This window comes from Peromyscus californicus, unplaced genomic scaffold (genome assembly GCF_007827085.1).
Source record: "Peromyscus californicus insignis strain IS unplaced genomic scaffold, ASM782708v3 Scaffold_6__1_contigs__length_162567912, whole genome shotgun sequence".
Lineage (NCBI taxonomy): Eukaryota > Metazoa > Chordata > Mammalia > Rodentia > Cricetidae > Peromyscus > Peromyscus californicus.
In genome coordinates, this window is record NW_026294584.1 from 55,762,247 (window position 1) to 55,834,335 (window position 72,089).

Sequence of the window (72,089 nt, forward strand, 5' to 3'; positions counted from 1 at the left end):
TGAATGAAACTGTCTAGGGAAATAAATAAGCCTAATTGGAATACCTCTCTCCTAAGACAGGGTCTCACTATGTAGCTTTGGTTGTCCTGGCACTCACTATACAGACCAAGATGGCCTTGAACTCACAGTGATTGGCCTCCCAAGAGGTAAGATTAAAGGCATGTGCAACTGTGCCCAACTATATGCCCGGATAAAAGGGGCCTAATCAGAAGGGAAAGAGAGGAGATTTAAAAAAAAAGGGTTTGGAGGGACAATTTGCTCAAACTACATTATACATTTGCATGAAAATGTCCTTAGGAAGCTTAGGACTCTGTGCAATAAATACATGCCAAGAAAAAGACACATGGAAAACTCTAATGCATGTTAATGTAATGGTGAACTTAGATGAATCAAACAATGTTATTAGATTGAAAACTTGCATTTTGACTCATGAACTATTTGAGTGACTGTGCCTGATGTAGTAAGGGCTTAGCCACACCCCAGATAATGAGCTTCTGCAGACATAAAATGGTTGTGCCTCTGGAAGGCTCAGGAAGGTCTTGTTGGGCTCTTTGAGCTTGACTCAGCAGGACAGTACCGCAATATTCCTGCTGTGTGTATAAAACATTTCCAACCTCTGTTCTGTCACTAAATGTATGCTATGCAGTAAGTCAGACAGACTTGCATCTTATATATCTGCCAAATAGAAGTTAAATATCAATATGTGCTCTCTGTATTCTGCTCAAACAAGTACAATACAAAATAAGCCTTATGAAGCCAAAAGAGCATCAATCTGCTGAATAAAATCAACCCCACTATATGTGACTGACTACAGGTTTTACTGGCCAAATTCAGATTCAGTTTATTGGAGTTCTAGTGAAACATCTACACAAAGACCTTGGAAGTTAACTCAAGATGACACCTTTTAAAAAGTGATCAAAGCTGTATCAGCACAGAAACACTCAGGTTCACAAAAAGAATTAAAGTCCCTTTCACAAGCAATACCACTGTAGTGAGATCAAATGTTACCACTATCAGGCACATTGATCAACTTCAGAAACATAGGCAGAGGGAAATCACAGAGGCAAAACATGTCCCAGGTCTATCTACAGCAGTGTCTAGACAAAGAAGAGGGCTTCACAAACAGACCCGGAGTTCAGAATTCTATACTTTTCCAAAGAACAAAGTTATGAGAGTGACAGTCTCTGTTGCTCCAGATTTTACATTTCATGCACTCTTTTGATTCCTGTTTCTGTTCTTTTGATTTCTAACTTGAAATCCTTGGAAGCTATGTATCAGACAGGAAGTTTAAAGACACTGAAATGTACATCTCTGATTGACAATGATCAGGCTTGTTGACCTATGCCAATTCAGGTCTGTTGTGTGCTGCTGCCTTCAGTAACATTCATCAGTTACCGCAATCATGTCCAACCTGATTTCAGATCCATTTCCACTGTCAATCTATAGGAAATCTTGACCATTGTGTCTACCAGTATAACTTGGAAAAGATTTTCTTCTCTTTTATAAAAGTAAATGTAATTAAACTTTCCTGTTTATTTTTTCATGCTGAGGGCTAACATTTTCATAATGGAAAGACATTTTTTCTCTACTTAAAGCTTTCAGCAAATCTCAGATAGGACACTCTAATTAAGCACAGTGAGAATTACTACTAAAATAACATGAATAATGTGAAATTTTATTTACATAGTATGTTGTAGATTTTTTCCAAAACAGAAATGCTCCGTTTTCAGCTTAATATTTCAAGTTTGTTAGGAAAAACGGAACACAATTTATTTAGAAGGTAAGTCCCTGTAAAGTCTTACTCTGTAGAGATAATCAGTGTAAACAGATGCACATTTTACTTACAATGTTGTTTATAAATTTACATACATTCAAAAGATGAATATAAATATGCTGGTATTGTAAACTATATATTTATCATATGTACCCACATATTGACTACATGTAGATAATTGTACATTTCTCTACATTGGGTCAGAAAGATTGTTTTATGGTTAAAAATGTGTATTTCTCTTACCAAGGACCCAAGTTTCATTACCAGAACTTATATCAGGTGACAGACAACTGCTTGTGACTTCAGCTCCAGGGAATGCAGTACAGTCTAACCTCCGTGGGCACCTGCACATGTGAGGTGCACATAAACTCATACAGACACACATATGTATAAATAAAATACACAATTTCTGACTTTTAATTATCTTTTAATTGCTGCATGTTTCTAGTCAAATATATTTAATCTACTACCAATCGATAAATTTTTTATGTCAATTCCAATTAAAAGAAATAATTATGTGCTACAATTAATACGTACACTCTCTTGTCCATGCTGGGACAGGTACACTGAATTCTTTTTCTTTCCTGACCCCTACAAATACTTCCTACCCAGGGAATTTGCCTTCACTGTTCTCTACTGTCTTCAGTGCTGGGAATGGTGTGCCTGTGTTTCTGAGCAGGATATTGACCCCACCCCTCCTTTTAAGTTACACTTACACTTAATTGGAAGTTAGAAATTTTCTGACCAATCTCACCTAAAACCACCATCTGTAGCCAGACTTGGTGGCATCCACTTGAATCCCAGCTACTCAGGAGGTTGAGTAAGAAGCATCATTTTAACCCAGGAGTTGGAGTCAACCTGTGCAACGTAGTGAACCCAGCTCTTAAGAACAGATCCCTTTAAATTGTATGGTTTTCTGTGCTTCATCCTACTTAATTCATTCTTAGTTCTTTTCACACTTGATTATTTAGATAACTTGCTTTTTCCTTGTGATGTGAGAGTGGTAATGAGCCAGGACCAGTCTCTACTTAAATTAGGGTTGGGAGAATATAATGACAGAAACAGGAATCAGGTAGATATCGACAATAAATGTTCTGCTAGTGAGAAAAACATATCCTTAACAAAAATTTCATACAGATTAAAATGGCAACAACTAGTCCAAAATAAGCAAAAATGATCTGGAAATACTTAGAAGACAAAAAGAACCAATGGAAGGTGTTCTTGTTATCTTTCTTTGTTTCATAAATCATTAAATTGTCAGAGGCCGATGGAGAGGTACAGATATCTTAAAGCAATCCCACCCAGTGCTACCAAAGATTTCATCCCTATTCGGAAGTGTGATGGACCAGAACCACACTAGCAACCACTTCTGCACTTCCTATTGTCCAGAATATATCTTCCCATGCTCAATTATTTCTCCAGAGCCAGTACTGAGTGGAAGCAGATCTTGTACTCAGGGACATATATGAAGTGATTGATGATATACAAATGCAAACCCCACAAAAGTATTCACTCGATAAATTAATAAAGACTATTGGCTTTTCTTGTGTGATGTTCACAATGTTGAGTGCTGAACCTGGGTCTTGTGCCTGTTAGATGAACACACTACTACTGAGTGAGAGCTCTAGTTATAAATTAGCAAAAATAGGACTAGAACACCATGTGGAAAAGAGACACAGTGCACACCGTCAGCAAGATGTGAAATTGATTCAATCTTCTACAGAGAATGAAGCCACAGAGAATGTTAGAAAGAACTGTATGTTAATACTTGTGGAATTTCTTTTCAATATATCCTAAGGAAATACTCATGAGCATAGGCAAAACTTGAAAATATCAGAATATTAAAATGAAGAAAAATGGGAAATTATAAGAAAATAAATTGTTCTTGTTTGACTAACAAGCATGCAATATAATTTTATAAAAAGAAATTGTTCCTTTTATTAAGTGAAAAATTACTCTATTTGTGATTGATATATTGTGCACCCTAATAAAGCTCACCTGGGGAGCAGAGAACAGAGCAGCCACTAGATTAGACATAGGGGCCAGACAGTGGTGGTACACACATCTTTAATCATATCACTCAGGAGGCAGAGATCTGTCTGGATCTCTGTGAGTTCAAGGCCACATGTGAGCAGTCAAGACTCTCATACTGAAATGGAACCAGAAAAAGGGAATTCTGCAAAATGTATGTGTGCATATTTGAATGTGAATCCTCTTACACACTAAAACATATTGTACTGTGTTAACATTTTCTTTTATATACTGATATGGACAGGTACATACTTATCTTTTTAAATACATTGATTGAGTGATTGATTGATTGATTGATTGAGTGACTGATTGTGTTACATATGTGTGTGCACACACGTGGAATTGACCCCAGAGCACATGTGGAAGTCATAGGACAACTTGTACAGTTGGTTCTCTCTTTCTATCATGTGGATCCAGGAGACTGAACTTAGGTTGTCAGTCTTGGCAGCAAGCAGCTTTACCCACTGAACCATCTCACTGGCCTTTTCTCTTAATATCCTAAGCATATAACAGAACATTTCCTTCATTTTTATAACTATAGTAAAGTATATTTTGTAACATATCTGAAAAAAAACCCAATACTCTATCCCAGATGATGTATTTCAAAATGTTTTCCCTATCATAATCATTGAATACTTTGTATCTTTGATTATTCCACAGCTCTGACCTTTTGGGTCTGAACTAGGTCTTTTCCACAGGAGAATGAGAGGCAACCAGACATGGATCACGGAGGTCACTCTACTGGGATTCCAAGCTGATGTCTCTGTGGAGTGTTTCCTTTTTGGGCTTTTTTCTCTCTTTTATTCCTTTACCCTTCTTGGGAATGGGGTTATCCTTGGAATAATATGCCTGGACCACAGACTACACACACCTATGTACTTCTTCCTCTCACATCTGGCCATTGTTGACATGTCTTATGCTTCCAACAATGTCCCCAAGATGCTGGCAAATCTCGTGACTAAAAGAAGAACCATCTCCTTCATCCCATGCATGATGCAGACATTCTTGTATTTGGCCTTTGCTCACATAGAGTGTCTGATTTTGGTGGTAATGTTCTATGACAGGTTTGTGGCCATCTGTTACCCCTTACACTACACTGTCATCATGAGCTGGAGATTGTGCACTGCCCTGGCTGCAGCTTCCTGGATATTTAGCTTTCTCCTGGCTCTGGTCCATTTACTCCTCATCCTGAGACTGCCCTTCTGTGGACCTCATGAAATCAATCACTTCTTCTGTGAAATCCTGTCTGTCCTCAAGCTGGCCTGTGCTGACACAACACTCAATCAAGTCGTCATTTTTGCAGCTTGTGTGTTCGTCTTAGTGGGACCATTATGCTTGGTGTTGGTGTCCTACACACGCATCCTGATTGCCATCCTGAAGATCCAGTCAGGGGATGGCCGCAAGAAGGCCTTCTCTACCTGCTCCTCCCACCTCTGTGTGGTTGGGCTCTTCTTTGGCAGCGCCATCGTCATGTACATGGCCCCCAAGTCTCAGCACCCTGAGGAGCAGCAGAAGATTCTACAGCCTGAGGAATGCTGAGGTCAAGGGTGCCCTGAGAAGGGCACTGTGGAAGGAGAGACCAGCATGAGAGACATCAAAGAACAATTCGGATAGATGATTTTGCTTTCTGTCAAATACAGCAGTTGGCATTCCTTTGCCCTTTCTATTATAAATACTCTCTTACAACAGAATATTATGGACTCATAGACATAGGCCAAAGATATAATACTTTAAAAAAAACAAAACATGCGTCCACCTATAGTCATTGGTCCACAGCTTCTGAAGTTTGGAATAATAAGCCTATGTCTCTTAGATTTAGGAGCCAGAAATCACTGGATCTGTACTATGGGTCTTAAGCACTCAGAGATTAAGACTGTGACATTGGGAGAGTTTCCCCCTCCCTACCCATAATTTTCATCAGAGTAGTTCCAGTTGATTAGTAACAAAAGTACCTATGAGACCAAATGGAACTGTAAGTGGCACATGAAGTAAACTCCTTAAAATTACAGTAAAATTATAAACCAGCACATTTGTGCAAGATTAGCAAAGCAGCTGCACAGCCACTGTACCAAAAAAAAAAAAATACACGTACCTGGTAAACACACAGTTCTATTTCTTACCATTAGTCAATAGGAAGTTGGAAGTTAAAGCTTACATGGGATATTACTGAAATGATTAAAACAAAAGAAATAATCACTGAATTTGGGGACATCCAATACCAATCATTGGGGAACAGTCAAAATTGACAGTTTTAATATACCATAGTTTTAATATAGCATAGACACATATCACCTAGATCACCTGGCACACATCCCCCAGATTACGTGATACACATCCCTAGGTTACTTGTTAGTGATTTTTCTTTGAAAAGAAGGAAGTGAGAACGTACAACTTGAAGGGCCAGCTTTTCTGTCACAATGATCCAATGTTGACAAAACTAGCTGTAGTTGACACATGGCTACATTCCAATGAACTCCCTTTACAATAACAGGTTGCCAGTCAAATACTTGCAGACCCTTGCCATATAGATGTTCACCTAGTAGAGGTTCATGGACTTCAAAATCAGTGCCCTCACTATGATTGGGTGCAGCAAGCCGCAGAAATGTGAAGTAGGAATTCAACTGACTATGGCAAAGTTAATACCTGGAAGAAGCCAAAGGCCCTTCCAGAGATAAAGCCAAGACTTAAGGAGTCTTGGTGATATTGGCATTTGGATATTAGCTGCTTCCTGCAATTAATTTCTTGTGTGCTATTGTAGTTTTCAATTTAATTCTTTTTCTAAGAACAGTGTGTTTGAATCATTCATTGAGCACAATTTCCCCTATACAATTTGGGGTATTTGGATAACATCTCCCAACTGTGCACCTTTCTGTAATTATTGTCATTAGCAACATCCAGCCAGGATCATCTCCAGATGAAAGTATTTTATCTGAGATACCTCCCAGACTTTCCAAGAACAGACTGCAGATAGATAAGCATTCCAGAATACCTGTTAGTTCCAGAGAGAATGAAAAAATTTACACTGAGACAACCACTGGAGCCAGGCAGATGTGCTAATTAAGCTTAACCCTCCTTTCTTCCAATAGCTACCTTTAGTTCTATATCTCCCTTTAATTCATAACTAAAGGACGTTTACATACCAGGTACATCTAGCCGTGATGCAAGTTGCCTAGCTACCAAGCACACTTTCTCTGTCCTGCCAGAAAAAGGGGAGCTGAGATAAGCTGAGACAGATATGGCTCCAAAGGAATAAAAGGCAGTTTTAATTTCACTCAGTGACTTGCAGAATCTTAACATTTTAACTAACCACTTCTAAGAATATAGTTTGTGTAGCTGGAATGTTTCTCCAGTACCACCCAGCCGCAGCAGCTTAGAAGCAGATGGGAAATCCAAGCAGAGAGAAGAAAGGCAGAGACAGAGGAAACGCCATCCCACAGCATGAAAGGGCACAAGGGCCAGGCAAGACCAGAGAAAATCTTCCAACTACAAGTTTGAGCACATAAATACCTTTTCTCAGATCTATTAACTGAATTTAGCCTTTAGTTGATTCTATTCCCCATTAGCCACTTCCCTCTTGGGTTGCTATGATAGCTGGCAATTATTGCTCTTTGTGTGGATGTCATCACCCCTCCTTTTGACCCTGGAAGAATTCAAGCTGGGTGACTTTGCCTTGGCCAGATTATTTGCTGATTGCCTGGATATATAACTATAAACCTCAGAGACATATGGGACAATTAAGATGGGAAGGAGAATTAAGTTGGGGAAGAATTAAATTAGGAAGAATAGATGGAAAAGAACTTCAATGGGAGAATTAAGATAGAAATATCAGGCAAGAAAGGAGCTAAGTATAAAAGCAGAAAAGAAGCTGTGTAGAGGAAGAAGTGACTCAGAAGAATAAAGTGAAAGAACTAAAGAGTTTCATGTATGTAGATTCACTTGATATCCTTAAGATTAGATTCTTCAGCTGGTTGTTAGATTCTTCCATGGACCCTGGGAAAAGGCTATTTAGGGGCTGGACCCCAATAGTCTTTGTTAGTTGGGAAACCACAATGTTAGGAGAGATTTAAAGCAAGATGATTGGAACCAATCTTAGCTGAGGCCTTTCCTCCTTTAACAGTATCTAAAACATAGATCACTATCACCTAGTAGCCAATGGAACATAAATACCTGTGATTTCTCTGATATATTCTGAAACTCAGGAAGATCCTCATGCTCTCAGTTGCAAATGTGAACCTGAAAGCAAGGGTATAGAAGTTTCAAAATCACACCAGTTATTTCATGTCATGGTGACCAAAATACGTAATTAAAGTAATTTGAAAGAGGAAAGGTTAGTTTTTTATTTTTATTTTCTGTATATATGTATGTGTATATGCATGTATGTATGCATGGATGCATGCGTGTGTATATTGTACATGTATTTATGTGTATATGCATGTAAGCAAGTATGCATGTATGTATAGGTATGTGTGCTATGTGCAATCCCACAGCACATACATGGAGATCGGAGAACAACATGTAGGAGTCAGTTCTCTCTTCTCACCATGTGTGTCCCAGGAATCATATTCAGGTCTTCGGTCTTAGCAACAGCTACCTTTATCAAGCAACCTCTCTTGACAGCTTCATGATGGAAGCAGACCATTATATGTCTCTTAAGTCCTCCTGAAAGATTGACTTCATTTGCTGAACATCATGAAGAATTTCAAGTCAAGTGGTGACAAAAAATAGCAGAGGTGATTGTAGAAGACAGTTAAGAGATTGGTGATAGAGCTATTGAGACAAGCCCTGCATTTTCGCATTATGCAGAGACTGGACAGCAAATGGTACAACTAACTCTCCCAGAACTTTACAATTAATCAAAAAATTTTCTTTTCAGGATCCCCTAAAGATGTCATCACCCCCAGACAGCAGGAAATAATTTTAAGAACATGACACCCACATTTCCAAGAGATGGGGTGGGTGGTTTTTGATCGTTCAATGGGTTATGGATAATTGTCATTGTTTAGGATTTTAGATCACAAAGGAGATCAGATTCAGGATTCTTATTTTGAAAAAAAAAGAAAAAGAAAAAAGGGGATCTAGATAAGAGGTAGATTGTTGAATCTACTCTGAAAAAAAGGAGATACAGAAATGATAGGATAAAAGGGTAGATTATCAAATCTACTCTTAAAAGAAAAAAGAGGAAGATATAGATATAGAATAAAAAGGTAGATTATTGAATCTACTTTTAAAAGGCAACTACTAGTTTTAAATATTTTACATTGGATTGGATTTTTGTATATTGTATACAAATTATGTATATGATACAAATTTAAGATTGATTTTGTTAGAAAATACTATACATGTATTTCTAATCTTGTTCAAGATATTATACCTATACCATTCATTTAACAATGTAATGCAAATTCCTAGTCCTTGAAAGTTATTATTATCAATGAACTAGGATATAAAGAAATGAAAATTATTAGTTAGTCATTACAATCAAACTTGTAGTTATGTTAGGTATGTTTTCAAAATCAAAGAGAAATATATTTTAGATGGATATTGTTAACGTAATTTTTGGCTGTATATATCTAACACTTTAGAGATCTATAGAATATGGCATTTGAGATTTTTTTTTAGAAGGCACCAAATTATTTTATGAAACATTTACAAAAATAATATAAATACAATCATTCAATAGGAATGTTCATGTACAGATTATAAGGAATTAAACTGTTGAAAACAGTCTGAATGTTGAAAATGATTATGCATTTATACATACACGTAGATAGATACAATATATTCATACACATGTATAAAGTACATAAATGTATTTCAATAACATAATTTTTTTCTTTTTTTATGACAATGAGACATGTCTGCTCCTGGCAGCACCAATCTACTTCAGAGAAGATGATGGGCATTGAAGAAACTCCATATGAAGTTTACTTTCTTTGTGACAAAAGTTAGCCACTGAGCAAGAAAGTGCCCTTGCCTCGACTGCTGACAGCATGCTGTCCAAAATGCAGAAGCAGGGCACAAAAGAAAGGACTGCTGCACCTTGCCAAGACAAGGTAGTAAGGCCCTTTAGAAAATCCTGTTTCATAGATGAGACTGTCAGATATGCTAGGCCTGTAGGCTGAAGATGGAGCCCCAACATTGAAGAGGAACTTTGGGTGACTGTCCAGGTAGCCAACTGTTTCTGTCATTTCTCATGTTTTGGAAGTTGCTTGTTTGCACTTTCTGCTTACCCAGTTAATATTATTTCTTTCTTGGGTCTCTGAGAGAGTTAAAGAGTAGATAGTTATAGTTATAGTTTTCCTTGTTAAAAATTTCAGAAAAGAAATTCACCAAAAGGTGTAAAGTATGTAAGTTTGAAAGACATCAAAAGGTAGTTTTGGGTTGGTAATACAAGTTAGGACAGAAAGTGAATTAAGTACAACATTTTGGACTCACCAAAATAGAATAAATAATGGAGTATTTTCTCTGAATTTGCCAAATGTTAATGGATTGGACATTGTTAATATAATTCTTGACTGTATATATTGTATATACTTATTGTATATAGTTTTTCTTATAATAGTTATAACCTTTCATTATTTTAAACAAAAAAGGGGGAATGTAGTGATATATTGTGTACCCTAATAAACTTGCTTGGGGATCAGAGGACAGAGTCAGCCACTAGATTAGACATAGAGGCCAGATAGTTGTGGCACATACCCTTAATCCTATCACTCGGGAGGTAGAGATCTATCTGTATCTCTGTGAGTTCAAGGCCACACTGGAAACAGAGCCAGGCAGTGGTGGCACATGCCTTTAATCCCAGAACTAGTTAACCATAGAGGTCTGGAGGTCTATACAGACAGACAGGAAGTGATAGAGCTGGGCAGAAAGAGGAAGCGATGTAGCTGGGCAGAGAGAGGAAGTAAGATGGCAGGGCACAGAGAGGTATATAGGTGTGAGTATACAGGAAGTAGCTCTCTTTTGGGTTGAGGAGTTCCTAGAGGTAAGATGTGGCTGGCTTGCTCTCTGATCTTTCAGCTTTCACCCCAATACCTGGCTCCAGGTTTTTTATTAGTAAGACTGTTTAGCAATTCATGTTACAGATTGGTACATTAATTGGGAATGCAGGCTGAGCTATAGGCTGAAGAGGAACAAACTAGAGATAAATAGCTTGGAGGAGAACCATAGGATGAAAGAACCCCTACCTGACATTCCGTCTGTTTTTTCAAAGGAACTCAGTTTGACCTGTTCATGCCATAGGACACTGTTTGCAGCCATATGTCTAGCAGTCCACAGCTAGTGGAGTTGATTAATGAGATGTGGTCAGGAAAGTAAGCTGGAAAAGATCCCTATCCCAATTTTCAATCCAGAATGACACCAGGTGCATCCAAGGCTGTGTGCCTTAAAGAACAATGTTCTTTAAGGCAAGGACTGAAGAGGTAATAGAGGGGGTTATAGCTCACAGAAACAATCATGTGACTAAGTAAATGTACAAGTCCACAAATCAAGATCAATTAACACAAAATCTTAGATTAGTGGCAGGGAGATCAATACCCAGAGTTTCATCTAAAGCATTCTCAACCTTCCTAGTCCTGTGAGCCTTTAATATAGTTCCTCATGTTGTGGTGACCCCAACCGTAAAATTATCTCATTTTTACTTTAAAACTGTAGTTTTGCTATGGTTATGAATTGTAATGTAAATATCTGATATGCAGGATATCTGATATGTGACCCCAATCATAACTCACAGGTTGAGAACCAATGGTCTAAAGCATCCAGTTTCAAAACAAAACAATAAAGCATACATGAAATAGCAAAGTATGCCTCATACTCTTGTAGATGAAACTACAAAGCAGTCACTATAAAGATTAAAGAAGTGAAGAACTGCTTCTTCAGAAAAACATTACAATTCTTAAGACCAAGAAATTAACTTCAGAGCTTCTAGTTCACCAATAGGCAGTGACACCAAATGTCATTGATTTCTGCTACATACTGTGCTCAGAGCAATGGTTTCAGAGTAAACCACCTATCACCCAACATGGCAGGCACGGAGAGACAGCTTGTCCATTTCCATCATCACACTCAACATGAAAGGACCACGAGAGGGTATCCACTCAAGTTCCCCCATTTTATAAAAGGACTTTGCAAATGTGTAGGGAGGTATCCTGATCTTCAAGTGGGGTAGAGAAATGGGAATCTCAAGAATCAACTGAAAACATGCTCCAAAACAAACCAACCTGTAGCAGGAATCTTAAAAGTTCTTATTAATAAAACAAACCTGAGGCCAGTTATTGGGGTAGACTGGAAGATCAGAGAACCAGAACAAGCCACAGCTACCTCACCTTGCCGGATCCTCAGCTGGTCTTGTTTCCTCAGACTGGAGGCCTCTGAGTCCTCATCCAGAATGGGTGTCAGCTGAACTGTGCTGCTCCAAACCTAAAAGCTTAACCAGCCAAATGCTTAACCAGGCCAAATGCTGCTAGTTTCTGGTCTTCACACCTTATATATCTTTCTCTTTCTGCCATCACTCCCTGGGATTAAAGGCTTGCTTTCTGGGATTAAAGGCGTGAGTCACCATGCCTGGCTGTTTGCAATGTGGCCTTGAACTCACAGAGATCCAGAGGGATTTCTGTCTCTGGAATGCTAGGATTAAAAGTGTGAGTGCCACCATTTTCTAGCCTTTGTATCTAGTGGCTGTTCTGTCTCTGACCCCAGATAAGTTTATTAGGGTGCACAATATTTTGGGGAACACAATACCACCACATTTCCCCTTTTTTGTCTAAAATTTAAAAAAGCTTATAATTAATACAAGAAAAATTATATCCAATAAGTATATACAATATACACAGTCAAGATTACATTAATGATGTCTAGTCCATTAACATTTGACAGATTCAGGCAAAAAAATTCCATTATATATATTAACAATGTCCAGTTCAGTAACATTTGATAAACTCAGACAAAAAATTTTCATTACTATCTTATTTAAAACAAGTAGTACCTTTTTTAAAGTATTTTTTCTTTTCATAATAGATTCAGTAATCTCCTTTTTTTTTCAGAGATGAAAACCAAGAGGTCAGAGCAATAGCTAAGAGCTAAAAACCTTACCCTTCACTGTTAGGTATTTATTACTTGTATATAGTTATTGTACTTTTGTATATAGTTTTTCTTATGTTAGTTATAATCTTTTTCCTTTTTTCTTTTTATTAAAATAGAAAAGGGGAAATATGGTGATATTTTATTTGTACTGAAATGTGACTTGGTAGGTAGCGCTAGGTAGATCTCTGTGTGTTCAAGGATACAGTCAGCATTGGAGACACATGCCTTTAATCTCAATACCAACCATAGAAGACCTGGAGGTCTGTATAGACAGGCAGTGACTAGGAGGTCATGTGGTTGGGTTTACAACCAATGAGAAGACAGAACAGAAACTCTATAAAAAAAGACAGACACAGGAAGTAGCTCTCTTTTGGAGAGGTACAGCAACAGTGAAGGGTAAGGTTTTTAGCTCTTAGCTATTGCTCTGACCTCTTGTCTTTCATCTCTGTATTGGCTCTGTGTTTCTTATTTAATAAGACCGTTGGTTACATCTACACCAACCAACCAACCACTGTGAAGACTACTGAAAGAAACAATACACCATTCTCTTAAGAGAGACCTCAGTCTGAGTATTAACAGAGAAAATAGATTTGGCTTTAAGCCAAAACTCATGTGACCCTGGAATTTAACATTATTGGCCCTCTTCTTCCATCTATAAACCTACACCATGCATCTCATAAGCCATCTTACAATTTCATTTATAAAGGGAACTTCTTTAAAGTAAAAGAAAAAAGTAAAATAACGAATATTTAAACCTTACTTTATTTTAAACTTTGCCTAATTTTTGAACTTGATTTTAAATTATATCCACTGAACAATGTGACTTCCAAAGTTGTAAAATCAAATATGTACTATTATATCATATATACAGCAGATAATGGATAAGCTATTGTCTACATTCGAGTCTAAGTATGCACCACCTCTTTTGTTCACCTTTATATTTTTTAATATTGCATTTTTATTATTGTTATGAGAGATACTTTTATGTATTAGATACAAGGTCTTTTAAAAAAAAAACTTGTATTCTTCTCTCATACATCATATCTTAACTGCAGTTTGCCCTCCCTCCACTCCTCCTAGTCCCTCCTCCTACCCCCCCTCTCTCCCAGATGTACTCCTCCTCCACTTCCCTTCAAAGAAGAAGGAAGAAGAAGAGAAGGAGAAGAAGGCAGCCTCCAAGGGCTATCCACTGAACATGACCTAACACAATACAATAAACTGGGCACAAGCCCTTACATCAAGGCTGGACAAGGCAATACAGTAGGAGGAAAAAGTGTCTCAAACACAAGTATAAGAGCCAGAGACAACCTCCACTCCCATTATTGGGATTCCCACAAGAACACTAAGCTACACAACCATAACATATACGCAGATGACCTAGGTCAGACCCATACAGGATCCAGGTTCGTAACTCCAGTCTCTGTGAGGCCCCATGAGTCCTACTTAGTTTATTCTGTGGTTCATGTTCTCATGATGCCCTCAACTCCACTGTCTCCTACAATCCTTCCTCCCTCTCCTCTTCTACAGGATTCCCCTGGCTCCACCTAGTGTTTGACTGTAGTTCTCTGCATCTGCTCCCATCAGTTTCTACATGACACCCCACTGATGACTACTGGGGTAGGCACACATCTATGAGTACAGCAGAATATCATTAGGAGTCATTTCATTGACTTTTTTTCCAGTCGTGTGTGGTTCTATCTTGTGTCTCTGTGTTCTCCTGCCTCTGGTTCCTGGCCATCCAAGTAGTGTCAGATGTGGGCTCCCTTCAGTGACATGGGCCTCAAGTTGGACCAGTCATTGGTTGGCCACTCCACAGGTTTTGGACCACCATTGTCTCAGCACATGGACAAATTGTAGGTCAAAGGTTTTGTGACTGGGTTGGTGTCTCAGCCCCACTGCTAGGAGCTTTGCCTGGTTATAGAAGATGGCCAGTTCAGGCTGTGTATCCCCTATTACTAGGAAACTTCACTAGGGTGATTTTCATAGATTCCAGGGAGTTTCTATTGCACTAGGGTTCTACATCACCCTCAATTCCAGTTGTCTCTCCCAGTACTTTCTCCTTCCATCCCTCCCACCACCACTCCTGCCTGATCCCTTCTGTTCCCATCCCACCCACCCCCAGTATACCTGCAAAATCTATTCTATTTTTCCCTTCCCAGAGAGATCCATGAGTACCCTCTTGAGCCCTCCTTGTTATTTAACCTCTCTGGGTCTGTGGATTGTAGCATGATTATTTTTTACTTAACAGCGAAAGTACATTTATAAGTGAGGACACACCATGTTTGTTTTTCTGGGTCTGGGTCACCTCCCTCGGGATGATCTTTTCTAGTTCCATCCATCTGCCTGCAGATTTCATGATCTCATTGATTTTATCAGCTGAATAATACTCTGTTGTGTGAATGAACTACATTTTCTTTATCCATTCTTTGGTTGATGGACAGCTAGGTTGTTTCCAGTTTCTGGCTGTTATAAATAAAGTTGCAATAAACAAGGTTGAGCAAGTTTCCTTTTGGTAGAATGGGGTGTTCTTTGGTGTATTCCCAAGAGTAATATAGCTGGGTCTTGAGGTAGATCATTTCCCAATTTTCTGTAAAAGTTTGCACTCCCATGAGCAATGGAGGAGTTTTCCCCTTGCTTCACATCATCACCAGCATGAGCTGTCACTTGTGATTTTTATCTTAGCTATTCTGACAGGTGTAAGATGGAATCTCAAAGTCATTTTGGTTTGTATTTCCCTGATGGCTAAGGATGTTGAACATTTCTTTAAGTGTTTCTTAGTCATTTGAGATTCCTCTGTTGATAATTCTCTGTTTAGATCTATACCCCATTTTTATTGGATTATTTGGTTTGTTGATGTCTAGTTTCTTGAGTTCTCTATACATTTTGGATATTAGCCCTACATTGGGTGTAGAAGTGGTTAAAATCTTTTCCCATTATGTAGGCTGCTGTTTTGTCCTATTGACAGTGCCCTTTACCTTACAGAAGCTTCTCAGTTTCATGGAGTTCCATTTATTGATTATTATCCTTAGTGCCTGTCCTATCCATGTTCTGTTCAGGAAGCTGTCTCCTGTGCCAATGAGTTCAAGGATATTCACCAATTTCTCTATAATTAGGTTCAGTATATCTGGTTTTATGTTGAGGTCTTTAATCCACTTGGACTTGAGTTTTGTGCAGGGTAATAGATATGGACCTATTTACATTCTTCTGCATGCTGACACCCCATTAGACCAGCACCATTTGTTGGAGATGCTTTCATTTTCCATTGTGTATTTCTGGTTTCTTTATCAAAAATCAGGTACCCAGAGGTGTGTTGATTTACTTCGGGTCTTTAATTTTATTCCATTGATCAATCTGTCTGTTTTTATGCCAATACCATGTGGGTTTTTATTACTATATCTCTGCAGTACAGCTTAAAATCAGGGATGGTGATACTCCAGAAGTTCTTTTCTTATACAGGATTGTTTTAGCTATTCTGAGTTTTCTGTCTTTCCACATGAAGTTGACTGTGGTCCTTCACCAACTTCGCTTCATACTAATACAGCTTGACCTTCTTTTCTGTGGTATCAGTCAAGATCCCAAACACACCTGAGTAAAGCTCTTTAGGGAGAACGCCTTGGAGTATACCAGCAGCATCAGGCTGCATCTCCTCCCAACTGTGAGTGGCAGTTTCATTGTACATTTCTCCCACCCATTATCTCAACTTTCCTCCTACCTCAGACAGTTGTCCCAGAGATAGCATTGCAATTGTGACTGGATCAGGGATGACCCCTGTAAAGAAACATGTCATTCACATTTACATCAGAATTCCCATAGGATTCTGAGTGGTTTTGCCCCTTCTGGCAGAACTGGGTTGATGGAGGGTGTCACCCTGTGTTACCTTGTGGTTGAAATGAGAGCCCAGGGACTATGGACTTGTGAATCCTATCATCTATGAAAGTGAAAGACACATACTCAAGTGACATTGCTGCCAATATTTGGACAGCACACTGGCTAAACTAGCATGCCTCCCAGAAGTAGAGAACTGAGTTTAAATTGATAAAATAATATAATAAATAAAAATAAATTCATAAACAATACATTGCTGCTTAGAGAAATACTTTGATCATATGCTATAATAATAAAACAGGCCAGACATTGCTGACTGAATAGGAGAGTACTAATGGAACCTCTAACTGTGATTCTTGTTTTTCAGGGCACATAAATTATTAAAGACAGTCATTTAGGAAGAAATTTCATGGAATTTGGCCACACCAGATGATATGCAGTTCTTAGCTGACTCATCACTCTCTACTTCTAACCTCAATGATCAGATAATCAATGTTCAGAAAGGTCCTTGATTATAAATAGACAAAAATATTTCAGCTGTAGTATAACATGTCATCAAATGCTATACAGATACATATTATCCTTGTTGAGTTGAACAGTATGATAAAGAGCAGGTATCATCTGGTGACCATGAATTCCCCAGGAATGGCCTCACCTTGAGACCACATTACAGGAAGTCCTATTGCATACTCAGACTCAGTTGTGTCTTGGCAGGATGCCACTTATCAAACTCTAATACAAAAGAACACAGTATTTTCTCGTAACTAACCTACATCCTAATTGTACTCGGGCCATTAGTTTATAATGACAAGAAGAAACTGATTGTCCCTCAAGACAAAAGGGTGCTGGGGAAAACAGGTACCTACTGAGGCATCATGAGACAAGCTGAATTTACTTTTAATGAAGTGTGAGACTCAAAGGAAAAAAATGTCAATTAAAATTAGCAAATTAAAATAATTGTCTCCTGGGTGGGAGAGAATGGGGCTTAGCCCAAAAATAAGATGACACTTTAGTGAAATGTGTCATGCAACTTAAGAAATAATTTTGTTTATTTATGGGGCTTAGAGAGAGAGAGAGCTTGTACCCTAACCCAACAGGACCTCTTGGCTACCTTGGCACAGGTAGAAGCCAACGTTACCCGAGGAAATTTGTTCATCCTATTTGCATAAGCAAAAGAGAAACACTTGGGGGACTTCACAGTTGATTGAAGTTTTCTGGGCCCTAGTTATTTTAATTGATGAACCGTGATAGCCATATCTAAAAATATGTCAGAATAAGACATAACTGATAACACAGCTGGGAAACCGTTCTGAATTACACCATGCCCCTACCACAGGGCAAATGTGGTCCCTGAACACAATGGAAGCTAGTTATCATTTCTTCATACTGAGACAGAGTGACTGGCTTTGTTCCCAATCTATGTAGAATGCAGGAAAAAAAAAACATGCCATTCCAAAATGTAATGGTTTCTATATTTAACAGAACCAACCTATGCCCAATCATATTTACTGGAAAGCCAAAGCTGCTATTTCTCTGATTCCACTATGTTGTTTAATCAAATTGATTGTGCTCTAGTCATATTGTAATATGGTATGATCATGGTATTGTTGGCAATATTTAGCCACACTGTGTCTATAATTCATGTAATAATATGGAAAGTTAGGATCAAATTCATTGTGAGTTCTAATGGAATTTTCCAAGAACATAACGCCAAACAGGAATGTCTAATCTGTGTAAGAACTTGATTTAGCTAACAGGTAAATTTCATACTAAATTGTTTATCATGAGATAACAAAGACAAGAAGACAAGGGAGTGTGGAATCAAGTTACAAGATTGATGCAAAAATAGGAAAATGTATCATGATCTTATAGTATGAATTAATAGTTCCCTCGGGTCTATCCCTGATCCACACTAATTTTTCCATCTTTGGAGCATGGCTCCAAAGCCATGCCACTACATATGTTCCATAAGCATGCCTCTAAATGTAAATGCTCATTATAATACACAAAGACAGCCTGGGACAAGGGGTAGTAAATAGAATGTACAATAACTGTTAACTCAGAAAAAAATATATAAATCTGGAATCCAAAGAATTTTTGCTGTGTTCTAATAATCACATCACAGAGTGAAACATAGAAATTTAAATGGTTATCTTCTGAATTTAAATTTGAAGTCATTACTGTTATATTGTTAATGCTTTCATAACACCAACACATCAATAGCATACCATCAATAGTACAGATAGCTTGAGGACAGTGGTGTCGAAAGCACTAATCTGGATAGTGGGTAAGGAACTCGGCAAATCAGCGGCTCTTACTGTGCAGAGTTATCCTGTAATAAGCAGCTGAGCCTTGTGATTGCTGGATGTTTTCCTTATCAGGTGGCAGAGGAAGAAGTCAGAGAGACCTGAAGTGTGTGACGACTTCAGCAAACCACTGCTTGGTTTGAACATGGAGAGGCCTAATGCTTGAGTCTTGAAGATACCCTGCAAGGTCATATTTTGAACAGTAGGTCCTCGGCCTATGGTACTGTTGTGACTGCTGTGGAACCTTTAGGAGGTGGGCCTGTCTGGCAGAGTTAGGTAACTGGGGGGAGGAGCAGGTGTGTAAGTGGCCACCACTCTTGGTTCTAGCCTAGATCTTTCTGTTTTCCTCTGCCATACACTCATGCCTTTCCAGCCATAACAAAGCACATCCTCGAAAATCATGGGCCAAAGTCTTAAGTCACCTCTCTCAGGTATTTGGTCACAGCAACACAAGAGTAGTTACCACAAGTGCAGTGATGTTTATGGAGGCCATGGCTGCAAGGAGCTCAGGGCAATCTCAGACAGACTTCAGCCCTATAACCACAAGGCTACAGTTCCCCAACAATCATGGAATTTGGAGCCAGACTTCAAATCTCCAGTAAATATGTAGACCTGACAAGATCCTGAGTTACTTTTGAGCATACTATCCATTTGGCTAATACCAAGGCTTGTGACCAATGAAACTGTGAGATAAACAGTGGTTTTGTCAGTTTCTTAGAGCAGCAACACAAAACGAATATACCTTTTTGTTGTTTTGTCTTGTTTTTGAGATGGGATATCATATACTCCAGTCTGGCCTTGAGCTCTCTATGTAGCTGAAGATGACTTTGAACCTCTGGATCCTCCAGCCTCGATCTCCTGAGTGTTTTGATTACAGGCCTATGGCAGCACTTCAGATTGTATGTGGTGCTGGGAATTCACCTCAGAGCTTTGTGCATGATAGGCAAGCATTCTACCAACTGGGCCATCACCCTAGCCTTGCTTCTAATCATAACTGAAGAGCAAATGTTTCTAACTCTAATCCTTAGTAAAATGGTGATTTATCACTTACTGCAATTATTTTCCAATGCTTAGGTCTCAGAAAATCTTTACACTCTTAAAAGTTACTGAGGACCTCATGACATTTTTAGGTAGGTATAGGTATTGATATTCATAAGAGAAATTAAAACTGAGAGTCAATTGAAAATAATACTTACAATTCATCTTTATTTACACTTACCATGAGCATTTACTGAATATCTGTTTGGACCCAGTAGACTGTGATAAGTGTCGCAAGCTGAATACAGAATGTTGAAAGCTTCTTTCATTTTTAAAAGACTCCCATAATAGGTTAAAACAAATATTATCTTTTATGAAAATTTTATTTTATTAAAAGCTTTAAAATTTTCAATACTTCACAGTTTTGTAAATTTTAGTGCTTGGTTTAATAGTTGAAAGTTCCACTTCCTATCTTTTGTGTCCCATGTGTTGTAATAGCACATATAGATAACATGCAGAAAAATTCCATGTGTATACATGAGAGAATGACAGAGAAAAAAGACCAAACTTGTCCAAATATCATTGTGGAAATGGTTTTGATGGTCTTGATGTTTTGAAAGCTTTTTGGTCATTCTCAGAGTCCTTGAACCACACTAAAAAAATAGTTGTCAGTGTCTGTCCTCATTCTATGAATTGAGAGGAATATATATAGATATAGAGACCACATAAAGAGCCTGGCACATGAAGTACAATGGGGACTCATTACTGTGGCTTATGGCTGCAGGCTGTAATCTTTCCCATCCACCGTGAATGGAGACACATGTGGCATTGGGAGAGTTCTACTGTCTGGGGAAGAACAGATTGTAATGGTACTCAGAGCCATAAAGCCATAACTGCAAAAGACTGGATACTGTGTTTTGTCTTGACTCAGCTTCAATGCTCTCTAGAGACATGAATATTGGTGCAAAAGTAACTGGCCGCCAGGCGGTGGTGGTGCACGCCTTTAATCCCAGCACTCGGGAGGCAGAGCCAGGTGGATCTCTGTGAGTTAGAGGCCAGTCTGGGCTACCAAGTGAGTTCCAGGAGAGGCGCAAAGCTACACAGAGAAACCCTGTCTTGAAAAACCAAAAAAAAAAAAAAAAAGTAACTGGCTTTCCCACTGCCTAGAACTTTGCCTTCAAGCTCATCAGGTATAATCTTTTTTTGTCTTCTAAACAGAAGACTCTGGCCTACTCACCCCTCAGGGAGAAGATACATTGGTGTGATGTTGTATGGTCCCTCTGGGAATTTGAACTCTCACTAGAGACTCAGAAGTGTTTTGTCCTCTGATTTTAAAATAAAAACTATGCTCCTGGGGTTCTTTGGAGACATTTCCGTGAGTCGCTCCTGGGGTTCTTTGGAGACATTTCCGTGAGTCCTTTGAACCCTCCTGTTACTGATTTCATCTGACGAAGCCTGTCAGGAGGAATAGGATTCTGCAAATGTTTTAGAGGTATGATTCTCTTCTCTGTGGGGTTTACTCTAACTCAAAGTATCTTCCTCAGAGAAAATCCAGTACTAACATTGCTCTGTACTAAAGAGATTCATTTGAACTGGAAAGTGGCTTTTGGTATGGGTAGTTGAAACAGAACAGTATGACAGCAGAGACCACCATAGCAGTGTCAAAAGGACGCCATTCCTGAGTTATCTTCCACTCTGACTTAGAATGAATTGCAAGTAGTTAGAAAAGACACCAGTGCCCCGTTATTGTCAGGGCAGCTCCTCGTGCTGTGCAGTAGACAGGTGTCACCCAAACTCCCTGGCATCCACCTCCCATCTTTATCTATGTGATGTGGCGGTGGGAGCCCGAGTGTCGACGCAACTGTCTTAAAAGCGAGGAGGCTTGAAACCTCCAGACCCTGAAACAGCCCAACTGAAGAGAATTTTATTTTAACTGCCTAAATGAAGATAACTAGTATCCAGGACCCCTATTTCAAAGAAAAATTGAATACCTGTTAGAGTCGTTTGTTTTCTGAATCAGATTGGTAAATGAATTTGTCATATAATTATTTAATTTTTAAGTATTTCAATTTACCACACTAATAATAATAAGTGTTAGACTCAAGGTACTTTTAAAAAGCATTTTCTGGCTGAAAGGAAGAGAGAGAGACAGAGAAGACAGAAAGAGACAAAAGAGAGAAAATGAGCCATCAGCCAACTCTAGAGAAAGAGAAACCCAAGTACAAGCTAGGTAAAGACTCTCGGCAGAACTGTCTAGGGCGGAAGTTCTCACCCTTCCTAAGGCTGTGACCCTTTAATACAGTGCCTCACGTTGTGGTGACCCCCAAGATAACATTATTTTCGTTGCTAATTCAGGACTGTATATTTGCTACTGTTATGAAGCATAGTGTAATATCTGTTTTTTCTGATGGTCTTTAGGGATCTCGACCTAGGGTCTAGGTGAAAAGCTGCTCTAACCAACCATGAAAACCTTTAGTTTTGTGAGCTGCTGTGGTTTTATTCAATTTATTGCAAATACAAAGATTTAGGCACCAACTCTGTAGTATTTTCTTCTCTTTCTCCATCATGAGAGTTTCCTTCTATATTTTAATTTAACTTCATTTTTATGCTGTCTTCATTTTTATGGTAATATTGCCACCTGGGAGTGATAATGAAGATATGAAGATTTATTAATCCAGGCACAAAATTATAAAGAATAAGGAATCAAAATACAAATGTTCCTATGAGATAGGAATAGGTTGAATATTTTCAACAGTATTGTTTTCTTTTATGCTAAGAATTAAATATAAGTCTATGATTATAAGTAAATTTAATACAGATGGCACTATTTACTACTTAGCATGATATAGAAATATTATTTGATTGTACCAAAAATAATTTCACACACATTTATCTACAGCCCTCCTCAATAAAATCAGTACATTATAGAAAGTAAGGAATCTATTATTTCATCTCTCTACCTCATTGGGGTTATATTTCTCAAAGAAATTCATGCAACTGATCCCTTTCCTGAGCTCAGCAACTGGAAAAGTTTGTAAGCCTATAATACATGTATCTTCAAGTCTCCCTCTCATGTAACTATAAAACACTTTCTCCAAAAACTCTCCCTATGAAACTGTCTCCTCAAAGTATCAATTCAAAACAGATGTAAGATGTTATTTAACCTCTCTAAAGTTCATATTTTTTATAAGTACCAAAAATCAATTTCCAAAGATACTCTATTAAAATGAGATGTGAATATAGCCTTTGGAGTTCATCATTCAATCCATAACAGATATCAGTACATTTAAATATGACCCTTAGTTGACACATGTGATATGATATACTTCATTGGCATATGTAATAAGCTTCATAAGAGATTTAATTCATAAGAGGAAATGCATTGTCTGCTTTACAATAACCTTGCTGAAAGCCATGTATGATAAAAATGAAATTATATCCAGAGTTTCAAACATTATGTATAGATTGTTTTAAAATATTGTCAATCTGTAGTTTCTATACTGTTAAAGACTCTTTTCTGTTTAAAGTGAGTGATGAATCACATTGTTCCAAATATTATTCATCCTTGAAGCAGAATTTTTTCTTAAATCAAAAACTGGAATTGAAAAAAAAAAACCCTAGATTTAATATGGCATAAAAATCTGTATCTCTTGTTGTTACTAATCAAGGTGAAATGGCATCTAGGAAGAAAACGTAAAGAGTGACATTAAGATGGTTCTTTCATGTGTAACCACATAGAACCTGGAGAGTAAGAAGCATGAAAGTCCCATGAAACGTGTCACTTCCCTTGACTTAGAGGCTGAGTTGAAGGTAGAACAGGTGAGAATTTCATTCTGATCACCAAAGACCACACATCACAAACCAGGTTGCACTTCAGCCTTGTAAAGAATGGTGTTCCAGGCTGAGTGGTGGTGGCACACACCTTCAATTCCAGCACTCGGGAGGTGGAGGCAGGTGGATCTCTATGAGTTTGAGGCCAGCCTGATCTACAGAGTGAGTTCCAGAACAGCTAGGATTGTTACACAGAGAAACCCTGTCAAGAAAACACAAACAAACAAACAAACAAACAGAATGATGTTTCAGGTAAATTTAATTTTTTTTTATTTGTGTCTATATCATGCCAAGTAAGAAAGATCCTAAGGAGGTTGATTTTTAGGCAGGTTTTATCAGAGTACAAAGAACTACTATCTCTCTGGGCTTCACTATAAAAATGTGACAATAATCTATCATTACAGGACAATGGCTGTTAGAGTAAACACTCTTCTAGCTGGCTTCTTATTGTGGTAATCTTAATATGCCTAGATATTTTGCTATCCTGACTTTTAGATGATTTGAGATAGAAGATTTCATATGTAGATAAATAGACTGAGTTGATTGAGACCTTAATTTCTCTGAATTTACAATAGGATTTCATGAAAGAAGACAGGCCCTCTACCGTGTGTGTGTGTGTGTGTGTGTGTGTGTGTGTGTGTGTGTGTGTGTAAGGTTTTAATTACGGCAACACTAAATTGCAAACAATCTAGTGATGAGATGATATATGAAATAAGTAACAATCTTTGAAGAATAACTGATTCAGAACAATGTATGTTACAGCCAGGTATTTTGACATGGGAAATGCTTAATTGTATATCTACAAATGATGGCAGTAATTGAGTAGTACTGTATTATCATTTTAAAATCCATAACATAAATAGACAGTAGAAAGTAAGAATTATCAACAGTGATCACTTTTCTTTGTCAAAATTCATCTCTAAATCTAAATTATTCAAGAGTATATAATTTTCCAGAATTGACTAAAAGGCAGATGATAAGGAAAATCCAATGATGAATATGTTTCTAAAATTACAAACATGTGTTTGCATTAAAACAAGATATTAAATTATATAAAGAAGATTTTTTTAATTTACTTTACTAAGAAGATTTGACTTCATAAACAAAAGCACTTCCTTATACACAGTTTTCAAAGGTAATCCTGAGAATGTATATATTCTTTTTATCCTCTCATGTATTTTTGTTCTTCATACAGAAGGACACCAGAAATGCATACTCTGCTCATGATAAAACTTAAATATTGGACTAAAACTATAGTTTCAGGGTCGAGAACTCCCCAGGGTGTACAAGGCACTGGGTTCATCTTCAGCACCAAATAGAACAGAAGTGAGTCTAGTAAAAGTGGCTGAACAGTTTGCTCAGTGGTTAAGAGCATTTTCTGCTCTTACAGATGACCTGGGTTCACTTCTCAGAGCCCAAATATCAGCTTACAACTATCTGTAACTCTAGATCCAAGGGATCTGGTGTCTTCTTCTGGACACCCTGGGCACCAAGCCTCCATGTGGTGCACATACAAACATGCAGGCATTTATATATGTAAAAGAATAAAGATGAAATCTTTCTGAAAAAGAGTCCAGTGAAGTCTAGATGTTGGTTGATAGATGAAGTGTGGACTATGAATAGATGATCCTGAAACTTCTGTTCTCATCAGAAGTAACAGAGAGTTCAAAACCAAAGCAGGCTAAAAGAGACAAGGGAACAAGCTTGAAGGGTCTACATGTAGACAATAAAGCATCAAACATATGGTAATAATGAAACATTACCCACTGGCTAACAAAGTTAGGAAGCCCAGACAGAAAGAGATGGAACAACAGAGGATTTTTCTACATATGTCCAACTAATAGACATAAAACTGTATTTTCCATCAACATTACCATATAAAATTATATGTATAAATACATACATACATATATATATATATATATATATATATATATATATATATATATATACAATTTTAGTAGCTATCCAAGAAATTGATTGGGAAAAAGTAATCGCTATACAGTAGAAATATCTGGGAATTGCTGTGTTTATCAAGTGATCCAACTTAGCTTTGTCCCAACAAGGGAATAAATTAACACCCTGCATCTACACATAGTGCACTGAGGATACTTTTTGCAGAAAATAAATAATCTGAATCAAAACATGGGAAATATAGTGTATTTTCAACTTGAGGGATCTCCTACTATTTAATATTTACTCTTCAATCTACTATTTACTCTTCAAAATGTCAGTATTTGGAAAAACACATAAAGGCCAAGGATATATTCAAATTACAAGATACTAAGAAGAGATTATATTAAATATAACGTGAAACCTTAGATTAGGTCCTGTGTGGGTGGAGACATTAGAGGAAACAAACATGTAAGCATTACATCTCTTGATTTTTATAGTTACAATGGAGCGGTAACTTCAAATAGGTCAATACAGAGACAAAGTATTAGATAAGCAAGAAAGACATCGATGCAGGCTGAATCTGGGTAAAGGGATGTAAGGGTTCTTCACATAATTCTGGATGTACATTTGCTGTTAGCATTTACTTCTAGTAAAGGTTCAGAAACACGGATGGCTGTCAGGAGGTGAGAAATAAGAGAGCACTGAACTATTTCCTGCGCTTGTTTTGAGATAAATAAATCCAATTTTCATTGATTGTCCAGCTCTGGGCTTCCCATCACATGTCACTGCTACACCGGCTGTCATAAAGGAATGGGAGGCAACCAGACATGGATCACAGACTTCATCCTGGTGGGACTCCGGCTCAGTGCAGAGATGGAGATGTTCCTCTTCTGGGTCTTCTCCCTGCTGTACATCTTCAGCCTGCTGACAAACAGCATAATCTTGGGGCTCATCTACCTCGACTCCAGGCTGCACACCCCAATGTACTTCTTCCTTTCACATCTGGCCATTCTTGACATCTCCTATGCGTCGAACAATGTCCCCAAGATGTTGGCCAATCTTGTCACCCACAGAAGAACCATCTCCTTTGCTCCATGCATCACACAGACATTCTTGTATTTAGCTTTTGCTGCATCAGAGTGCTTGATTTTGGCAGCAATGTCCTATGATCGGTTTGTGGCCATCTGCCATCCGCTACACTACACTGTCATCATGAGTTGGAAAGTATGCGTAGCCCTGGCTGCCACTTCCTGGTCATGTGGATTTCTCCTGTCTGTGGCTCACACAATTCTTCTGCTAAGGCTGCCCTTCTGCGGGCCTCGGGAGGTGAACCACCTCTTCTGTGAAATCCTGGCTGTTCTCAAGCTGGCTTGCGCTGACACCTTGATCAACCAAGTTGTCATCCTTGCTGCATGTGTTTTTGTCTTAGTTGGGCCTCTTTGCTCGATGCTTGTCTCTTACACACACATCCTCCGGACAATCCTAAAAATGCAGTCGAAGGAGGGCCGCAGGAAGGCCTTTTCTACCTGCTCCTCCCATCTTTGCGTGGTGGGGCTCTTCTTTGGGATAGCCATGTTGGTTTATATGGTCCCTGACTCTGATCAACGAGAGGAGCAGGAGAAGATTTTGTCACTGTTCCACAGTCTCTTTAACCCAATGCTGAATCCCCTCATCTACAGCCTGAGGAATGCCCAGGTGAAAGAAGCCTTCCACAGAGCACTGCAGAAGAGATCTGTGTGACCGGCACATAGAATGTGAGTTGGGTAGGGCCATACTCCTGAAACATGTGGCTAGCTGAAGCAAAATTCAGGGAAATTTCCCAACTAGAAATATGATTTTTATTTGTTTGTTTGCTTGTTTGTTTGTTTGTTTGTTTGTTTTTGAGATAAGGTATTACCATGTGACTCTGGCTGTCCTGGAACTCACGCTGTAGACCAGGATGGACTCCAACTCACAGGGATTCACCTGTCTCTGCCTTCCAAGTGCTGGGATCAAAGGCACACGACTCCACACATGGCTAGAAATCTGATTTTAAAAACTATAATTGCTCGAATTCCAGCTCTGGAAGTGGGACAAAATAACAGGGAAAATGATATATTCATAATTAACTCTATGAATTCTATTTCTGGATTGAATCCCAATGTTAAAAGTCTCTCCCAAATAGAACATCATTTGTCATTCATATTTGCATCAATTATTCACATTTCATCACCAATCACTTAATTTAAAAGAAAGCTAATTAAGCACCAGAGCAAGCAGAAGAAATAAAGTAATATAGGTTAGAACATATATAAATGATATAAAAAATAGAAAAACAAGAGATAAAATTAATAAAGTAATATAGATTAGGACATATATAAATGATATCAAAAATAGAAAAATAAGAGCTAAAATTAATGGTTGCTAATGTGGTTTTTCTATTTTTAAAAAAATTAACAAAATGAACAAACTTTAGCTCAAATGAGCAGCAGGTCAACAGAACAGAGAGTGGTGAAGAGCTGGGGAGGTGGCTCAGCCTCTGAGAGCATTTGCTGCACAAGCCTGAGGACCAGGGTTTGAACTCTCACTGCAGATGTAAGAAGCTGGCTGTGGCTGCACACGCTCTCGCGCCCCAGGGATACAGGGACCAGAAACAGGGAGTTTGCTAAAGTTTGATGGCTGACAGTGAAGCACCTGTTTCAATAAGGGACCCTGTCTCAAGGGAATAAAAACAGAGAATGATAAAACAGGACACCTGATGGCCACCTCTACAGCCACTACACATGCACATACACACACACACACACACACACACACACACACACACACACACACACACACACACACACGTATACAAGGGGAAAATACTAAAAACTAAAATTAGCTTTGTAAAGGACCATCATCACCAAGTTAGCTGATATGTAACGAACTGTGAGAGAATTCTGTGAACAACTATGTTACAATTAGGGAATTTTTTCTATAAATACCAAATCTACCAACTCATTAAAATGATCTAAGTAGATTTATAGTATATAAAAGTAAATTAGTAAATTCAAAGCTCATCAAAGATAGTTATGGACCACATTGCTATTTTAGCAAACTATACCAGAGTTTAAAAGGAAGAATTAACATTATTTCTTCATAGAGAGTTTTAAAAATAGTAGCAAAGAGAACATTTCCTAAGTCCTTCTGTGAGGTCAATGTCATTAATATAAGAGACACCACAGGAAATATAAACTACAGACCATTATCCTTCTGTATATAAGTGCACAGTCTCAACCAATACCAGAAACCAGAACCTGTAAACAGGCAGCACAAGTACTATGATCAAGTAAGATTTATTCCAGGAATACAGTAATATGAACATACAAAACACAATCAATGTACTACTGCATGTTAAATAAATAAAGGAAAATATAATCTCTCCTTACATCTGTTTAAAGCAATTGACAGACAAGTCTAACACTTTTCCATGAGAAACACACATTCAACCATCTAGGTAACTTTTTAATATGAAAAGGGGTACATGGTAACACCATAGTTAAAATAGTAATGAACTGTTAAAGATCTGATGCTTCCCCTTCAACTTAAAAGGAACAAATTCAAGGGTATCATCCTTTATTCCTTTTATTAATCACATGAAAAGAAAGACAATTAAGTTATAACATGAAAACCAAACTACATTAAGATTCCATTCCACTCCACTTAGAACATCAGACATTAAAAATATCATTGGCAACAAATGCCAGTAATGATGTGGACACAGGGAACCCCTGTACTCTGCTGGTAGAAACATGAACCAGTCCAAGTACTATGGAAGTTTCTCAAAAATCTAACAGTCAATGTGCAAGTTTCTTAAAAATCTAACAATGTAGATGTCCCACCTGTTGCTCAGCACTCACCTGTACCAACCCTTCTTAGACCCAAGGCTCAGGGAACGTCTCAGAAGAGAGGCAGAAAGAATGTAAGAGCTGAAGAATGGGGAGCAGCACTGTGAAATGCTGTCACTAGACACAACATGGTTGTTGTACACATGAACGCACAAAAGTGACCTGTACAGGACCAAGCCACTGAAAAATCCCAGGATGATTTTGTAAACCTATGATGGAGTCAGAAAATCATAAAAGAGCTGTGAGTGAAGGAGTAATAATAGCTCTTCCCATAATTTAACAGGATCACTCCACATCCCATGCTGAGTTAAAGAGAAGAGACTCTTGCAAAAACACAGGCGATGGAAGAAGGTGGCAGAGACAAGAGTAGCAATAATGGGGACTAGAAGAAGCCATCAGATTCTGGGTCATTTGAAAAGCAATGCCAGCACAGTCTGCTGATGAGATAGGTAGATGTCAACTAGTCCTTCTACTATGGATTTTTTCAAAGATCTGCCATATGGGTATTTGTGTAGAAAACTCCAGTGTCCCAGAGACATTAGCACATCGATGTTTATTGCAGTCCTGTTCATGATAGCTAAGTGACAGAACTAACCTAAGTCTCCAATAGCAGAGGAATGAATAAGAAAAGAGTGTATATGTAAACAAGGGAATTTTTTCCAAACATGAAGAATAAAGTTATGTCATTTATAAGGAAATAGATTCAATTGGAGATAATCATATTAAGTGAGTTTGGCCAGTCTCAGAAAGACAAATATGTGTTTTCTCTTGTTTGTGATTCTTAGATTTTTCTTTAGTCACATAAAATCATGAATGTGTCTATAAAATTACATAAGACATGAATAAAGGAGAATAAATGAAGGCAAATATAGAAGACAAATAGAAAAGGGGATGAGGGGTAAAAAATGGAGGAGAGAAGAAGGAACAGGGCAGTGGGGGATATGTTTACCATACAAAGTATATTCATAAAAAATATATTAAATGGATAAACAAATTTTAAAAATTCAGGATGGAGGGGTAAGGGGATCCCAAGGCCCCACCTTTGCCTGAGGAGATTTTGACACTTGATAGCTGCTGAGGATTTGAGAGTCATTTTCTGCTCATGCCTCAGTGGATGGTCCCATGCCCATGTACACATGGACAACACTAACTGAACTAAGTGAGTAAATAAATAAATAAAGCCAAGAGAGCGGGACAGAGATGTGATGAAGGGTCCAGAAGGGAGTTGAAGAAGAGAAAGCAGAGGGTGGATATAACCATGTCTGGTTGTAAAAAATTAAATAAGAAATATTATTTTTAGAAGAAGTCTTTAAGAAATAGGTAGAAGAAATAGAATATTGACCTGAAGACTTTCTGACTGTATTTCATTTTTTTCCAAATAAGTGGGGAGGAGGCATATGCACTAATAAAATCATGTTTTATTAATTTGTTAATCAATAAATCATCTACAATATGACCCAGCTATACTACTTCTGCATATTTACCCAAAGACTCAAAGTCATAATATCACAGTGATAATCACACATCAATGTTTATTGCAGTACTGTTCTTAGTAGTAGCTAAGTTAGGAGACCAACCTGGTGTCCAACAACAGTTGAATCAACAAGTCCCAAGGCTTCTACATCCCTAAGATGACTCCTACATGTCTCCAGACCTGTGTTTAGGGATGAAAGGTTTGAATTTCTAGATAATATCCAATAATTTAGACCTCGTCATTCAACTTTGTTTTCCTACTGCCTTTCAAGTATCTAGAAAATCAGACTAATGGGTGTATGGCTAAAGGGATTAATTTCAAGATTTTATTCACAGTCAATAACCAGGAACAATATGTTCATCTGCCACTATATCTCTTGATTGTTTGAAGACTGAAACAAAATGAAAATTCATAAAGCTATAACAATCTGTAAATTGATGTAGCTGTGGTTCCAAGTATGACTTTGTATAAACATGTCCTACTACTTAAGAAAATACTGACTATTCTTCCTGAATGTCTGAAGATCTCATTACGATATAGCTTCCACAGACACAGAAACAGAGAGAGACTCAAACCTCTGTGGGCTAGAATCACAGTGGGTGGTTTCTTCCTGTCGCCATAGGAACCATGATGGTGCAAAGGGACCTATTTTTTCATGCACTACACAAGGCTCTCATGACAATTGAAAGGGTGACCTGTAGAGGTGATAAATTCATAAAGCCTTCTCTTCTAAAAGGCAACTTGAAAAGCCATAGTCCTTCTTTGTCAGTTCTGAGACAAGCAGCAAGGCTTCCAATGTCATCACAGAATTGAAGAAATGTTTACATTTTCTGAATGAAGATTTACCATAGTCCTTGTACAATAGCCTTCTCTAGATACCCAGGCTTCCTCATTTCTTGGGTAAGTTCTGATGAAATATAATGTTCTTTCCATTGTCTATTTGCTTTTACTGTCACAAAGTTACAGTTCTACTTTCTTAATGTTCAAATTCTGCCCATCAACAGTTACAACAATAAGATAAACTGAGTAAGACATACAAATTTTTATTGGTATATTATACATTAATATGTTAATGCATAACTTTAATCAATGTATTAGTGGTTAATTTTGGCAAGCAGCTTGTCTTTCATGAAATAGAGGCATGTATGTGCAAATGAATTTCTGAAAAAGTATTATGAACAAATTATCATTTATAGGAACTAGTCAAATAAGTATAATGTGCCGGGCAGTGGTGGTGCACGCCTTTAATCCCAGCACTCGGGAGGCAGAGCCAGGCGGATCTCTGTGAGTTCGAGGCCAGCCTGGGCTACCAAGTGAGTTCCAGGAGAGGCGCAAAGCTACACAGAGAAACCCTGTCTCAAAAAACCAAAAAAAAAAAATTAAGTATAATGTATGTTTATTATGCATAACCTTACTTTGATGACATACAAAGTCTGAGCAATGAGGAGGTAATAATTTAATTACTGATACGTCTACACTAAGAATAAGGTTATACAGATAATAGAAAATCAATAAACATCTGCATATGGTTTTATTTTCACTTGCCTGAGCATGCTACTTACCTCTCTGATAGTAGTAATTGAGGTCCAACATAAATTTAATATTTTGATAATGAGATCTTTCAGTGTTAGATGTAGAATTTCATGCCTATTTAAAAGAAGGATTATTACTCGTCCTTGTACACCCACATAGGGGGAATTCACATAAAATAAGAGGATAAAATGTATGCAACAGGGGGAAAACTATGTTTGTATTCACCTTTTTACTATAGAATTACAGAGTTAGAGAGGTGATGAGGTTCAGTCGGCCAGTAGCAATAGCAATGTTTCTGCAGCACTTCCCACAGAAAGTGAGTCACTGCAAGCCACCTGTGGAGACTTCACCTAAAACTGTGTTTAGAGTGTCTGTCGACACTGAGCCAAAAGACAAGGTTACTAACCCTGCTGTCATGCTTGACAAACAGCACAGTTCACATCTGGTCAGTCACAAAAATGATCATCTAAACGTTAATGTGAAAAACTAAATGACAGAAAATAGTTTGGGCTGAATCTAAGCCTTTACACTTAAATAGAAAAACACTTTGTGAGGTGTTTATTGTAGAGTGGAAAAGGTCTGTGGAAGGAATGGTGAATGATGCTTTTTGTATGTTTAACCTTGCTACATCCTACTGAACCCTTTCCACTCAATATTGAATGCAATACAGTTTTGAAACACTGGTCCATATTTAGGGTTCATTTTTTCTAATTAAAAATAATAAGAGAATAACTCTGAATAATGTCAACCAAGACAAGGAGAATTTATTTGAAAACTATGGTGTAACCTGTAGAATGTTTTCAAACAAACTTTGACTTGCAGTAAAATGGGTATATGTATTATGAAATTATAGAACCATCAAAAATGTTACAGTCATCAAGCGAGCAAGATGGTTCAGTGCTCTTAGAGTCACAGCAGCGTACGAGAAGAAAACCAACTCCACAAAGTTCTCTACGTGTATGTAATGGCAAGTGCACTCACACAAATGCAACATGTCCACATACACAATAATATAACTAAATTTTTTTTAAATGTTAAAAGAAATATATTTGTGTACATAATGTTTTTGGTTTTTTGGGGGTTTTTTTGGTTTTTGGGGTGGTTTTTTTGTTGTTTTTGGTTTGGTTTTTCAAGACAGGATTTCTCTGTGTAGTTTTGGTGGCTGTCCTGGAACTCACTGTATAGACCAGGCTGGCCTCGAACTCACAGAGATCCGCCTGCCTCTGCCTCTCGAGTGCTGGGATTAAAGGCGTGTACCACCACCCCGCAAGAAATCTTTAAAACTCCATTTAAAACAAAAATTCATTTCAGCTATCCTTACTTTGCTAACCTACAAAGGGTATGAAGTCAGCACAAATCTGTGTTAAAGTCCACCCTTAAACCAGTCATTAACTCAGTTTCCTCTGCCACAGGGATATGGGAAACAATATGACATTGATCACAGAGTTCATCCTCCTGGGATTTCCGCTCAGCCCAAGGATGCAGATGTTCCTCTTTGCCCTCTTCTCCCTGTTCTATGCCTTCACCCTGCTGGGGAATGGGACCATCGTGGGCCTTATCTGCCTGGACTCCAGACTCCACACTCCCATGTACTTCTTCCTGTCCCACCTGGCCATCGTTGACATTGCCTGTGCCTGCAGCACAGTGCCCCAGATGCTGGTGAACCTTCTAGATCCAGCCAAGCCCATCTCCTTTGCTGGCTGCATAACGCAGACATTTCTTTTTTTGACATTTGCTATCACAGAATGTCTACTCCTAGTGGTGATGTCCTATGATCGGTATATGGCCATCTGCCACCCCCTCCGATACTCTACCATCATGAGCTGGAAGGTCTGCAGCATTATGGCTGTGACTTCCTGGATCATTGGGGTTCTCCTGTCCTTGGTTCATCTAGTGTTACTTCTACCTTTACCCTTCTGTGTGTCTCAGAAAGTGAATCACTTTTTCTGTGAAATCACAGCTATTCTCAAACTTGCCTGTGCAGACACACACCTCAATGAGACCATGGTCCTGGCTGGGGCTGTGTCTGTGCTTGTGGGACCATTCTCCTCAATCGTGGTCTCTTATGCCTGTATCCTTGGTGCTATCCTGAGGATCCAGTCAGGGGAGGGTCAACGGAAAGCCTTTTCCACCTGCTCCTCCCACCTCTGTGTGGTCGGATTATTTTATGGAACGGCCATTGTCATGTACGTTGGACCCAGACACGGGAACCCGAAGGAGCAGAAGAAATATCTCCAACTGTTTCACAGCCTTTTTAATCCCATGCTCAACCCCCTAATTTATAGTCTCAGGAACTCTGATGTGAAGAACACTTTGAAGAGAGTTCTGAAGATGCAGAGAGTTTTCTGACAAGTTTACAGCATCATGTTTAACCACTGACAGAAGAAATGATCCTCTCAAGAGAGTCCTAACCATCCAGAGCATATGCATAATCTTTATTTAGCATTGAGCTGTCTCACGCCCTCCATTTGGATGACTGACTCAGTAGTTGTGGGAGGGATTCTACAAATCTATAATTTCAAATGCTGACAATAACAGATTGTGGTGCAGTCACTCCCAGTCACAACCAAGATTTCAAACCCACCATTCCAAAAAAGAAGGAGACCCTGCTAGTCATGATGCAGTGTTCTGTCTCCCCAAAATCCTCTCTTTTCAAACCTTCCAGAGGACTTCAAAATGCCTTCTGTTGTAACACAAATCTTAAAAGGTCTTATTAATAAAAAAAAAACTCAGAGCCAGATATTGGAGCAAAAGCTGAAATATCAGAAACAGAGCAAGCCAGCCAGTAGTTGTTACCTCTACGAAATCCTCTGTCTAAAGAGCCTCTGAGTCCTCACCCCTGAGGGTCTCAGTTGAACTGCTGCTTAGTTCCTGTCTCCTCATGCCTTATATGCCATTCTCCACCAGCCATGTCACTTCCTGGGATTAAAGGTGTGTGTGCTTTCTAAGCAAAGACATGAAATCTCAAGGGCTGGGGTTAAAGGCATGTGCCACCACTGCCTGACTCTGTTCCCAGTGTAGCCTTGAACTCACAGAGATCCAGATGGATCTCTGCCTCCCAAGTGATAGGATTAAGGGTGTGTGCCACCACTGGTTGGCCTCTATGTCTAATCTAGTGACTGGCTCTGTCCTCTGATCCCCAGATAAGTTTATTAGGGTACACAATATATTGGGGTATACAATACATCACTACCTCTTGTGAGGGAAGAAGATTGTGAATGACTCCATGCTGTATTTCTCTGTAAGGTTCACATCTTTATTAGTACAGTGAAAGCTATAAAATTTTGTTTTGTTGAAAAAAGAATTCTAATGCACTTTTTAAAGCCTTGGCTTTTGCCAAAGTTGATAGTTGTGCCATTTTTTCTGACAGTTATCTGGAACAGGGGAGCTTGATTGGCCACTTGTGGATACTTTCTGAAAATCCCTTCTAGGACAAATATGTTTTCTCTCCCCACCCCACCCCCAATTTATTTATTTCTTTTTCTTTTTCCTGCAAGGAAGCCTCTGCAAAAGTTGTCAGTTTGAAGACAGTAGCTCACATCAGTGCATGTCAGAGTCTGTTTGGTTATGGAAAGTGAGGGTCACTCATTGTCTCTACTGTTTAATATGATCCTTGGGTGACAATGACTCCAAGCATCTCTTGTTTCTTGGTCCAGCATGCCATTATAAACCTTGAGGAATGAGTCTATTCAATCTCACAATCTTCCAAATTTGTGATGAATATGTGTATGTGTGAGATGAATCAAACTACACACACACACACACACACACACACACACACACACATATATATATATATATGAGCTGGGGATGTGGCTCAATGAAATGGTGCTTGCTTAGCATGCATGAAGCCCTAGATTCAATCTCTCTGTCTTCTCAAAAAGGAAAAGCACGTGCATGTGCATGTGCGTGTGCGTGTGCATGTGTGTGTGTGTGTGTGTGTGTGTGTGTGTGTGTGTGTGTGTGTAAGAGAAAGAGAGAGAACAGAGACAGAGAGAGACAAAAGGTTATATTTTGAAATAAATAAAAACAAAGTTCGGCTTTAGAGTTTTAAAATACAACTGCTTTTCTTACAGAAACCTGAAAAATGTCAAAACCCACAGTTTAAAGCTGTGTCCACTTGCTATGATGTAAAAAAACATGCTTTAGAAGTGATTCCCAGGCTGGAGAGATGGCTCAGAGGTTAAGAGCACTGGCTGTTCTTCCAGAGGTCCTGAGTTCAATTCCCAGCAACCATATGGTGGCTCACAACCATCTGTAGTGAGATCTGGTGCCCTCTTCTGGCCTGCAAGCATGTATATAAGCAGAACACTGTATACATAATAAATAAATAAATCTTAAAAAAAAAAGTGATTCCCTTTCCTGGCTTAAATTTCATGACATATACATCTGTATTTAGTTTCTTGTCATCTTCAAATGTTCTACTTCTGTTCCTTAACATAACTCTACAGTGGCCAAACGCTAGATATTGAACCATGTCTTAAAATAACAGCTTCCACAAATGTGCTGTTTTGTTAATACCCTTTTTCTCTTAAATGTTGATAGCTTGATTTCCACAGTTTGCAGATGCCCCCAAACATAACAAAAGGAGGCTGTGTTATTTATGACTGTCCATCCAGTAAAGATCTTCCTGTTCCAGAAGCTGTTATTTGTCATCTTTGTGTATGCTCGCTATCACAGGAACGAGCAGAATTGGGACACAGGCTGACATGCACTCAAAAGTGGACAGTTATGACAAATTTCCCTGCAAGGACATGCTATAAGGAGCCAGTGTGTAAATTCCACGATAGGTTGACATGAATTTTTTTAAAATAACACTCTGACAGTTCTATATCCAGTACCAAATAATGAAGTAGAATATGAAGACTATGACAGTGTCTTAGAGAGTATCTTAAAGAAGAGCCTTCCACAGATAAAATGTACTTTCCAGGGGAAAGTGTCGTGGAGGGGTCTTTTCCTCCCTCCTCTGAGGGCCTGAACTCAGTCTCTACACTTCACAATGAATTATCTCCATGGGAGGTTTGTGCTCTAGAAGCAAGTCCCCAAAGGCAGGTCCCCAAAGGCCCCACTGGGATACCTTGGCCCCTTCTTGGACTACCCATGCCTTCCTTACCAGCTCCCACAGCACCTCCACACCTTGAAATGTAACTTAGGTCTTGTCTTCCCACCTCTGCTACACCCCAAGGAACCCAGGCTCCACCAAGGAGAAGCTAAGCTGCTCTGTGGATTCTGGGAACTCAGCGACTAGTCCTGCTCCTGACAGAGTCACCAGAACCATCTGGAGACTGGGGACAGTGCAATTCTGGGAATCTTGAGGACAGATAATGTCAAGTATCTGAGAACTGTAATGAGAGTTGGAGCCTCATGGGTGTGCTGGATGGCTGTGTATGTTTCCTAATTGTGTGTCCTGCTGGGGATGCAAACAGAGTCAAATCACAATTGTGTCTGCTTCCCAGCAAAGGTGAGCGTGCATGAAGTCTCATGACCCTGTGCCTCCCCAGTGAACCCTTCAGAGATGCTAACTAGGCTGAACCCTCAGAGAATAAAACCTCCTTTCCTGAGGTTTTATTTCAGAAAGGGGAAATAGTGAGGATTCTGTGCATATACAGAAGCTCTGAGGAGACAGGACCTGTGCCAACCTCCCGCTGCTTCCCCTTCCGAGATCTTTGGGTCCTAAATGTGGAAGCTATTGAGGTTACCTGAGTTTACTCCACCTTTAATTCTTCCCAGACAAGTTGTAGCATCTGGTTCTATCCAACTGTCACATTCACTGGCACTCTTTCTGTATCCAGAAGAGAAACAAATTCATTGTGTGAGGGGTGTGTGTGTGTGTGTGTGTGTGTGTGTGTGTGTGTGTGTGTGTGTAGGAGTACAATGCTTGCACACACATACTCATCATTCACATTCTGTATAAATAGTTAGGAATTTCCACTTTATGGGTTTAAATGAAATATGTGGAATTATTTTCCTCCTTATAGACATTATAGTAGAATAGCTTATGGAATGATGCTCTGCTCCAGTGAAGTTAATGTGTTTGGTTGTTTTTAAATGTTGCATCTAATTCTTGTCAGCACTGTCAAAACACATGCTGTGTTTATGATGATCCATTTGCTGCAGTGGAATATAAAGCTAAATGATTACTAAGTGTGTGTGTGTTTTATACTAGTCTTCTATTGAATATAACTTTGTGGACATACTCAGACACTTAGAACATACTCTGTAAATAAGTAGATTTTCTCTAGCACTGAGGATGAGTCTTTGGGGTAGGGACAGAAAGAAAGCAGAAAAGATACTGTGTATCTGAGGTAACATAGCCAAGTGAGAGAAGGATGAGTTGGCCAACTACACCTAAGTTTTCTTTGCAGAAGAATTTTATTTCCAATGTTTGTATCCTAAGTTTCCTTTTTTCTTTCCCTCTCCTCTTCTTCCTAAAGCATACTTTCACAATCTTCACAGTCTCAGGCCTATCAACCTGTTGCACATTGTACTCCCATAGTACTTGGTACATAGGAGCACTCAACGAACTATCACTTATTACCAGCCTTTAACAAACTATGGAATGGACCGTGATTATGCAAGAGTGATTTTCTAGTTCTTGCTCATCCAGGATAGTCTCTACCCCTAGAAACAAACATTTGCTGCATCAATTCTCACTCCTTAAGATAACTTGTCAAAGTCTATGTTTATAATTATGCAAACAAGAACTGTAATATTTTTCAGTTCTTTCCTATTATTTACAAATAAGAAGTCTTCATTTGAGCTGAACAATTGACTAACAATGTAGAACTGTTTTATGAATTCTGCTTTACCCAGTGCCTAATACTGTAGGAAAGAGACTGATGGTTCATTAAAACTTAGAGATTTGATTGTTTTATTAACTAAGCTTGTTTTTGACAACATTATATATGTATCTAATACATTCCGATTACTCTCTCCACCTACCCTCTCCTACACCCCCCCCCACCTCTGTGGAACCCCTTCTTCCTCTCTATCAGTCTTTATCCCGGATTCCTGACTCTGACTTCCTTCTGTGGCCAATTTAGTTCAGCCAGGACCATTCTGTGAGCACTGGATTGTAACTAACCATGGGAGCCTGGTGAGCGCACCAGCAGATGCACAGCTGAAGGCAATGATTTCCCCTCTCCCTAAATCTATCATTAGCAGTGAGGAGCAAGAGTCCCTGAGCTCCTCAACACATGCTGACTGCTAACAGTCCCACAATGTGGACTCCCTGTAGACTGCAAGAAAATGAATCTGTTTGGTTTCCATTTGTTTTTACACAGCTATCAAAAGAAAAAGATGAAATGAAGTCTGTTCTTGACTCAAGTGCCAAACACTCTGAATCCTTCTGCTGTTGTTATCAAATTTTAAAGGTCTTCCTTTAGTGCAGATCACAGGAATGAAGTGTTTCAAAATTCTAGGACTCACTTCCTGCTGGAAGATGGGCCTGAGTTCAACACTATAGTATAGTAGACTTCATTTTAAATGAAGCCAATCTCATAACACAGAAGCTGTTTGTATTTCTTCATTAACTTCACATCTAACAATGTGTACAAATTGTCAGGGTTACAAAACAAGGAGCACCACTCAACTGCTTTCTCAAGGTAGAAACAAGGGAGCTACTGGGCTGAAAAGACGCTCACACATCTGACCTTCTCAGTTCGTCTTTACTTTAGCTTCCAACATTGCAGTCCAGAATTTTGTGTGTTTAAATCTACAGGTAGGGATCAGCTAGACAGCGCAGCAGGTAAACGTGCCCACCCCAAGCCTGGCCATCTGAGTTTCATCCCCGACACTCACAAGGTGGAGGGAGAGGACAAATACCTGCAAGTTGTTCTTCGATTCACATGTGCAAGCAGTGGCATACACATGCCCCCATTTGCACACTAAATAAATATAATATAATAGACTTTATTCAATAGAAAGTTAGACACTTTGGCAACCACCAAGAAAAAGAATCAGCCTATCATGCATTTAAAATAAATGAAGATATTATTTAGGTTATTTTCATATCAGTGAACTCTGGCCATTTCTTTCCCCAAATAAAACAGAGATATTATCTGTTGTTTGAAAGGAAAGCAGCTCTCTCTCTCTCTCTCTCTCTCTCTCTCTCTCTCTCTCTCTCTCTCTCTCTCTCCCTCCCTCCCTCCCTCCTTCCCTCTCTCTCTCAATAAAGCTCTAGAAAGGTTAAAAAAAAAAAAAGGAAAGCATACTTCACCCCAAAACTTGCTTAAAGGAGATTTCATTGGTCAGAATCTAATTGACACACTGTAGACCCAACTTTACAAGTGTCCTTCCGGGGCAACATCCCATGCTATGCCAAAGTGCAAGAGGACAAAGCACCAGCCCTAGTATATAAATACAGCTTATTTAAAATTCAAGCATAATTGTGACAGGTGCAGAATTTTTCTAACAATATTTTGCTTTCCTGTAGAGAGATCTGTTCACGAAAAGGAGTTATTACCTGATGGTTGAAGAACATGAAATTACAGCAAGACCTAATCAGAGATCATTATTGGTAAGGTTATTGATAGCCAATCACCAAACCCATCGCTGCATCCTGCAGACATCCGTCCACCAAGTAGCTAACATCTTTGTGTTACCTGGTTCCTCTGCTCCCCTTCCTGAAGATCGTTTACATACATTTCTGAATGCTGCCTTCAGGCCTGATGTTTGTTCTCCATATCCATCTTCTCCTTTTTTTTTACTCTTTCTCCACATATATATGTCATGAAACTGACCACATTTGGGCTCAATGATTTGACCAAATCCTTCTGCCCTGCTACTGAAAAACTGCATCCATCAAGAGTGGCCTTTAAGAAGTCCCTAAACTCTCCAGTCCCATCTTTCCTTAAGCTGTCTTGTTTTCACCTCTGGATTGCTATTCTCATGAGTGTGTTTTGCAATTGTCTCTTTCTCTCAGAGTGCAATCCTATATCTCATGCTAACTTCTTCAGGGAACATACCTTAACATCACCCTGTATAATAATGACAGTTAAACTAGGAGATGGAGTAAACTCGGTGTTATTCTTCACACTGTTTGTGGAAAGGTAGCTAAACCTCAAGTTATTTTGAGCATATAACAGTTCTGATAAATGTTGGCACTTCAAACTATATTGACTGTCAACAAAACTTCTTGAGGAAATTATGGTAAAAAAAAGTCAAGTTTTCAACTCACTATACAAACATTGTATAAGCTATTTCATCATTAATTTGACAATGGAGGTGTTTGTCAAATGACCAAAAAGGTGAATTTTCAATTTATTAATATTTTCCACTACCTACATGTAAAGAATATGAGCATTCTTTTATTTTTGAAACTCTGTAGACTAGGCTGGCATTGAACTCAGAGACTGCCTGCCTCTGCCTCCTGAGTGCTGGGATTAAAAATATGGGCCACCATGCCAGCTAAGGAATATGAGCATTCTTGATGATGAGGTCAGCTACTGTTTTTCAGTTTGGATAGCAGATTGTTGTGTTATAAATTTCAGGTATGGTATGTATTGCAAATAAAAAAGATTAAATTAATAATAAAAAGAGAATCATATCTTATTTTCATTTTAGCTCTTTTATGAAAAATAAACATAGAAGGGATGATCTGATCAGATACTGCACAGGAAATTTTTTTCTGAGTGTTTCCACATAGACACCTGCCATGCCTAGCTTCCAAATTCTGGAGATTTTACATGTTGTTAGGCTTGTAAATTTAGTTGATGAAACACAGAATGCCCTATTGTCTAAAGATTGCTGTGGCAAATTAATGATTCTGACAATTGCTTGGTGAACCAGTTTCTACATTAACAAATGTTAGTTTGTTTCTATTTTCCAAGACAGTAATACTCATCCTGTATAGATATAGTTACATACATTTTATTTACATATCTAGATAAAGATATATACTATCATAAATCATTACCACTAAATATTGTTTCTACAAAACCTTTCCTTCTTACTACCTCACAAGACTCAAGTTGTACTCAAGTATCCGAACATTAAATTGAACTTGGTAAGTAAATACCCATAATTACTCTTACCCATCAAAAACAATATTAATAATAAAAAGTTGTTGTTTCATTGTTTCCTTTGGGTAGAGCTATAAAAGCAATCTCTAGTTAGGATATAAATATTTATAGAAGCAATCATAACTTCTACCAAAGCAACTGGAATTCTTTTCCTTTCTAGTGCTGTTCTCATTTTGAGAGCTCTTTTTGAGATTCAGCAATTCCCTGACAGATTTGTCAGCATAAAGCCTGAAATGATCAGTGCTTCATGGTTATTTTATATGTGTGGATTTGCTAGTTGTTGACTGCCGCAGGGTCAGTGGTTCTAAGTAAATAATCATTGGTGACACATTTTTCTTCTAAAGATTGAATGTCAGACTAGTTATTTTGCTTATAGATAATTTAGTTTTTATAGGCATTTATTTATTTACTTTTAATTAATAATTTCCTAGGTGAGGTTGTTAATAGTATTCCATGCATAAGACAAGTAAACAATAGTTGTTTCCAACACATCTGTGGATGGCAGAGTCATGTGACAATGTCAAAAAATTGACACCTCTGTTTGAAACAGTTGCGTCCCAGTTCTCTGCATCTCTTTTTCATAGTGAAATGGAGGAAAATCAGACAATGGTCACAGAGTTTGTCCTGCTGGGATTCTGCCTTGGCCCAAAGATTCACCAAATTCTTTTTGCATCTTTCTCACTCTTCTATGCCTTCACTTTGCTGGGGAATGGGGTCATCCTTGGAATAATCTGTGGAGACTCCAGACTCCACAGCCCCATGTACTTCTTCCTCTGTCATCTGGCCATCGTTGACATTGCCTACGCCTGCAACACTGTGCCCCAGATGCTAGTGAACCTTCTAGATCCATCCAAGCCTATTTCCTTTGCTGGATGCATGACGCAGACCTTCCTCTTCATGGCTTTTGCACACACAGAATGTCTCCTCCTTGTGGTAATGTCCTATGATCGGTATGTGGCCATCTGCCATCCACTTCGATATTCTTCCATCATGAGCTGGAGAGACTGTGTTGCTCTGGTTATCACATCCTGGACATGTGGCTCCCTCCTTAGTATGGTTCATATGAGTCTCATCCTGAGGCTGCCCTTCTGTGGACCTCATGAAATCAATCACTTCTTCTGTGAAATCCTGTCTGTCCTCAAGCTGGCCTGTGCTGACACAACACTCAACAAAGTTGTCATCTTCGCAGCTTCTGTGTTCATCTTAGTGGGACCCTTGTGCTTGGTGCTGGTCTCCTACACACGCATCCTGGTGTCTGTTCTGAGGATGCAGTCAGGGGACGGCCGCAGAAAGGCCTTTTCTACCTGCTCTTCCCACCTCTGTGTGGTTGGGCTCTTCTTTGGCAGTGCCATCGTCATGTACATGGCCCCCAAGTCCCAGCACCCTGAGGAGCAGCAGAAAATCCTTTTCCTATTTTACAGTTTTTTCAACCCCATGTTGAACCCCCTGATCTACAGCCTGAGGAATGCTGAAGTCAAGGGTGCTCTGAGGAGGGCACTGTGCAAAGAAACTCATTCCCAGTTGGTGTGATGGTTGAACCACAGTAATATTAGCCCCCAGTTGTTACCTAAATACAGAAATATCCACATCGTCTTTTTTTCTGTGCCTGATGATAAAAACACATCCTCCTTCTGCAGGTGTAGGGGGAAAAAACATAGATAAGCTGTATTTTTTTTTGTATTTTTTTTGAGACAGGGTTTCTCTGTATAGTTTTGGTGCCTGTCCTGGATTTTGTTCTGTAGACCAGGCTGACCTCGAACTCACAGAGATCCTCCTGGCTCTGCCTCCCGAGTGCTGGGATTAAAGGCGTGTGCCACCACCACCTGGCGATAAGTTGTATTCTTGACACAAGGTTTTATCAGACATGACTAATTTCCAATTGAATTGATTATGGATTTATATAATGTTATTATATAATAATCGTTGTTGTGGTGATAATACTATTATTATGTTATTGTATTTTAATTTATTTTCTAGGTCAAAACATTACATGTCATCAAACCTTTAAGGTAATTAGATATCTTCACAAACTCCATAAGATATAGAAACAAAACAATCTGTACCCAAAGAAAGCCCATCACACACTAGTCCATTCTGCAATTGTACTTGCCTAGTCTAGGAAACACTTGAGGGTGTGTAGTCACTTGTGCCTTGTGAGACCAAGAACTTTTATATTAAAATTATTGACTCATATTAGGATCTTAACTTGTTTGCTGAGTGAATGAACAGAATTAAAACAATGCTCATTGGTAACTAGTAAAAGAGTAAATGTGAACATTGTCTCCTTGAATAAACTGAAAATGAAACCAGGTTAAACTGCTTCGGTAGTGCAATATTCCTCTACAACTGTACAATGATGAGTTGTGATTTATATCTGTTGCAGACTTTTCTATGCATGGTTCCCCAGCATCTTTCAGCAACTCTTCTACTTCTGTCCGTCCAGATGCCTGCCGCTGCCCTCCAAGATCATGCCCCTCTCCATGACAAGCTTTGCAGGATAGAGCTGGTACCTAGCTGGCTCTGCAACTCAGTTAAAAACTAGAGACTAGAATTCAGTCCCCAGATATTTCAGGTAGTTTCTCAATGAGTTACCTATGAAATCATTTAGTGTATATGAGCATGTATTCTCCTGCCTGCTTGTGTATACTCCTGTATACACATATACATGCGTGTGTCATGTATACACGAGTGTTCATCTTTGTGTGTGTGCATATGTGTGCCTGTGTGTATGTGTAGGTCAGAGGTCAACTTTGGGTATCTTCCTCTTCTGATCTTCCTTTCAGTTTTTGATACAGGATCTCTTTACTGAATCTGGTGCCTGCTGCTTTAGCTAGGCTAACTAGCCAGCCAGCCTCCAGGATCCTCTGCAGCACTGGGGTTACTGGTGTGTAACCATGCCTGTTTTTTTTTTGTGGGCATTGAGGATCTGAACTTAAGTGTTCATGCTTATGTAGCAAGCACTTACCACACAGAGCCATATCTCTAGTCCCTGAAATCATTTTTTTAGTTTGCCTTGAGATATAATGTACTCTCATGTCTCTAGTCTTTCTAAATGCCACCATGAAGGCAAATATTGGAAGTATTTTTTTTAATGTATGTGTTTTTCATTTGGATTTTTAGACTCTATCTATCAAAGAATAGAGTATGGTTATTTTCCCATTCTTGTGTTCACACACCCAACAATCCACCACAAGACTGGATATATGAGGACTTTCCCCACAAACCAAACAATCCCTTTTCTGTCAAACACCAGCTGCATGTCCTCCAACTGAACTCTAACAACTATCCATACTAGATAGTGTCAGATCTCACGAGTTAATGGCTCTTCTCACAAGACTACCCCACTTCAGTTTGCAATGACAAGCTCCAGTTGTGACCTCTGCTTCTGACTGATTAGGTATAATTCAGGATTCCAATTTCATATCCACTACAGCCTCAAGAGTTGCTCAAAGTTATTTGGATTATATCCCCTTTGGGAAAACATGACCCACATTAAACATAAAAGGGCTGGGTGATGTAGCCTTGTATTGGTAGTTATTACCAGGCGTAGCTGCACATTGTAAAGAGGAGCACTCGTATTTGCCCTCTGTCCCAGTTAAAGCAACCCTAGCACCCGAGAAAAATAAACCCTTTCACAAACACTGCCTCTTATTCCCAGGATCTATATATTCCAAATAAACACCTGACATTGGAAAGTGAAATCTCTCAGGACACAGTCGAGAACTGCAGCAGCACGCTCAGCCCAGAACACTTCTGTCATGCTGCCCTGAAGATAGACCCTCCCAGCCGGGCAGTGGTGGCACACACCTTTAATCCCAGCACTTGGGAGACAGAGCCAGGCGGATCTCTGTGAGTTCAAGGCCAGCCTGGTCTACAGAATGAGATCCAAGACAGGCTCCAAAACTACACAGAGAAACCCTGTCTCAGAAAAAAAAAAATAGACCCTCCCACATCTTAGTTGTTCCTCCCACTGTAGGGAAAGGCTTCTTTACAAATTTCTCTGATGATGTTTTTCTTTCAGCACTGATCACATCCTCCTGTTTTAGTTAGGATTTATGTGCATTAGTCTCAGTTAAATACCATGGTTAATTCTAGAAGCACTTTAAGCATAAGATCTTTGAATGTCCATTAAAAGCAAATAATGAGCCGGGCGGTGGTGGTGCATGCCTTTAATCCCAGCACTCGAGAGGCAGAGGCAAGCGGATCTCTGTGAGTTCGAGGCCAGCCTGGACTACAGAGTGAGTTCCAGGAAAGGCACAAATCTACACAGAGAAACCCTGTCTCAAAAAAACCAAAAAAAAAAAAAGCAAATAGTGTTAGCACATAAACATTTTTATTTCAATTAATACTGACTTTACTGTTGGCTTTAACCATTCCTATACTTATGTAACGTTTTTATTCTTTAAAATAGTAAATACTATCCAGAAATTCAGTAGCTGCTTCCTTCAAATGGAAGTATTTCCTCCTGGAATGAATGCCCTTAAGACTTAGAAAATAAACTAAATTGATGAAGCGCGGGAAGAAAACAAAACTCACAAGTCTCAAGAATGTCCTGAAATTTAACAGACAAATAAAACCCCTCTCCAGAGTTACACATAGTAACAACAGCTATGGAGTAATACTGTCCACCCACACTGCCTGCAAGTCATGTAGACAGTTTCAGAAATGCAGTTTTCATTGAGTCCTTACCCATTATTGAGGAGGCTCTTCAGAGATGAGGCTGCCTTTTAGTCATCTACACTCCTGTAAGAAACCCTCCAAAATTCACTGGTCCATTAAGCTTGACTTGGGTGGATCTGTTTTGTTGTCTGTCATCTGTGCCCTACCTGGGCAAATGAATGTTTGTTTACATCTCCCAGGGAAAGTCGTGACAAGATAAATGCTATCTCAGTTTACTATTGGTGAAATTATTAAGGTCGCTCCACGTAGTTAAAAGGAGATTTATTTAATGGCATAGCTTACAAATTAAGGGATAGGTAGGTCGCGGAGTCTGGGGAAGGTGTCCAGCGGTGTTCTCTGGAGCTCTGCTCGGTCCACCTCCACTATCCAGGGTTCCGCAACAGAGAGAGCGCCCGCCGATCCAGATCTCGGGTCCCCAGGCGCCTCCCTTGGCCCTGCCTTGTAGGCGTGACAGTTGCCAAAGTCTCAATGGGGGTTGGAACTTCCAGATCAAAGCTGGAATGGCTACCCACTACAGTTTACTTTCAACAGAACATAACAATTTGAGTCATAGTGCTAGCTATTGGTGTTATGTCCTTCAGGACTCTTTTTTTAAGTTTTAGTTTTTGTTGCATTTCAAGCATAAAACTTAATTACTATCCTCTAATTTTTCAGGCTTATATCTTCAAATATGTTTTGATCATATAGAAATGTTTTCTATAAGACTCTGTTACACAGACTTTCAGGCTGCTTCTCCATAGAGGCAATTTTCTGATTTCTATGTGGTTAAAAATAATACAAACATTAATAAACATACTTGTTTCAATTAACATTTGTTTCCTGTGTTGTTCTAATTTCCATGTGTTTATGTTTGCCATGTGTTTGTGTTTCACAGTGACAGCTTGTGGAAGCCGAGACTTTCCTATCTTGTTAGACACTAGAAAAGGTGTGATTTGGATGGTGAGTTCCCAAACTTCCATTTGTTTGCCGTTATGAAATTGTGTGCTTGCCTTGACCCGACTCAAATGTTCAGTCTCTTCCACTAGAATGACTTTTATTTGTTTTTTTCTGTTTTTGTTTTTTTTGGGGGACAGGGTTTCTCTGTGTAGCCTTGACTGTCCTGGAGCTCGCTCTATAGACCGGGCTGGTCTACAACTCACAGAAATCTGCCTGCCTCTGCCTCCCAAGTGCTGGGATTAAAGATGTGCACCACCAATGCCTGGCTCTAGAATGACTCTTTATGACTGGTTATTTATATGATTCTCATAGTTATCTGTGGCGATGTATTGTGTCCCCCAATATACTGTGTCCCCCAGTAAAATTTATCTGAGGATCAGAGGAAAAAGCCAGCCACTATACTAGACACAGAAGTCAGGCAATGGTAGCACACACCTTTAATTCTATCATTCGGGAGGCAGAGATCTATTAGGATCTCTGTGATTTCAAGGCCACACTGGGAACAGAGCCGAGTGTGGTGACACACACCTTTAATCCCAGCACTAACCATAGAAGTCTGTAGGTCTATACAGACAGACAGGAAGTGACAGAGCTGGGCAGGAAGAGGAAGTGATATAGCTGGACAGAGAACAAATGAGATAGCAGAACAAAAAGACATATAGGTATGGGTATACAGGAAGTAGGTTTCTTTGGAAGCTGCAGAGCTGGTGAGGTGAAGTTAACTTGTGGATTTTCCTATTCCTCTGATCTCTCAGGTTTTCACCCCGATATCTGGCTCTGGATTTTTACTTAATAAGACCATTAGCAATTCGTCTACAATTATCATGGGAGTTTTATTTACATTAGTTGCAGATCTCCTGGATGCAAAAAGAAAATAAAATGTTTATGGAGTGTGTTAGGGTCCAAGAGAAGTCTCATAAAAGATCACTAGTCATGTATACAATCAGCAAGAGCATTTATTAAAAAATATCCGATATGCTGGGGTCTAACCATCTGACAAAGTGGCAAAGGGTGACCCTGAGAGAAGCTCACAGCCTCCCTTTAAGCAGGGTTAGGGGAATTCCAGGGAGGGGAGATCAGTCTCAGGGCTAAATGGTGGATGTAAACAAAAAGTTTATAGAATTGGTAAGTGGCTCCAGTGGTCAGGGACTCTCCAGTGGCAGGGTCGGGAAAGCTATCTTCAGCTAGCAGAAGGCTGTGGGGTGCCTGTTGATTGGTTGTCCCTGAGTTGTGGTTTTCCTAAGAACTGCTTGTTCAGCTCCAGCCAGCTCCAGTAAACCGAAACTCAGGCCTGGTCTCTGGCAGGGCTACTAGGAGCCTGTCATGGACCTGATCTGGCTCCCCTGTCCTCTCAGAGTGTCCTCTATGCATAGAGGCTTTTCATATAAGAAATGATTGCTTGGCTTCCCTAAAAACCGTATTTTTTTCTCATCATGGATACATACTCATGATAGAGGTGACCATGTGAGTATCTCCCTTGGATTTTTGCTTTAACCTCAGAAGATCAGGATCATAACGTAATAAACTCACTAGTTTATGAAGCTCAGTATGGCTACATTATTATTTCTCCAATATCATAATAAAATATAAATAAAAATGAAAATGCTTCTAGCATCATCTTCCATCTTCCTGGGAGAGACAGTAACTCATATGAGAAGCCAGCTTGTGGAGGCTACAATCTTCCCAGGAAGGGACAGTCTCAGAAGGAGATGAATGAGAACTTCCAAGCAACGACCTACATTTGTGGTTCCTGCCTTAGAAGGTTCTGCCTTAAAGTGGGTTCCCCAAAGCCTCTCTAGAATACTCTACCCTCTCCTTGGACTCCCCAGTCTTTCTTATGCCTCTCTAAGCAGCTTTCATGGCACCTCCCTACCTTGGAGTGCAACTTGCAATCAGATGAGTTTTAGAGACTTTTTTCTCCATGTGTGCTTTAGCCCAGGGCACCCAAACTCCATCCAAGCAGGTTGACTTGAATACTGGATGCCAGCAGCTCCTCCAGGAGTCCTGCTTCTTGGCAGGCTTACCAGAATCCCATGGAGACTGGAGACAATTCCAGAAATTATAAGATCAAATAGTGAGAAGTATTTAGGGATGCTAATGAGAGCTGTAGTCTCAGAGGTATGCTTGGTGGCTATGTTTCCTAATTGTGTGCTGGGGATAAGAACAGAACTAGAAAAACACTATTGCTTTGTTGCTGCTTCTAGCAGAGGTAGACGTGCAGGATGTTTCATGACATAGCCCTTCCTGTGACTCCTCAATGGCTGTCAACTAGACTGGGCCCTGAGAGAATACAATATCCTTTCCTGAGGATGTGACTGCATTTCAGTCAGGGAGATTTCTGCAGCTCCATGGAAGATCTGGGGAGACAGGATCTGTGGTCTCCTCCAGCTGCTTCCCCTTGAAATGCTTGGGTTTAATGTTCAGATAAGAGGGTTGCCTGACTTTGCTACCTTAATCCTCCCTGACTGGCTAAAGCTTCTAGGCTTTGGTTTGCTCTCCCTTTGTTATTACCACTCTTTATTAATCGGGAAGAGAAGTCAATTTTCTCTATGGATGCTGAATTTACATGCTCATTATTCACATTCTATATGTGAATAATTTCTACATTGTAAGTTTGGATGAAATATGTGACATGATTTTCCTAACTAACAAAAATTATAGTAGAAGAATAGGATAAGTTACAGAATGATGTTTCATTTCAGGAAAATTAATATATGCTGGTTATTTCATAATGGTTGCATTTAATTCTTGTCAACTCTGCCAAAATACATGCTAAGCCTATGAAAATGTTTTTATTCCAATGGAATATGAGGCCAAATGAATGTCAAGTCTATGTCTTACACATACCTTTCTTTGTACATAGTTTTAAGGATGTACTCAGACATCTAGAATGCACTGAACAAATATGTACATGTTAGATTTTCTGTAGCCTGGAGGATGTGTTTCTTCAGTGGTTATGGAAAGAAACATAGGTGTCTCGATCATTGCAAAGTGAGAGACGGAAGAAATGTCAAAAACCTCAAGGTTTTCGGTTTAGAAGGTTTTGGTGTTTAAAGTTTACCTTTATATGAATCTCTTTGACTTGAAGATAGTTTTGCAATGAAGTCTCCACAATACTGGTTCCGTCAACCTGCCCTACTTTGTATTCCTATAGTATTTCATGCATAAGATACCGCTCAATAGACTCAGACTAAGATGACCTGGCAAAGTCTCTATGAAAGTGTGAGCAAGAAAACCAATTAGTTTTCAGTTCTTTCTCATCACCTACAAGTAACCAGGCTTCTATTTGAGCTGCATAATTAATAAACAACAGAGAATCATATTACAAATTCTGTCTGGCCCATGTCTGCCACTACAGAAAAGAGACAGATGTCTATCAAACTTTGAGATTTGCTTTTCTAAATATGGAGTGTTTAAATTTTAAAGCTTTGTTGATACAGAAAACAAATTCATCTTTCTGACTTAGATATTTACTCTAGAATGTTAAAGTCATTGGATGGCTTTTTAACTGGATAAATGGTTGGCAACTTCTAAATTTTGAAATCACACATTTGTAGATTAATGTACGTCACAATATCTGAAATTCACATTTGCACCTGAAATACGTATCAGTAGGAAGTCCTTACAGATATCTTGATAATTAGCTTCCACTGGTTGTTTTTATTAGAATTAGCTATATCAAATAGCTACCAAATAAAAATATAAGAGAAATAAATATTAAATTTAAGTGTTTAACACATTGCAAAACCTTTAGCTGATCTTACCAAATGTTAAAGATCTTACTTTAACACAGGACGCAAGAAAGAAGTATTGCTAGGTTATAGGGCTTGTTTCCTACGGAAAGAAGGAGCTGATTTAACCTAATTGTTAGAAACTATATTGTTAAAGAAGCTAGATCTAATAAGAAGACAAGAGTTAGTTGTTTGTTCTTTTTCATGTATTTGTCATTTAACAAATGTCTGGGATACAAAATAGGCAAATATGCTCCACTGCTGTAGAGTAATCAAGACTGAAACAATAGTGCTATCAGGATGCTAATACATCGGACCTTTCCATCCTCCTCTGTCTGGGGTTATAAAAAAACTATAGTTCAATATTTGTCTATGCCTTATGTATTTAATAATTAAATTTAGACAGTCTTTCACTCTAAAAATTTTAATACTAACCTTATGTTAAATCAGCCTGTCATGCTTGGAACTTTAAAATATGTACATATTATTTAGATTATTTTCAGTCAATGTAAATTGGCCATGTTAACATGCTTCTATGCAGGTAGGCACAGCATCTGTTGTCATTAGTAAGGGAACTTTTTTTTTTGCAAGGTATAGTATTAAAGGGGTTACGTTGGTCTAGAGTGTGGTCCCTGCTTTCTAGATCTAGCTTTGGAAATTTTCTTCAGGAAATTTTTTTTCATGCTCCATCAAAGCACAAATGCACAACGCATGAGCCATAATATCTAAATATTCTTTATTTAAAATTCAAGATGTAAGTGCAATACAAACAGAAAATTTTGTTAATCACATATTCATTCCTTCTTTGTATGGTCACCTGTTCAAGAAAAGGGATCATTACCCAAGACTGTAAATAACATGAAATGACAGCTAGAAGAGCTATTCAGAAATCATTCCAGGTAAGGTGATAGATGACCAGTCACCAGCCCATCCACGTGGAGTGCAGACATCCTGTATCTTTGCTCCTCCTGGTCCCCTTGTTCCCCTCTCCTAAAGGTCATTTTGCATGAACTTCCAAATGCTGCCTTATAAACATGGTGTCTACACTCCATATCCATATCCTCCCTTCTTTTTATCCGTTTTCCAGACAGGTATTTCATGAAAGTACCTACATTTGAGCTCACTGGTTGGTCAGATCCTCCAGTCCCACCTCTAGAAGATTACGTCCAACAACTGTAGTGGCCTTTCCACTTATAGGTCATTATTCTCAATAGTAAATTTTACAATTTTTTTTTTTTTTTTTTTTTTTTTTTTTTGGTTCTTCGAGACAGGGTTTCTCTGTGTAGCTTTGCGCCTCTCCTGGAACTCACTTGGTAGCCCAGGCTGGCCTCGAACTCACAGCGATCCGCCTGGCTCTGCCTCCCGAGTGCTGGGATTAAAGGCGTGTGCCACCACTGCCCGGCTACAATTGTTTTTTAAGAACCCAATTCTGTCTCTTATGCCAATTCTCCAAGAAACGCTTATTCATATATCCCTTACTACAGATGACAGATAAACTGGGGACTAGCCAATCTCTGTGTCATTCCTAACACTGATTATTGGGAAAGTAGCTAAGCTTCACATTATGTTGCCCGGATAAATTCTCACCAGCTGGCAAAGTTCTCACCAGAAACCACATTGTATGTCAACAGGGCTTAGTGAAGAAATTGTGGTCCAAAAGCAAAAAGCCAGTTTTGTAGACTATTGTATCCCTAATTAGTCCATTCAGATTTCTGTTAAGTGACCAACTGAAGTGTCAATTTGTCAATACTTTTGGAATTGCCTACTTACAGATAATATGATAATCCTTGATGCTGATCTTGTTCTTTTCTGCTGTTTGTTTAAATAGCAAATTGCTTAATTGTGGGTTTCACAAATGTTGTTCATTATAAATAGAAAGGACTGAATTAAAATAAAAAGAATAGGACAGGCAGGATGACTGGGCAGGTAAAGGAGCTTGCTGCCAAACCTATCAACCCAAGTGCATTTCCCTGGAACCCACATGGTGAAAGGAGAGAGTTGGCTTCTGGAAATTGTCTTTTGACCTCTGCACACAGACATGATAAGAATAAATTAATAAAATGTAACCATTTTGTAAATTTTAAAAAGAATGAGTATCCTTCTTCCTTATTTTCATTGCAGACTATTCTTATTCTAATAAAACCAAAAAAAGGGAAGTCAGAACAGACAGAACATTTGGAAAATCCCAAATCAGGGCCACCCTCCAAATCCCTCCAAATTTGAGTTCATAAGAACACAAATCCAGACTAGTTCAGTGTCCAATACTGTAACATCATGCAACTGGAAAAAAAAAACTGCCCTAATTTCTATGTGTAGAAAAATAGGTATAGTGAATTAATAATCCTTTCAGTGACCTAGTTAACAAACTATCAAACACTGATTTGTGCTCATTTATCAAAACAATGATACACATTTTCCATGCATACATATAGATAGAGAGAGAGAGAATGTTCTAGACAAATAAAAATATAAAGATATATAACTCCATATAGAACAATAATTAGATACTATTTCTACTACCAACTTTCTCCTCACTAACATTGCAAGTGTGTGCATGTGCTAAACGTCACCTTCTACTCCATAAGGCACCCAATTATTATTGCCCATCAAAAACAGCCTCTATACTCCAGTTACAATTTAAATATTTGTAAATGGCTATTTAAAATTTTTTGTAACAATAATCTGATTTCTACTAAAGCATTCTCCATTCTCTATTTTTTTCCTGACACTATTCTTCTAAAAACTCCAGTATTCTTACTCCAGTGACTCACTAACAGAGTGGCACATGTGAAACTCTGAAACACTCTATTTCATGATTACGCCAGTAATTAATTACGCCAGTGCCAATGCTTCTAGGTCAGTAATCGCTGACATACTTCCCTTCTGAAAATTGAATGCCAACATTGAAACTTGAGCAGATGGACAGACAATTTAACTACTTGATATGTAATATTTTATTAATTAATTTACTTGAATAAGTTTCTAAGAGTGTATTTTAAAAGTATTCCACACCAAAAAATACTCATGAAATAAAACAGATGTTTTAGTATGATTACGTCTCCTAGTACTCTCTATCTCTCCTTCACAGAGAAATGGAAGAAAATCAGACAATGGTCACAGAGTTCATCCTACTGGGATTCTGTCTTGGCCCAAGGATTCATCTAGTTCTTTTTCTACTTTTCTCCCTCTTCTATACGTTCACTCTGTTGGCGAACGGGACCATCCTTGGAATAATCTGCCTGGACTCCAGACTCCACACTCCCATGTACTTCTTCCTGTCCCACCTGGCTCTTGTTGATATGGCCTATGCCTGCAACACAGTGCCCCAGACACTGGTGAACCTCTTGGATGAAAAGAAGCCCATCTCCTTTGCTGGATGCATGACACAGACCTTTCTCTTCTTGGCTTTTGCACACGCAGAATGTCTCCTCCTTGTGGTGATGTCTTATGACCGGTATGTAGCTATCTGCCACCCACTACACTACACTGTCATCATGAACTGGAGAGTGTGTAGTATACTGGCTGCTAGTTCCTGGATATTTAGCTTCCTCCTGGCTCTGGTCCATTTCGTCCTCATCCTGAGGCTGCCCTTCTGTGGACCTCATGAAATCAAACACTTCTTCTGTGAAATCCTGTCTGTCCTCAAGCTGGCCTGTGCTGACACAACACTCAATCAAGTTGTCATCTTTGCCGCCTGTGTATTCATTTTAGTGGGGCCCCTGTGTTTTGTACTAGTCTCCTATACACGCATCCTGATGACCATTCTAAAGATCCAGTCACGGGATGGCCGCAGAAAGGCCTTCTCCACTTGCTCTTCCCACCTCTGTGTGGTTGGGCTCTTCTTTGGCAGTGCTATCGTTATGTACATGGCCCCCAAGTCCCAGCACCCTGAGGAGCAGCAGAAAATCCTTTTCCTGTTTTACAGTTTTTTCAACCCCATGTTGAACCCCCTGATCTACAGCCTGAGGAATGCTGAAGTCAAGGGTGCTCTCAGGAGGGCACTGTGCAAAGAAACTCATTCCCAGTTGGTGTGATGTTTGAACCAAAAGCCTCAGTAGTTTCCTCTAATCTTGGTCCCCAATTATTTCCTAAATCCAGAAATTTATATTGCCTTCATATCTGTGTCTAGTAACGTCTGACCACACCCTTTCTCTTCATTTGCAGGGAAAATACTACATGTGGTGCATTGATTGGCTTTCTATGAAATGAGGTTTTATCAGACAAAATTGTTTTTATTTTTAGTTGAATTTATTGGCTATAAAATTAAATAATATTTCATTTTCTGGGTCCCCAAAATAGAATAAATTTTATCAAAATTCTAAATACATAACCTTGAAAATTACATATGTCATATGATTAAGAAGAAAACCAGATACATTCAAAAGGAATGATCCCAAAGCCCCATGTAGAACTCTACCAGTCTCCTATAGTTACACTTGCTCAGTCTAAGAATTACTCAGCAGTTTCTTCAAAACCCACAGATGTTGAAAGAGCTTTGACATTGTTTATAGATTTGGTACACCCTGGTTCATCAATAGGGGTAACCATGAGCATTGTCTGTTTGAATAAGCTGAAAGTGAAAAACAGATTAAACACTTTGGATAGTTTAAGGATTCTACAGAATGATGACCTAGGATTTATACATGTTTATAGGCTCTCTCTATATGTGACTTCCCATCAACTCTCCATCAGCATTTCTATGGTCCAGATGCATGTCACTGCCCCCCCCCAGGGCATTTCTCAGCCCTGACAGTAAGCTTTACAGGATGGTGCTAGTATCTAGGTGGCTCTGCAGCCTAGTAATAGGTTGAGCTTTGCTGATTTGATCTAGTTAACCAATGTCTGAAGACTAGAGATCAGTCCCCAGAAATTTCAACTGTATTCTCAAGAAGTTACCTATAATTCCTTTCTCTCCTGTCTTGAAATGGAATAGACTTTCATGTACAGAGTCTTTATTTATGTCACCATGAAGGCAATTGTCTGATGTGTTTAAAAAAAAACAAAAACAAACAAAAAAAAAAACTGTGTGCTCTTTTTTCAATGGTTAATCAATATATCACCCACTCTTAATAAAGGTGTATAAATGAAGACATACAAAGTTAGTCACTTACTAAGTGGCAAATACTACACACTGATAGAACTATGTTGCTGAATCCATCCTAACAGCTCCCTTGGGGGAGGGGGTGAGAAGGTGCAGCATCAACAACACAGACACCAGGAGTCAGTTGAAGGCAAACAGCAGACTCATTTATCCAATAACAGGGAAGGCTTTATATACCCTCCTCCTAGCACCCAAGCTGTGTCCCAATCTAGTGGCATTGTGTGGTCATCCCTTATTGGCTGGGCACAATCAGGAACTCTGACAGCACCTGTTGCTAGGCCCTCAGACAGACTCCAGGTTGGCTCATAAGGAAGTACATTATGGGCATGCCTTGGTAACTTGTTTGAGCCAATTTCCTCAACCCTATGGGCCTGTCTTACTACAGAATTTTTCATGGATCATTTCATTTGGGCATCATTAAAAAAAAAAGAAAACATGAAGAAGTTTCCATCAACATTTGTTTTTTGAATGGGTACATTCCACACAGCAGTGCAGATTGGGCTCTGCCTTAGCCAGTCTGACTTCCAGGTCCTCTCTATTTAACCACGCATGCCTATCAGTATCAGTGCTCTCAAATATACAAGGCTAGATATCCAAAGATAGGATATTGTGAGTGAAGGCAGATTCTTCACAACTGAAAGTTTTCATAGTGAGCTCACCTGAGCTCCAAAGTCTGATGGACTAGGAGTCAGGCATGAGGGGTTGATCGTACTGCATAATGACACTGGTAGTCAAAGAATCATGACACTTTCAGAGAAACACAGAACACAAAGAAGTTGAGAATATAGGTGATTCTCATTGAGCATGGAGATTTAGGACAGCTAGGACATGGAACCAGGATATCCTGATTCATTCTTTGCCCTATGCCTCAGTTAAGGCAACACTAACAGCTGAGATAAATAAAGCCTATCAGAAATGCTGCCTCTTCTATTCTCTGATTCAATTATTTCAAATAACTCTTAGAAATCAAAATCACTCAGAATAAATAGCTCAAAACTGTACCACCACTCTCTTCCCAGAATACTTCTCTCATGCTAGCCTGAAGATATATCCCCAACATCTTAGGTGTTTCTCCTACAGTGAGGAAAGGCTCCTTTACAAATCTCCCTGGTTAGAAAGAAAGAAGATGAAGTTAGGTGGAGAGAGGTGAAGGAAGGTCTGAGAGGAGTTGAGAGAAGGGAAAGAATATTATCAAAATCTAGTGCATGATATTCTCAAAAAACTATTTCAAAAAAATCTTTTCAGTGGTAATTTATTTTGAGCAGTGGTCACACCCTTCCATTTTATGCTTTTGTATTATAGGTTATTATTTTATATTATAGGTTTTATATGTATTGTTACTCTCAAATACTATTGTTAATTTCTACATGTACTTTATGTATAAAAGTTTTAAATATCCATTGAAAGCAAATAATCCATGTTATCATATAATATAAATATTTTACTTAAATTAATGCTGGCTGCACTGTTGGCTTTGTACATTCAAATATTTATGTACCACCTTCTTGTTCTTCAAACAGTAAATACTATCAAGATTCATGCAGCTACTTTCTTAGAGTTGAAATGCTCCCTCCTAGAGGAAGACTCATAAAGTAAATGAAACTGAAAAGACTCAGGAAGTACATAAAACTCACAAGTCTCAGGAAGTTCCTGACATTTAGGAGATTCACAGGGCCTTTCCTAAGGTTTTCTAAGTAGTAATGATTGCTATGGATACATGCCAAAGACCCAAGCTACCAGTAAGTTGTCCAGAGAGTTTAGGGAAGCAGCATGAGTTTTCACACATGCTGAGTGGGCCTTTTGGGATGCAGCTGCATTTGGATAATCCATGCACCTATGAATAACTCTTACCTTTCTCTATTCATGTAAAAAACCCCAATAACATTGATTCTCTAACATAGACTTAGATGCAATCATTTGGCCTGTCATCAGTGCCCTATCTGGGGTGAAGCTACATTTCTCATGTCTCCTCAAGAGACATCACACAGTACAATAGCACATGACTGGGGCCAACAGTGCAAAGAGTTGGTCAAGAGGGGTTGCATGGTTTCTACAGTGAGTGTGAAATGTGTAACTACTTGCTTGTGTACTGGAAAACAAGTAGTTGAAGTTGTGTGCTTCCCTGAAACTCTGTTTAGAATTATAAACTCTTTAATTTGTCTTGCTTTGCTTTAAACATTTTGTCTTTCTGGCTAAAATATATAGTAAGAATTTTTTCCTTTTTCTTTTATTGAAAATAGGTTTTTTATATATGATATATTCTAATTACAGTTTCCTCTCCCTCTATTTCTCCCAGTTCTGCTCCACCTACCCTCCCATCCAGATTCATCTTCTTCCTGTCTTTCATTAGAAAACAAATAGGCTTCTAAGGGATAATAATAAAATATAATATAATAAGATAAAACAAGAACTAACATGTCAGAATAGGAAAAAACAAACAAACAGAATGAAAAGAGCCCCCAAAAGGCACACAAAAGAGATATAGTCACAAAGGACCAATCATTTGTACAGTAGGGAATCCCATTAAACTAAAAAACTGGAAGCCATAACATATATGCAAAGGACCTGGAGGGTAAAATGAGAGAGAGAGAGAGAGAGAGAGAGAGAGAGAGAGAGAGAGAGAGAGAGAGAGAGAGAGAAACAAAAACTAAAAAGAGATGAAAAGAAAAAGAACAAAAGAGAAGTCCATGACATAATATTATGAGATAAGGTAACTGGGTTCGTGTTTACATTTCTTCTTTGGTAGGGTGCAGAATACCTTCCTATACCAAAAACACTAGAATGTAGGAGTGAAGGCTCTATGTAGGCAACAGCTCAACTTCTCCATGTTCAATGATTTGTGTAGGTTATGTCTTCAGCAATGGATCCCCACCTTAATTTTGTGAAAAGCATCCTATAGTAATGGGAACACCCTGGGTTGCTTTGTGATTCCATGGGATCCCTTTGCCCAAAAACTCAATTAGATTAAACCCATTCCTCATACTGGAAGCTTCATTTGGTGACAAGTGATGTCCAATGGGGCTCTGTCACCATGGTTATTTGGTGATATCCTTTAGATCACCTTCATATATAATGTATATAAAGCTTCTACTATATTATGTTTCCATACTACCCCTCAAATGATCCTTAATTTTAGCTGTCTCTCCCCTTATTTCCTGTTCCCTCCCTCTCCCTGATTAATCCTCACATTCTAGTCCTCTCCCCTTGTCCATCCATAATTATCTATTCTATCTCCCTTTCCTAGGGAGATCTATCCACCACCACCCCTACTCCTTTACTCTACAGTTAATCTCTGTGGTTCTACAGATTGTACCATGCTTATCATTGACTGAACAGCTAATTTCCACATAAAAGAAAATACACTCAGGTAACATTTGTCTTTCTGGGTCTGGGTTCACTCGGGATTTTTTTTTTCTAGTTCCATCATTTTACCTGTGACTTTCATTGTTTCATTTAAAAAAAAAAAAAAAAAAAACAGCTGAGTAATAGTCCATTGTGTGAATGTACCACATTTTCTTTATCCATCCATCTGTTGATGGACATCTAGGTTGTTTCTAATTCCTGGCTATTATGGATAGAGCAGCAATGAATATGGTTGAGCAAGTGTCTCTGTGGTATGATGAAGCATCCTTTGGTTGTATCTCCAAGTTGGATCTTGAGGTAGATCTATTCCCAGCTGCTTGAGGAACTGCCACACTGATTTCCAATTTTATAAATGCCCTAAAATTTCTAATTTTCAGAGAAATTATATTTACATTAGTTGTAGTTCATATGGACACAAAAGGACATGAAAATTATAAAGACTGTATTCTACACACTATGTGTTTCATACAAGGAACAATGCTTTGGGCTTCCTTTAACAAACAAACAAAAAAAACATGTTCTTGAGGCTGAAGAGATGGCTCAGAGGTTAAGACTGCTCTTCCAGAGGTCCTGAGTTCAATTCCCAGCAACCACATGGTGACTCACAAACATCTATAATGAGATCTAGTGCCCTCTTCTGGCCTACAGGCATACATGCAGACAGAACACTGTATACATGATGAATAAATTTTTTTTAAGTGTTCATTTTCAGCTAGGTGATGGTGGCACACGCCTTTAATCCCAGCACTCAGGAAATAGAGCAGGTAGATTTCTGAGTTCAAGGCCAGTCTGGTCTACAGAGTCAGTTCCAGGACAACCAGGGCTGCACAGAGAAACTCTGACTTGAAAAACCAAAAAAAAGGGGGGTGGGGTATTTTCATCACTAATACATACTCATAGCAAATATGAACATGTCCTGCAAATGTAGGAAACACAAAAATTCTCCCTTGAGTTTATGCCCTAACTCCAGACAAGTATCGTTACAAATGTAATAAATTCATTGATTTGTAATTTTTTGAGTACCTTCAAATGGAATCATTGTCTCTCCAATGCCTAATACCAGAAAGAAATATAAAAGTGAGGATGGTTTTAGATAGTAAAACATAAGTGAAGCAGAGACTTTGGTCTCCTCAGGAAGGCATAGTCTCTAAATCAAGACACCTTCATCTTACAGGATGAAGCCTAGAGAGTTCTTCTAATAGATTGCCCACATGGATAGCTTTTACTCTTAAGCCAAGTCCCAAAGGTCATTCTGGGATTCCTTGGTCTCTCTGAACTCCCCAGTCCTCTCTCTGCCTTCCTATGCATCTCCCAAAGTGTATCTACAACTTGGAGTGTGACTTTGATCCACAAGAGATTTCAGGATCCTTACTTCTCACTTCTCCTACAGACCAGGGAATCCAGATTTTATCCAGGAGAGGCTGAGCTTCAGAGTAGACTACAGGACTTCACTCCCTCATTCTACTTCTTAACGAGTTCATCAGAACCATCTAGAGATGAAGACAATGCAGTGGGAATTATGAGATAAAACAATGCCAATATTCAGAGACTCTGATGGATGTTGCTCAGAGATGTACTCATTGACTGTCTGTGATTCTTAATTGCATATCCTGTTGAGGATGAGAACAATAGAAAGAGATCATTTCTTTGTCTGTGCTTCACTCAGAGAGAGGCGTACATAATGTTTCAGGGCCCTGCTCTTTCTAGGAGACTCAAAGAGCACCCAACTAGGCTAACCACTCAGAGAATAAAATCTCTTTTCCTAAGGATTACACTGCATTTCAAGCAGCCTCAGACATAAGTGTTCTACAGTTCCCCAGAAATCTTGCAGGAGTAGGACGACATGCCAGCCTCCAGCTGCTTCCCCTTCTGATATCCTTGTGATATCAATGTGTGAGTCAGTAAAGTTATATAAATTTAGTACACCAGAAATTCCTCCCAGACAGCCTGAAGTATCCTGTCTTTGCTTAGCTCTCCCTGTTATTGCCACTCTTTATTGCTGTATCATGATAAGAAATAGGTTGTCTCTATGAATGCTAAATACATATGCTCATTCACATTCTATGCAAATAGTAATTTCCATATCATGGGTTCAGATGAAATGTGTAGAATAATTTTCCTACTTAACAGAAACTATAATAGAATATGTTACAGGGTGGTGTTCCATTACATTGAAATTAATACATACTAGTTATAGTATGAAGGTTCCTGTGGGAGCCCACAGAGGTTTCCTAGTGATAGCTGAGCTTGCTTTACCCAGCAAGACTGCATAAGGGGATGATTGGACCATGGGCCTGGGTACCAGGTGTTTGGTAGGGTCTACACTTGGCTGTATCTAGCAGGGGGAGGTCTTTTGCCTTGACCCTTGGCATTGTTATAAAAAGCCCTTTTGATTAAAGTTCTGGGCCATCAGGTATTGACCCGGGTCCTTCTAAAGCTATCCTGTGTTTCTGTCTTTCCTCTCATCAGCTAGGTCTATCATTCTACCTAATATTTCTTTTTCCTCTCTCTTCCTCATAGGAACCCTGTAAAAGGTGGGAGCTGGCCTCCCATAGGTTCCATTTAATTCTTGCCAGTACTGTCAAAATACATGCTAAGATTATGAAGATTTTCTTGCATTGGACTTTAAAGCCAAATGCACATTAAGCTTATATCATATACTTATCTTTCATTTATCGTTGAAGACCTAGAATGTAATCAATAAGTAAGCATGTATGGCATATTTTCTGGAGCCGAGACCATGAATTTTGAGGTGTCTATAGGAAGAGTATGGGAAGGGACCCAGCTGTCAGTGATGTAACAAAGTGGGAGAGGAATGAGATGCCCAATAACTAAGTCTTCTGCTTAGTAAATTTTTATATTTAATATTTATATTTTTATTTACCTCTTCACTTGGCTCTGAAACACATTTTTACATTTTTATAACATTAGAAACATCAGTCTGTCATACTTTGCGTTCCTTCAGCACTGGATACATATGAGGTATGAACCAGATGATTAACTAGGATTCAAAGATTAGTGAATAGATGATCCTGCAAGACTGACCTTCAGTTCTTCCTGGCCCATAATGGGTCTCTGTACCTTGAAAAATCATTTGCCTCATCAATCCTCACCCTATAAGGTAACTTGACAAAGTCTCTCTCCCATCAAAGAGAGAAAAGTAATTACTTCTTTCTTAGTAGTTACAAGCAGGTAGCCTTCATTTGAGATAAGCAACTGAGTAAAAACAAGATGGTTTGTGATTGTTGCTTTACCCATGCCTGCTACTATAGAAAAGAAATGGATAGCTTATCAAACTTAAGATTTACTTCTTAAAATATGACATACACCAAGTTCTGGTATTTTATTTACGTATAAAGAAATGCCTTCCTTCTGGGATATTGCCTTTGGCACTTTAGAGCAATCAGGTTTGTGTTTGTTTCTTTGTTTTAAGACAGGGTTTCTCTGTGTAGCCTTGGAGCCTGTTCTGAACTCGCTCTGTAGTCCAGGCTGGCCTCAAACTTGCAAAGATCCACCTGCCTCAGCCTCCTGAGTGCTGGAACTAAAGGCATGTGCCACCACTGCCTGGCACCAGATCATTTATTAACCATTGTAGTTTGACAATTTTTAATTTCTGAAGTCATACATACACAGATTAATGAATATTATCATAATAATTCTTTAAATTTACACTGGGAACTGGAATATATTTCAATGTGAAGTCCTGTGGACCCTGGAAATTTAATGCTTTGTTTCTACTTGATTGTTTTAATTAACATTAGATACAATGCCTAGCTATCAAATGGAAAAGATTATAAAAATTAGCATGTACTAAATTCAAGTGCTTAACATGTTGTGAACCCTTCAAGTGATCTTATCCCATTTTAAAGATCTTACTTTAATATGGATCATAGCAATGCATTTTTTCTGGATTGTAGGAGTCATTTCCTGTAGCAGAAGGAGTGAACTTAGAATAATTACAGGAGACTTTATTCTAAAAGAAACCAGACCTCTTAAGACAACAACAGCTAGTGGTTTATTGGCTTGTTTGCATTTATCCATTTATTTGGCATTAAACAAATATATATATATATATATATATATATATATCAATTGCCAGATATAGAAAACAAGAAAGCCTGCTCTCCAGCTTTGTAGTAAATGATAGGCTACTGTAACAAAAGAGTCCTAATGTATCAAACGTATCATCTGTATTTCTTTTTTGCTATGAAAAAAATCACAACCTAGTGTTTTTCTATGCCTGACGCATTTAATTCAGATAGCTTGTCAACCACAGACAAATTTATTATTATCCTACTATTAAATCATTGTATGCCATTTTAAATATATATTACTTAGATTGTTTTTCTGTCAAAGTGATTTGGCCATTTGCTTATAAGACAATAAATGTGTCATCTATTGCCAACCCCAAGAGCATGTCATTCCAAAGGTCTTTCCAAAGGTCTGGTCCCCACATTTTAGATCCAACTCAGGAAATTCCCTTCAAGAACATCATCATGCTAAGACAAATCACAAGAGAACAAGGCATAAGCCATCATGTTGAAATCATATTTATTTGAAATTTGAAATGTAATTGAAATGTCTGCAAAGAATTTTGCTAATTGTATATTCCAGAGAGATATATGCTCTAGAAAAGAAGTTGTTACCTGACAGTTGACGAAGAACATGAAATGAGAGTAAGAAGAGATAATCGGAGATCATTTTCAGTAAAGTTATTGATAAGCAGTCACTCAAACCCATCCTTGAGGACTGCAGATATTCATCAGGTGGCGAGAATGGTTCTTCCAACTGGTTCACTTGTCCCTCCCCAGAAGTCATTTCTTATGCACTGCCAAAAACTGCCTCTCTTGCCCAAATCCTGCACTCCAAACACATTTCCTTCCTTCTTTCACTACACTCTGTCTCCATACAATATCTCATGAAACTGACTACATATGAGTTCTTGAGTTGTTTAAATCTACCTTCCACACCTCCAGGAGAATACATGAAACACCAGGTTTTCAGACAGTTCCTGCTCAAACTCTCCAGTCCTGTTTTTGCTGATGTAGTCTTATTTCCACCTCTACCTTATTCTCATCAGTTGCATGTCTATTTTATGAATGATTTTCTCAAAATAAAAGACTGTCTGTCATGCCAGTTTCCTTGGGAAACACTCTTTAACATTCTCTCTTGGTACTAATGTTAATTAAACTAGAGATTGGCCCAAAACAATCATTCCTCTTGCTATTTATGGAAAAGTTGCAACATGTATAATTATTGATGTGAAGATCAGCCAACGTTTTTCTAGTTTAAATTGCAAATTCTTGTGCTTTGGATTTCACATACAGTATGTGTTACAAATATGAGGGATTAGATTAACAACAAAACCAGCCTACTTCTTCCTTATTTTTATTCTATACTAATTTTCTTCAGAGAAACATAGAAAGAGAAGTATGAATAGATAGAATGTGGGAAATTTGCCTGCAAGAGTATTTATATAGGCACTTAACAAGCCACCTTCCAAATTCTTAAATGCTTGTAGGAACTCACACACACTGAGTCTGGGTGGTTAATACATTTGGTGAAACAAAATTACCCTATTTTTCTGTAATGTATTTATAATTCTGTGACTGCCCCACTTGACTAGGCACCAAATTATGAAACATTAGATACTGTCTAATTATCAAAGCAATAATTTGGGATGGATACACACAAACAAATGTGTAGGCACACAGCATCATCTATCATTGTCATTAGAATAACTTCCACCTCCTCCTTCCTCATGACTAACTACATTCCAAATTCTATGCATGCATCTAAACATCACCTTGTATTCAAAAAAGGCCCTGGGTTTTCTTTTTTATTTTTTCATTCTATTTTTTTTATTCCCCTCTCCTCCCTCCTCCCACCCCCTAGCCTTCCCTCCAAACCCACCTCCCATTCCCACCTCCTCCAAGGGAAGGTCTTCCAGGGGGAGTCAGCAGAGCCTGGTACATTCAAATGAGGCAGGTCCCAGCCCCTCCTCGCTGCACAAGGTGTCCCACCATAGGCACTGGGCTCCAAAAAGCCAGCTCATGCATCAGGGATGGATCCTGATCCCACTGCCTGGGGGCCCCCTAAATAGTTCAAGCTAAACAACTGTCTCACCTATCCAGAGGAAGGCCCTGAGTTTTCTTACCCATCAAATGTCTACTTGCGTTACATAGAGTCCAATCATTTTTTAAAAATGTTGTTTTATGATTTTGAGTGTAAGCATCCTCTAGATTTTAGCTATGATTTATACACTTAAAGTAATATAATTTTTATCAAATTATTTTTTCTGATATTAGTCTCATTTTAAAAGCTTTTTCACTACTTGTTTTGCATTCATTCAAGATGGTGTGATGTTTCAGTCACAAACCTCAGTAACTCCTTTATAACCTTGCACACAACACAACCCATGTTTCATGATTATTTTGTGTATATGGTTTTCTAGTTCTTAATGCTTCTGTGTCAATGGTTCTAAAGAAATGACCACTGGTGATGTATATCTTTTCTAAAAGTTGTCCAACTTTTAAAAAAACATCATTAATCTATTAATAATTGAATAAATTCTTATTGGTATTTACGGATAGTTTCTCCATGTTGTTAAAAATCGAAGAGATCTTTCATAAAACATGTTTTAAAAGAATTGAGTCTCAGCTCTCTGCATCCTCTTTCATAGTGAAGTGGAGGAAAATCAGACAATGGTCACAGAGTTCATCCTACTGGGATTCTGTCTTGGCCCAAGGATTCATCTAGTCCTTTTTCTACTTTTCTCCCTCTTCTATACGTTCACTCTGTTGGCGAACGGGACCATCCTTGGAATAATCTGCCTGGACTCCAGACTCCACACTCCCATGTACTTCTTCCTGTCCCACCTGGCTCTTGTTGATATGGCCTATGCCTGCAACACAGTGCCCCAGACACTGGTGAACCTCTTGGATGAAAAGAAGCCCATCTCCTTTGCTGGATGCATGACACAGACCTTTCTCTTCTTGGCTTTTGCACACGCAGAATGTCTTCTCCTTGTGGTGATGTCTTATGACCGGTATGTAGCTATCTGCCACCCACTACACTACACTGTCATCATGAACTGGAGAGTGTGTAGTATACTGGCTGCTAGTTCCTGGGTATTTAGCTTCCTCCTGGCTCTGGTCCATTTAGTCCTCATCCTGAGGCTGCCCTTCTGTGAACTCATGAAATAAATCACTTCTTCTGTGAAATCCTGTCTATCCTCAAGCTGGCCTGTGCTGACACAACACTCAACCAAACTGTCATTTTTTTCTTTTGTTTTTTGTTTTTTGTTTTCAAGACAGGGTTTCTCTGTGTAGTTTTGGTGCCTGTCCTGGATCTCACTCTGTAAACCAGGCTGACCTTGAACTGACAGAGATCCACCTAGCTCTGCCTCCCGAGTGCTGGGATTAAAGGCGGTGTGCACCACCACCACCCAGCCAAACTGTCTTTTTTGCAGCTTGTGTGTTCATCTTAGTGAGACCACTATGCTTGGTGCTGGTCTCCTACACACGCATCCTGGTGGCCATCCTCAGGATCCAATCAGGAGAGGGCTGCAAGAAAGCCTTCTCTACCTGCTCCTCCCACCTCTGTGTGGTTGGGCTCTTCTTTGGCAGTGTCATCGTCATGTATATGGCCCCCAAGTCCCAGCACCCTGAGGAGCAGCAGAAAATCCTTTTGCTGTTTTACAATTTTTTCAACCCTATGTTGAACCCCCTGATCTACAGCCTGAGGAACGCTGAAGTCAAGGATGCTCTCAGGAGGGCACTATTCAATGAAACTCATTCCCAGTTGGTGTGATGCTTGGACCACAAGTCTCAATAGTTTCTTCTAATCTTTATCTCAAATATTTCCTAAATCCAGGAATGTTCATTGTCTGTTCTTATCTGTGTCTAATGACATAGAATCACAAGCTCCTCCTAACCTGAAGGATTAATAATGTCGAATTCCTTGGCTTTCTAGAAGATGAGATTTTTGTAAGGCATAATTTTTCTTTCTAGTTGAATTGATTAGCTGTGAAATGAAATTATATTTTAATTCATTCTCTGAGTCTTTTTATTTGATTCTTCTCATCAATCTTTCATCAAATTAAATGACCTGACATACTATATAAGATTCAGAAGAAAAAGAAGCTATATCCAAACACAGTGAATGAACCCTGTATCATATCATACACCTAACAATTCCCACAATTACACTTGACCAATCTGGAATTATTTGGGTGTTTTAGTCATTATCTGTGGTACTTATCACTTTCAAATGAAAATTACTCACACATTATTGAGTTAATTTGTTTGATGATATGAAGGAATGGATTTAAAACAAGAGCTATAGGAATAAGGAGGGAAGAGAATTTTAAATGCCATAGACAGTTGGGAGTGGTGGCACATGCCTTTAATCCAAGAACTTGAGAGGCAGAGGCAAGCAGATCTCTGTGAGTTCGAGGCCAAGCTAGTTTATATAACGAGTTCCAGGACACCAGGGTTACACAGAGACCCAGTCCCAAAAGAAACTAACCAGCCAAACAAACAAAAAAACACAGACACTGAAAAGCTGCAGCATCATTTACATCATTTACAAATTAAGGGTTTCACCTGATTGTTTTGGTAGCTAGTGTATAGCAGAGTGTTTGTCCCCTAAATGAGTTGAAAATGGGCATCAGATAAAATAACTTGGGCCATTTGAAGATTCTTTACAAAGATTTAGAATGATGAGCTATTACATATTTTTTGACCTGCCTACAGATAGAATGGATTCTCATGTCTAGAGCATTTCTCAATAACACCATGTTGGTGAACATCAGACTTGCTATGGGATATCTTTTTATAGGCTGTGAATACCTGTTGCTCCCGTTGGCTCATAAATAAAGCTGCATTGGCCTATGGCAGGGCAGGATGGATCCAGGTGGGAAAATCCAAGAGAGATAGTGAGAAGAAAGGAGAGTGGGAGAGATGCCAGCCCGCCACCTGAAGGAGCAACAAGATGCCAGCAGACCGGTAACTCCATGGCCACATGGCAACATATAGATTTATAGAAATTCATTAATTTAAGATGAAAGAGCAAGCTAGCAAGAAGCTAAAGCCATAGACCATACAGTCTGTAAGTAATATAAGCCTCTGTGTGTTTACTTGGGACCAAGCAGTTGCAGGATGTGGGTCGGAGACATTTGTCCTGACCATGGGGCTGGGCAGGACTGGAGAAACTTCTGGCTACACAGACTTGTTCTCACAAAAGTTTCTTTGGGAGTGAATATTGTGTTTAATTGTACCTAGCTTAGAGTGACTGCAGAACTATTGGGAAAAGATATTTAGTGTTTGATAGAACAGCAGAACAGCTGCGAAATGCTGCAATGGTATTTGACTCCCAAGCTGACCACGTAGAGGTGTAGATCCTCCCATCTCCTGCAAGAGGCTGACAATATTAGAGGCTGTAATTACTGAAAATGATAAGCATGGCACTTTGTGGGTGAAGTCAGTTCTTGCGCCACATGGCAGTGGCCCCCACGGTATCTCTGGCATGTGGAACTAACACTTGATCACTGTTTTGTAGGAATACTGTTTACTCTTTGCTAGGGACTATAGAGTCCAATGTTTCTCACTGAATGATGTTTTGTACCTTCAGGTCACCTGGGGAACTTGCAAAAATATGGATTTTGATTTGGCAGATCTGAAAGGGATGGACAGGCATTCAAATTTCTAATTATCTCTCTTTTCTTGGTGACTGGCAGACCCACAGACCATGCTACAGGGAACACTGTTAAATCTGAAGTTCATGGGGAAAGTGGAAAACAGATGAGAGCAAGCTTGTGTTCCCACAGGACCTGACAGACATGATGTCTTATCAGACATCAGGGAAGCCTCATTCCCTTTGCCTTCCTGATAAACTTTGACAGCAATGGCTCAATTTGACTTATGATTCACTATAGTTTGTTGGTGGTCATTCTATTCATTCCTTCAGCCAGTCATTCATTTATTTTGTTCTTCTTGTTATCTCAGTACATTTGCTTTGTCTTGTTTTGTTTTTAGTATTAGGAGACCAGGAAAAAATGCTATTGTGCATAATCTGCTTTGTTCCTTACAGAACAGTCTGAAAGCTATATGTTCAGATTTATTAGGGACTGGAGAAAACCAAGGTGAATTTCATACTCTTATGTTCTTATACCCAGCCAGCACTTAACCATGGATGCTCAATATGTGATGACTTCTCCCATAAATCAAGCAATCTAATCCTCAAAGGATACCAGCTGGATGTCCTTTGATTGATTCTAAAACTTTCCACGAGGAGACAGAGTCTGACCTCATGAGGTAAAGGATCAGTTCACACGACTGCCCAACTTCAGTGTGTCATAACAAGTCTGAGTTGCGATGCAGGCTTCTGACTGACCAGCTACAACTCAAGATTCTAATCTCATATATATATATATATATATATATATATATATATATATATATATATCAGACTTCTACATCACTCATATTTTCTCTGCTCATACATCTTTGGTAAAAATGTGACCTCTGTTAAATAACAGAAGGCTGGGAATGGCTTCATGTTGACTTAAGTGGGTACCTGCATTCAGGTGCACATCCCCCATTACAGACATACATATATCCACACATTTGAAAATAAAATGAATCTTTCAAGGCAGTATCTGGATTTCCACATGCTGACTTGTAATCATTTGGAAACAATACTTTCAATGAAGATCTGTTTGTTTTCTGTTTCATTCCTTTCTACATGTTTACGTTTTGTATAATTTTATGGTTTCCTCTGATAGCTTTTATAAACTGACATTGCCTTATTTTGCTTATGTAGTAAAAACACATAATTTAGAGGATACATTCCTAAATTTTAGTTTATTTATTATGATATTTTATACTTACCTTGATTTGATCCGAAAATTTTTATGTTTCTCCCCAAAAAACTTCTATAGTTTATGTATACAGAGTAAAAAAAAATTTAGTGCCCCCAAATTAGAGCTTTTCTGTAATATCACAGGAGTTTTACCTCCATTAGTGGCAGAACACCTGGTTATGAAAAGAGATGAAGTGTTTATTAACTGCCTTCTATGCATTATATTTTAGATATGATTAAGAGTATTTTTGGCTTCCCTAAAATAATGTGTTTCTTGTCATAAATACATAGATAAGCAAGTCTTCAAATCTGATGTGAATTTAGGAGTTCCTGTCAGGGTTATCCTACAACCCCAGAAAAATAAAATCACAGTGTAATAAACACATTAACCTTATAAATCTTACAGTGTCTAGATGTCGAGTTTCTAACTCTCACGTCCAATATCAAGAATAAATACAATTGAAAACAAAAATAACTTTAGCAGCAGGTATCTCCATCTTCCCTGGGGGGATAGTAACTGTAAAGCAAGCCACCTTGCATAGGCTACTGTCTTCCTGGAAAAGAATGGTCTCTGAATTCAGCATCTATTGCCTTTCAGAGTGAAGGCTATCGGGCACTTCTGACAGATGACCTACATTGGTGGTTTGTGCCCTGGAAAATACTCTCCTAGGGAAGATATTTCTTCAAACACCCCTCTGGAACATTCAGACCCCTCTTTGTGCTCCCCAGATCTTTTCTATGCATCCTTAACCAACTTCCATAATTTCTTTACACCTTGAAATACAACACACTGTC

General features: G+C 38.8%; 6 protein-coding genes across 6 annotated transcripts; all 6 read left to right on the forward strand.

Annotated features, from left to right (window-relative positions):
• The first annotated feature begins 4,507 nt into the window (after positions 1-4,507).
• LOC128099219 (olfactory receptor 2A14-like) lies at positions 4,508-5,344 on the forward strand. Its single transcript, XM_052721004.1, has one exon. The coding sequence runs from the start codon at positions 4,508-4,510 to the stop codon at positions 5,342-5,344; it is 837 nt and encodes a 278-aa protein (XP_052576964.1).
• A 21,188-nt stretch (positions 5,345-26,532) lies between these two features.
• LOC128099221 (olfactory receptor 2A2-like) lies at positions 26,533-27,462 on the forward strand. The gene has a single exon (XM_052721006.1). It carries the CDS (start codon positions 26,533-26,535, stop codon positions 27,460-27,462), a length of 930 nt encoding a protein of 309 aa, XP_052576966.1.
• A 6,552-nt stretch (positions 27,463-34,014) lies between these two features.
• On the forward strand, positions 34,015-35,727 carry LOC128099087 (olfactory receptor 13). Its single transcript, XM_052720750.1, has one exon. The coding sequence runs from the start codon at positions 34,015-34,017 to the stop codon at positions 34,945-34,947; it is 933 nt and encodes a 310-aa protein (XP_052576710.1). The 3' UTR covers positions 34,948-35,727.
• Positions 35,728-43,208: 7,481 nt separating this feature from the next.
• Positions 43,209-44,150, forward strand: LOC128099220 (olfactory receptor 2A1/2A42-like). The gene has a single exon (XM_052721005.1). The coding sequence runs from the start codon at positions 43,209-43,211 to the stop codon at positions 44,148-44,150; it is 942 nt and encodes a 313-aa protein (XP_052576965.1).
• Positions 44,151-55,059: 10,909 nt separating this feature from the next.
• Positions 55,060-56,001, forward strand: LOC128099268 (olfactory receptor 2A1/2A42-like). Its single transcript, XM_052721080.1, has one exon. It carries the CDS (start codon positions 55,060-55,062, stop codon positions 55,999-56,001), a length of 942 nt encoding a protein of 313 aa, XP_052577040.1.
• Positions 56,002-63,141: 7,140 nt separating this feature from the next.
• On the forward strand, positions 63,142-68,243 carry LOC128099533 (olfactory receptor 2A1/2A42-like). The gene is given in 4 exon segments (XM_052721497.1): positions 63,142-63,227; positions 67,114-67,619; positions 67,622-67,708; positions 67,894-68,243. Coding segments are annotated over 4 exon segments (1,029 nt in total).
• Positions 68,244-72,089: the final 3,846 nt, after the last annotated feature.

Coding starts and splice junctions, on each gene's coding strand:
- LOC128099219 (XM_052721004.1), top strand. CDS start 4,508: ATGAGAGGCAACCAGACATGGATCACGGAGGTCACTCTACTGGGATTC.
- LOC128099221 (XM_052721006.1), top strand. CDS start 26,533: ATGGGAGGCAACCAGACATGGATCACAGACTTCATCCTGGTGGGACTC.
- LOC128099087 (XM_052720750.1), top strand. CDS start 34,015: ATGGGAAACAATATGACATTGATCACAGAGTTCATCCTCCTGGGATTT.
- LOC128099220 (XM_052721005.1), top strand. CDS start 43,209: ATGGAGGAAAATCAGACAATGGTCACAGAGTTTGTCCTGCTGGGATTC.
- LOC128099268 (XM_052721080.1), top strand. CDS start 55,060: ATGGAAGAAAATCAGACAATGGTCACAGAGTTCATCCTACTGGGATTC.